At 39.8% G+C, this 72089-nt stretch overlaps 3 protein-coding genes and 2 long non-coding RNA genes across 7 annotated transcripts in view; 3 read left to right on the top strand and 2 right to left on the bottom strand.

Annotated features, from left to right (window-relative positions):
- Positions 1 to 2609, bottom strand: part of LOC103425227 (bifunctional aspartokinase/homoserine dehydrogenase 1, chloroplastic-like) — a 49196-nt gene extending 46587 nt beyond the window's left edge. For 2 of the 3 annotated variants that reach the window (XM_070822941.1, XM_008363308.4), the window contains exons 1-4: positions 1935 to 2609; positions 1056 to 1123; positions 582 to 959; positions 1 to 53 (exon numbers count right to left, since the gene is read on the bottom strand). The exon at positions 1 to 53 is cut by the window's left edge and continues 36 nt beyond it. In XM_070822941.1, the coding sequence (XP_070679042.1) occupies positions 1 to 53; positions 582 to 959; positions 1056 to 1123; positions 1935 to 2080 (645 nt within the window). In that variant the 5' untranslated portion in view covers positions 2081 to 2609. The remainder of the gene's footprint in view (positions 54 to 581; positions 960 to 1055; positions 1124 to 1934) is intronic. The other variant, XM_008363309.4, reaches the window with a different exon arrangement.
- A 10279-nt stretch (positions 2610 to 12888) lies between these two features.
- On the bottom strand, positions 12889 to 14773 carry LOC139195935 (uncharacterized). Its single transcript, XR_011581015.1, has 4 exons — positions 14619 to 14773; positions 14364 to 14485; positions 13903 to 13969; positions 12889 to 13079 (listed from the first exon to the last, which is right to left on the bottom strand). It is a non-coding gene; the product is annotated as an uncharacterized lncRNA (long non-coding RNA).
- Positions 14774 to 31430: 16657 nt separating this feature from the next.
- Positions 31431 to 32286, top strand: LOC139195711 (uncharacterized). Its single transcript, XM_070821022.1, has 2 exons — positions 31431 to 32051; positions 32233 to 32286. Exons 1-2 carry the CDS (start codon positions 31431 to 31433, stop codon positions 32284 to 32286), a joined length of 675 nt encoding a protein of 224 aa, XP_070677123.1.
- Positions 32287 to 50868: 18582 nt separating this feature from the next.
- LOC139195859 (uncharacterized) lies at positions 50869 to 51766 on the top strand. The gene is made up of 2 exons (XR_011580929.1): positions 50869 to 51290; positions 51568 to 51766. It is a non-coding gene; the product is annotated as an uncharacterized lncRNA (long non-coding RNA).
- A 3261-nt stretch (positions 51767 to 55027) lies between these two features.
- On the top strand, positions 55028 to 63272 carry LOC103425220 (histidine--tRNA ligase, cytoplasmic). Its single transcript, XM_008363303.3, has 7 exons — positions 55028 to 56615; positions 58052 to 58231; positions 58735 to 58992; positions 60127 to 60261; positions 61202 to 61483; positions 61699 to 61839; positions 62808 to 63272. The coding sequence occupies exons 1-7, from the start codon at positions 55272 to 55274 to the stop codon at positions 63108 to 63110; spliced, it is 2643 nt and encodes an 880-aa protein (XP_008361525.3). The 5' UTR covers positions 55028 to 55271; the 3' UTR covers positions 63111 to 63272.
- The last annotated feature ends 8817 nt before the right edge of the window (positions 63273 to 72089 follow it).

Genomic DNA, 72089 nt, shown 5'->3' with positions numbered 1-72089 from the left:
TAACTCTCCATGTCCGACAACAAAATCTGTGAACGATTCTGTCGCATGACCAGCTGCCAAAAGTAAGGAAAATAGTCAACCTGATAAGCTCCAAACATTTAAGTTTATCCAAACTTAGAAGAGTGGACATCAGCAAAAATAACAGGTAAATCTAGATTACGTGGCACAACAACTATGACTAGGAAAATAACAAATTCACCATTACAGAAATAGCGGATGATAGGGGCACTAACCCTTTTATGTATTATAATCCATTCTGCTACTTTATTGTAATTAATAGAAAAATGGGAAGAGTTAAAGAAGTCATTAACTCCATTCCACACTACTAAGGATTCAGATAAAAGAATTCGTCTTCTATGAAAGAGAACACTGGCTCGTATTGTTTGTAATATAAACAAATACACAATACAAGTAACAATACTAAACATGACCAGTTTGAATTCTGATGGGAATTGAAATTACACAACAAATTTATTTTTTGTGAAAATCCGTTTGAGAGTTTATACAGATCAGAGAGCCACTAATGTCCTGATGTTTGATGGAAAATTATAAATAAATAGAGAGAGATAAAAATGTAGTACCAATGTATATAGCACGAAGCATCGCTTTCAAGTTACTGATGTCGTGATGCAATTGTGCTAAGAAACTACTAAGATCATCCCCATCAAGTAAATCAAGAGCTGTAGATTTGTGCTTTTCTAAAACGGCATCTAATGCAGATATGTAGGCCTCATCTCGTGATTGAGCCTTGTAGATAAGATCATACATCATGTCCGTTACCTTGGACATTGCCGAGACAACTACCATCTTCCTCTCTGAGTCATCACTAAGAATTATTTTTGCAACATTCTTAATTCTTTCTGAACTCCCCACACAGGTGCCACCAAATTTATGGACGGACCAACAGTCACCTTTAGGAAGCTGAACTTTCTCTGGGTATGCATTTACTGGAGTATCTACTAATAAAGGAAAGGACCTAGAGTTAGATGAAAAGCTAAATATACAAGATCCTGAGGGAAAATTTGTATAGTTTTTGGAGAAGTATGGGAAAGAACCTGTGACTGACGCAAAGATACGGGTTTTGAGTGACCTTTTCCTTTCCAGCCCAGAAACAAAACCCATTCTGCAAAAGGCAACAAACCTCCAAGTCAATTGATAAATAATTTAAGATAACCTAAAGTATCAACAAATATGTTCCACATGGAATAAGGAGTCATATGTGGATCAATTTCATTATTTGTTTCCTAGTCAAATAAACCTACATTACTATTTTTTTATGAACCCTACACATCACAAACTTGGTAATTTCAGAAGTGAAAAAGGAGGATGATTAAAAAAAGGACTGTTTAATTGAACAATAAAAAGTACATTTCTCAAAGGCAAATCCAAAACTAAGATAGAAAATTGAACATCTTTCTTGAAGGTTGAAAGTAGCTACTTTGATCATGTTAGTTATGATCCGTAAGCAAGAATGTTCAAAGAAAAAAACTAGTTGAAAACGACGGTAACATTAAGAAATGAGCAAATTCATACAGATTGAAGCAGCTCAATACTATCTCTTTCGGACGCGCTCACATACAAAATCAAAGAAAAACAGAACTAACGAGGAATTAACAAAAAGTACAACTTGACAAAAGAACAAAAATGTCCCGACAGCCCTCGGAAAAATAATTCCAGTTTCCAACAATGAAAAGGACCCATTTTCCGCTGTGCTTTGGCTTCTCGATACAACATTTTTGTAAACCCTTAACCACAACATGAAACTTTTAGGCAAGTTAAACATTTCAATCGGTCCACGCTAAGTTACACATTTACTACTCGAGTTTTAAGCTCCATTGAAATGGTAAAGTAAAAAACCAAAACTTTATATACACAAAGCTCGTCCATTTTCTCGGGAAACAAACAGAAAATGGAATCCAGGAAAAACTGAGTACCTGCAAATGGGAGAGCGGTGAGGAGGGAGAAAGAATGTAGAGCATTGAGAGTAGCAGATCTTCCTGGGCTTGGCGTCGTGAGCCAATATGTTGGGGGAGAGCGCGTGGCCGGGATTACTGGAGATCACCCAGGCGAGCGACGCCATGGCTGCTGCCTCCACGAGAAGACGAAGAGAGATTTTGGTTGTGTTGGCGGCTTCACGGAAGCGATGAATGATTAGGTGGGGCGATGGATGGGATTCGAATACCCTGTACCCAATACCGTGTACCAGATTTGTACCGCCTCTAAGATTTGAACACGCGTACAACTATTCAAACACTGTTAAGTTGTTAACTTTCAGCGGGCTTTCTCTTCAATGACCAACCGCCACACCCAGATCGGAGAATTTGGTTGCCGGGTAGATTCTGGATGGCAGATCAGAAACAGAGGACGGGAGGTAATGAGAGAGATTGAGAGGTGGCGGTGGCTGAAGGTGGTGAAATGGTTGCGTGGTGGCTTGGGAGGGTTTAAAGTTTGTACGCGCGTATAAATATGAGTGGTGGCAGAAACCTGAGTACAAGAGAGGAATGCCATGCGGCGTCTAAAACTGTGGGGAGGGATTATTACCCACTCAGGTTTTAAAACGTGGCTCTCTAAATCAATTTTGCTTTCCTCTTGTTTTTTGGTCTTGTCTTGGAAATGGAATGCTCACAAGTCATAATTAAGCCGATGAATCATATGTTTTTTTTTAATTTTTATTTATAAATAAAATATATTTCTGAGAAAAAGAGAAAACAATCATCAAAGAAACCTTGAATTAAACAATCAAGCAGCAAAGAGCTGCTGAAAAAACAAACAAGCAGCAAAAAGCTGCAGCCACTAGACAAGAAGACAGCAAAGCCAACAACACTGCATCAAAGCAAGAACTAACTATTCATAGACATATTCTATTTTCATAAAATAGACATATTAGCATCGAAATGAGCAATTTTCAAAGAAGTTAACCGAAGTCTTTGAAAAACATGTTGTCATTGACAATAGGAAAACATAAGCAGTGTCCATCATGCTTTAAAAAAAACGTTTTTTAAAGCATGCAAGTGAATCCTCATTTAATGAAATGTTCAAATGGCAAGTACACCCTTACATATGTCATAAAACTACACCATTTGCCCCTACATTTATGTTAAAAGCATGTAAGTGAATCCTCATTTAATGAAATGTTCAAATGGCAAGTACACCCTCACATATGTAATAAAACTACACCATTTGCCCCTACATTTATTATATCACAATCAACATCTTATCCTTTTTAGTCCTTTAACATAGTCACCAAAAAATTTATAAAAAGTTTACCAAACACTCAAACACTGATTTTTTTGTTATAAATTTAAAAAAAAAAAAGGGTTACCGAAGACTCAACAACTTTATCTTATAGCTACTTATTCTCACGACACAACATAAGCAATTTTTTTAAAAAGCACAACAATACCAAACTAACCCTAAATATGTATTAATTAATGGATTTGATTAGTAACTACCATAAAATAAACATACATGTTTAGTTCATATTTGGCTTAAAAAGAAAACCACGAAGCACCAACAACTTTGTTTCGATCAATGAGACTGAGATTCAAAACGGGGACCACTTTCAACACTAAACACTAGATAAGAAGTATTAGAATATCTAAGATATATAAGAAACTAAATTGGAGATAAAAATTATCTATGTTAGACATGCGTATGTCTAAAGTATTTGGGATCAATATTTGAAAATTTCTTCGTCAAGTTCCCATTTTCATAAAATCTAGTCTTGCAACTACGTTTTGTGATTTGTTGTAACAACCCGTCCCTAATTTTACGATTTTATTAATTTTAAAAGAGTGACTTGACGAAAATGTCCTAAAGGCAAGAATTTTCACTTTTATTGACCATCGTTTAGAGAGACGTATGACTCTTTTTTTTTTAGTGTATTTGTGTAGTACTCGACAATAAAAACGCATGGTCATAAGCGGAATCGAATTTGGAGTTACAATAGAGATTTTACAAACTTACGAATGTGAAGGGCAATTTGGTAATTTCATGTTTAAAGATATCTTGTGGCTTGTTTTGTGAGCCAAGTGGGGCCCACACCCCACTCTTTCCCTCTCTCCCATGTTTCCCAATCCCCATAAATCCCATTTTTTTTCAACTCTCCACTCATTTGCTGCCACCTCATCTCTTTTTCCCTCATTTCACTCTCTCTCATCTTTCAGCTATGTCTCGTCTTTCTTTCTACAAGTGCAAAGAAACCGCACCATACCACCCTAGCCGTTCCGGCGAGCATCACCACCACGAACCTAGGCTAGTCACGAACCATGCCCGACTGCCATGATTTCCTCTCCTTCATCCATCACCTCTTGCTCTCGCATGTTCTCTTCATCTCTGTAATTACACAAACACTACCACTATGGAGCATCGCCGTCTTCCGTCGACACCATTGTAACCAGGCCACTAGCCTCGAAGAGAGATCACCATCGCCATCATCTAGTCAATTCAGTGCACTCTGGTTCGAGGTGTGGCTGCACAGTGGCTTTGGCCACTGTTCATCGTCTCATCCGATGAAAATTCATTTTTTCTGACAAAGGTGAGCCTCGAAAACCCCCAAGTTCTTCATAGATCATGTTTTGTAGTACAATTAGGGTAAATTTGAAGGATTTTGGTGACATTTGGGCTCAAGAAACAACATAGGGGAAGTTCCCCAGTTTTTCGACGAAGATCCAGCGACTTTGAGCCATTTTCCGGCCACGACTTAGTCCCATTTAGTATATTTCGAATCTTTGCCCTCCTAGGTTTAATTTGGCTTTTAAATGGCGAGTTTTGGTTGAGATTCAAAGCTAAACGGAGCTCAAGAAGTTTCCTGGCCAAAATACCAATGTTCTTCTTTGTTTAGTCAGGTAGCTTTAACCCGCAAGCCTAACGGGTCGACCCGACCTTAATTTAAAAAAAAAAGATCCAATAAACCTGGATCCAGATCCGATCTAGCTCAATTCCAAAATGGATCTAGAATATTCTTATAATATTCTTAATATTAGAATATTTCTTGCGTTGACTTTTTCAGAATTTTCTCGGAAACCCTCATAGTCTAATTTTGACACCCCGAGTCTGTTTTCGACATCCATTTAATGAAATTCTAAAGATTTAACGTAGTTGACCAGCTCGGTGTCTCAGTTGACTTTTTAGGGTTGACCATTGACTTTTTGTTAACTTTTTTACGAGAATTGCCTGGGACCCTTTTTAGCGTATTTCAACACTCTGGTTCCAAATCCGCACTCCGTTTCCCCAAACTTAATCGTTTAGTTGAGTTTTACTGACGGATCCCCAATATTATGCTTAGGTGCAATTATTATCAGAAACTCCGGCTTTCCTAGTCCGAATGACTGCGACTTTCACAAGTATCTGTGAGTGGGTCTTTTCTTTTATATATATATATATATATATAGTGTGTGTGTGTGTGTGTGTGTGTGTGTATTTGTTTAGTTTCCAGCTACATATTTAATAAAGAATATTTCTACGTGATTGCCATAATTAGTTTAATGTTTAGAAGAAAGGTTATAATGTGGAGAATTATGAAATTATTTTGAATCCTGCGAGATGCACAGGTATGCGTGCTATTATGGGGTGCCGTAATTATATTGGTGGCCATGAATAGTGTTATGTTGACTAGAATTATCGATTTACCATTGTATGATCATATTTACGTATTTGCTCATCGTGTGTTGCACTGGTGTTAGTACTCACTTGGGCCAGGCCATGGCCAGTCTTTCATGTGTATGTTCACATCGCACCGTATGCTCATTTTGGATCCATTGTAGATGCTAATCTAGTCCTAGATTGCTATAGGCAATTAGGACTCGTATGTAACGCGCATAGCGCCAATCTTCACGTGATTGTAGTATTATAGTGTAAATCATTATTACACCTAGTCATGTTCATGTCAGAATACCTTTGCATGAACTCGTGTGTCAGCATATGTCGATGAGCACCCGATATTATATGTTCGTTTATATGAGATATTATGATTACCAGTTGTTATACGTTTTATATGCGAGATGTCGATGCAAATTTCCGCCATCTTCAGTCTTGACGAAAATGCACTTGCAAAATAATCAACACATTTTATCAAAAACCTAAGCCTCACGCATCCACAAGGTGGGGGTGGTTAGGCTAATGGATCTTTGATGCCTAAGTTAGTTTCTCTGAGAAAAGGAAAGTGTGAAACCCTGTCCCAAAATATGTACATTTTTCATATTAGCAGAATTACGAAAGTACTTTTATGTATTTTGTCATTTTAACGGAATGTGATATGACCATTTTTACCCCTATCATTTACCCAATATGGATCCATCTTTTAGATTTCCTCTAAGTTCTCATTCTCTCTCTGCCTACCACGTGTAGACCCCCACCTATTTTCCTTCCTTATTTCTCTTTTCCCCAAGTCAACTCTCACTCTCTCACTCTCAGCTCACTATCTCTTTCACAACTCACTTTCTCTCGGACCCTTCTCCTTATCCTCTTCCCGGCAACACCCACATACCTATCCACCAACGACAACAATAACAGTACCACCACCATCGTGTGACCTCTTTCTCTCTCTCATTTGTCTCTGTGAAGCACAGAAAGCCCAGGAAACGTCTCCAGCAAGTCCCGCGACTTTCGACCAAAACTCTGACTGACACTGACCACCTCATGGATTGAGACAGGTACAAATCTTTTCCCTTTGTCTCTATCTTCAATTTATTGGGTAGATCGTACATTAAGGTGACATATCGACATCGATCAGAGCTTGGGAGGCTCAAGCCTTTGTTCCTGACGAAAAATAGGTCGACGACCTAAACCAAAAAAGACTCAGGCCCTTGGGGCTGTACCAGCTCGAGCCTTTGGCCCACTAAACCCTAAACATGACCCTTTAAGCCCAAAAATCAAATCCCTACAGACTGGGTTCTCTAACCCAGAGCCTTGGGTCGGGCTTTCAAGCCCGAAGCCCTTTAACCCACAACCTAGAGGTTTCAACCCTTTGAACCAACCCAAATCCAATCCCTTAGGCCAGGTTACAAGCCCAAAACCCCAAGGCCTAAAATCTTTGTACCTAGGCCCTTGGGCCGTGCCAACCAAGGCCTTCGGCCTGTTTAACCTAAGCCCAAACCCTATAAGCCCAAGCCCAGAAACCAAACCCAGGCCCAGACCCAGATTCGACCCAACCCAGTCTGATCCCAGGAACCCAGGCCTGGCGTAGGCTACACGTGAGCCTGTATATGGGTGCACGTGAAGGACTGTCAACGACTTTTTCGGCCAACTTTCTGACAACTTTTCTCGACGCATGCGGCAGTGCGTGAGGGTACCCGAGGTCCCCTTTTATGTTTTTCGACATCCTGAATCTGTTTATGACATTCTTTTTTCGAAATTCAATCGTTTGATTAGAGTTTGATTAATTGGACCCTTTATGTGCTTAGGTGCGATTATTAGTGGTGATTTCGTTCTTCCTTTTTCGTACAGCTCTTCGATGACGGAGTATCTATGAGTGGACCCCTTCTAAAATGCATGTTTTAATAGTAGAAATGTAAATATGAAAGCATGATTTAAAGGTTACGGTTTACGAAACATTTTATGAGTAAATTAGATTTACATTTTATGATTATCATGCTTTACTGAGAATATTTTGGAATACCATACTTTATCGAATTTATGTTCTTTGTAGTATATATGATGGATGACTATATACTATTTATGAACATGTTTTTACACTCTTTGTAATATATATGATGGATGACTATATACTATGAAGATGATATAAGATATATGTACTTATGTTGGAAATATTATATTTAATGCTTTTGTGTGTATCTAGTGGTCAATATTCTACCTACGGGTGATGATATTGAGATATGGCTACGGTAGGGTGTGGGTTGGATACTCTATGGCCAGATGTGGGAGGGATGTTGATTTATGGCTATGGCCATGTTTGGGATGGTTATTGATATATGGCTACGGCCAGCTGTGGGTTGGATACTGGTATATGGCTACGGTCGAGCATGGGTTGGTGGCTTCGGCCTTAAGTTACTGTTATATGATACCACTAGTATGCACACTATATATGATATATGCTTTATGAAAGGTTTTATGGCATGCTAGGGTTTTCAGAAAAACCTATTACATATTATGCTATTGATGTTTTCATAAAACTTTGGGGGTTAGTACGATATTGAATAACTGTTCCAGTATTTTATATATATATTAACTTGGTCCGCTCATGTTTGTTTTGTGCCCCCTTAGGACATAGGAACGAGGCATACGATCCGAGCTACGAGGCATTCCCCTACCAATGACATCATGTCATCCTTTTTGCTTTGACATCATTGTAATAGCACATTCTGCTTGTATTCTGAATTAGATGTATGTTCTGAACATGTCATGCATTATCACACGTTTTCATTGTTGGTAGTTGAATATTATTATATTATTTTAGTAGTTTGTATTTAATTATTACATTGTGTAGTTATGAGTGAAATTTATATGCATGTTTCACATGTTCTCAGCACATGCATTCATTAAATGGTTTTCGTCATCCTCGGGTGTCAGCTAGCACGTGACCATCCCGATGTCCCTCAGATATCGGGATCAGGGCGTGTCATAAAGTGTTTAGGGTTTTTTAGGGTAACAAAAGCTTCCGAAATTTGGTACAATATGGGGTATATATTGGGGAGAGAGCCAATCATAGTGTTAGGGTTTTACCCTACATATGGCGGCATCCTATTGGCCAATGTTTATGGAGAAATATTCTCAAGATATTAAATAGGAAATAATATCTTGAGATAATTGAGTAATTATCCCTAATTGATTTAAATTGGGATTACTTACTTGATTGGAGTCAATCTTCAATTGGGAATGTATTAAAGATAGGATTTGGGTAATTAATCTTTGTCTTTAATGCTTTGATTTTTCCTTGCCAATGGCAGGTGAACTGTGGGCAGTCGTATTTAGCTGCTGAGACTTTCAGGAGTGTGAGTTGCGTGTGGGAGTATATGAGGAGCTTGCCCATTTATTGAGGGCAATCTTGTCTTTCTTGAGCAAAAGTCCACGTGTCGCCTCTAGAATTTTTGGGATTATTTTAGACTCCACACGAGATATCGTGATTCATCGTATTTATGAAATATTGATGTTACGGTGTAACATCCCACATCGTCCTGGGGAGTGATCCTTAAATGTATATTCCTATTCCTACCTAGCACGAGGCCTTTTGGGAGCTCATTGGCTTTGGGTTCCGTAGGAACTTCGAAGTTAAGCGAGAAGGAGACCAGAACACTCCCAGGATGGGTGACCCACTAGGAAGTTGCTCGTGAGTTCCTAAAAACAAAACCGTGAGGGAATGGTAAGCCCAAAGTGGACAATATCGTGTTACGGTGGTGGAATGGGCCCGAGATGTGGAGGACTCGGGCCGGGATGTGACATACGGTAAGTGCCTTCATACTATATGTAGTATATATAATTGGAAACTATACTTATTTTACAGCGAGGGGTTATTATGTTTTCGAAAAGGTTTTTACAAGGTTTTATTTTTAGGCCCACACACCCTTATTTTTTGCCCCTCCAGGTTTTAAGAATACAATTAAAATTTATGTATTCTTCAAGTCTTTATAAAATATTATTGAACAAATAAAAAATAACTATTTTAAATAAATTATTTTTGTATTTAAATGACTAAATGTCACATCCCAGCCTAGGGCGGACCACTTCCCGGGCCTGTTCCACCACTATAGCACGATATTGTCCGCTTTGGGCCCCGACCACGCCCTCACGGTTTTGTTTCTGGGAACTCACGAGCAACTTCCCAGTGGGTCACCCATCATGGGATTGCTCTCGCACGTTACTCGCTTAACTTCGGAGTTCCGATGGAACCCGAAGTCAGTGAGCTCCCAAAAGGCCTCGTGCTAGGTAGGGATGAGAATATACATTTAAGGATCACTCCCCTGGGCGATGTGGGATGTTACACTAAATTTTTCAAAGTATTTTCTTAATAAAGTTGTTGAATAATACACTACTGTTGCAGTCTTAATTAGGTTAGGAATGTGATTGTGTAAATCCTATTAAGATTCCATGATATATTTTAGATAGTGTCCTAATTTAGTTGTAATACGTAAAAGGTAAGGAATTTACCAAAGCGTAAGGAATTTACTTTCCCACTACTACAAATAAAGGCATTGTCCTCAGAATTCACCAAATTCTCTCTACTTCATGCTGCACCTCTCTCTCCCTTACTCCCCATTTCTCTCTACTTCATGTTGCACCTCTCTCTCCCTTGCTGTATAATGTCCAGTTATAAGCACCTCTCTCTCCCTTGCTCTATAATGTCCAGTTAAACAAGCTTATAACACGTACATATTTTCACGTACTATACCCATTACATATTTTGCGAATGTCCAGTTAAACAAGCTTATAACACGTACATATTTTCACGTACTATACCCATTACATATTTTGCGAAGTATGATAAGAGTTGATTTATGTAATACGGAAAGGAGAAAAAAGGGTGGTTAACCGAAAGTGAGAAAAAGAATGGTCAAGTATAATGCAATGAGTATGGAGAATATGACACAATATTAACCTTCATATGCATTTAATAGTCAAGATTAAAATTCAAAGAATTCCTCAAAAATTTATCAAAACCAATGATAGAAGACTCACAAACTCTATTAAAATTCACTTGAAACTCATGAAATTTATAAAAATCAATTAAACTCCTCCAAACTTCAAAGATATATAAATCAATGAAATTCTTTTAAATCTCAATTGAATAACCTTCTTAAAAAACAATACTAATATGCAATTATTTAATGACATAAATCATAAAACTGTCAAAACAATTTTATATAACTTTAAATTTGAAACCAACGGAAAAGATTTTAAAAATCTTTTAAATGTTAACTGAAAAGTTTAAGCGTTACTTAATATTATGGTCTGATGGTATTCCTCTTCACTTGAAAGTGAGAGGTCTTAGGTTCGAATCTCGTAGATGGCGAATTCGATACCAAATTAGACTACCCATTGTATGGCTTTGTCAAACTCCCCCTCCCTTTAGTATAAAAATATCGATATACTCACAAAAAAAAATTGAAAAAGTTTAAGCAGTATTAGGAGAGAAGTCGTAGTTCCCGTGGTTTTACGATACTTTTAATGTTATCCTTAAGATGAAAAAGTTGTTAACTAAATTCTTGTAGTGAGTTTTGTTAGCAATTAAGGTCCAAATCTAACCTTCCATTAGTCTCCCGTTAAATAAAACTATGTGAGTCTCATATACCATATGGAGAGACTAACTTCATCTTTTTCAAACCAAAAACATCTGTTGTCAGATACTAGGGTTGAGAACTAATAGGCACATACAGGCAGGAAATGTTTAAGCTTTGAAAAAGAAAGAAGTAATAGCTCCAGGTCCAACACCAAAACTAAAAGCCAGACAAGGGAATCAAACTTGAAGGTTGCGCATAGTTTAATTGCATGTATATATAACAAGGGGTTGGTGGAGTAAACGACGCAACCATTAATTGGAGTTGGAGGCAGTAGTTGCTTGATTCTGTTGCAGCGAGATCCATTCGCCAGTTGATGGAGGAGAAGAAAGAGGTTCTCATTCATATTTCCGCAGGATCCATAGCCAACCAGCCTCACCCTTCAACGTCGTTCAAGTTTTAAACCTATTTTTCTTCAGGTCAATTCCAATTTCTGTTGAAGCCTAGTATCTAACGACATATGTTTCTGGTTTCTTGATTTGGTTTGAAAAGAAGAATTTAGAGACATATTTATCTAGAAGGGCAAATTTTGTCACTAAAAAGTATTTAAACTAATAGGTGAAAAATATATTAGCCTAATTGTTTTTTTATACAACGATTTATATACATGAAGAGGGAGGAGGAATAAATTGGTTGTGTACTTGTTACTTGCAAGATTCAAACATAAGATTTTTCATTTTCAAGTGAAGAGGAATACCTGTGGAAACTACTATTAAGCAATTATGCTCTCATAAGGTCCTCATTTTTGCGAAATGCATATTAACCACAAGATTATATTAGTTTATATCCAAATACTTAAAATATTTGGCAACTTAATAAAGCAAAACCAACTTAAAATCCACGAACCATTCGAAAACTTAGTTTCTTGTTTTGCTTTATTAAGTTGTCAAATATTTTAAGCTTTTGGATATAAACTAATATAATCTTGTAGTTAATATGCATTTAATCCTCATAGGTTCTCAAATAAGGACTTACGAGAGCATGACTATACCATTAAGTGGCAAATTTCCCTAATTGTTAAGCAAAATATAACTCGTAGGGATGACAATTCAAACTGTTAACCCCGGTAACCGTGGATAACCAATCACATGGAGCGGATTTGGGTATGAAAATTTGGGTATATTATGGATATGGGGAAAAACCATGAACTTTAATCGGTTATGGTTTTTGATATGGTTATAGGTGTTCCCAATCCATATCCGTTCCCAAATTCGAACCGAATAATATATATAATATATAATATAATAGTATTATGTAATATATATATATATATATATATATATTTGAGTGAAGCTATACCATTATTACCATATTCATTATTCACTGCATAATATATTTAGTACATAATATAATAGTATTCATCAAACCCTATACTATATTCCTTATGCATCAAACCCTATATTATGCTCATTATGTACTAAACATAATGCTTATGGGAGATATCAACGGCTCACATGATCAATGTTTTATTCCGTACTCTTATTTTTTTCATTCATTGTTATGTTTTTTTTTTATTAGACATGGTTATTTAATGATGAATGACACACCCCGATCCTAGAATCAAGGCGTGCTGGCCGTCACGTGGGCGTGACGTAACCAAAAGTGCGACGCGGAAGCAATGGATAAGAGAAATACGAACAAACAAAAAACCAAATACTAGCAATAATAACCAAGTAACATGCTAGAGTAAGTTTAAGTGTGAAACACACAAATTCAGAGCATAAGTACTAGGTGCAATCAAGTAGGACCATAACTAAATTACAACACCCGCAGGTGAGTCCTACATTTATGTAGTCTGTCAGTACGCCGTGGGAATCCTCGTAGGCCACCAACGCTGCTAACTAGAACCTGGAGGGGCGCAAAACAAAATTGAGTGGGTCAGTAAAACCAAAGTTTTTCAAAAACATTTCATTTAAAACATTTCTAACCCCTCGCTGTAAAACCTGTATACTTTCCCAGAAAATAACATAATATGCATATACTCCTTCAAATATCTCAAATCACCAATCTTTATCAAAGTCCAGAAAATATGCCATGCCATAAATGTCAATAACAGATTAAGAATGAATCAATATAACATGTGACATAATGAATCAACCGGAGACCCTGCAGTTGGTCCTGTATGGTTAATTCCATAGCTCAATATCCAAACCAACCGGAGTCACCACGGTGACTTGTACGACACTACTCTGCACATAAGTCGAAACTACCTGAAGTAGTCTATACGACCAGAATGGTGTAATAATACGCTCTAGTGCTTCTCTCATCAATCATCTGTGCACATAATCTAAAGTCACCTACCAGTCGGAACCACCTCTAGTGATATGTACGACTAGCATGTCGGAACCCTCTCATGGTCTGTACGACATGCACCTACTTGGATCCAAGGTGAGCGTGCGGTAGGGTGAATACTATAAGCACTAACACCAGGGATGCAAGTTATGAGCTCTCAACACAATTCACATCATCATTAATTCATATAAACCATATAAACTCACCTGATACTCACCTGTGCGTCCACATCACCATTTAACATATATATGCACAATTACTAATTCATATATTTCATAATATGCATGCATGGCATTTTAAAACGTACTTTCATTTAAATTCAATTTCTGGGAAAAATATCGATAGTATATAGGTAAATACAGAAATACTACCCACTCACTGGTAAGTAGAAGGGTCGTAACCCCCGTGACGTCCTTGAATGCGCTCGTCCTCGGGATAGGTATCACCTATATGCGAAACAACTAAAGCAACGTTATTTAAAGCACATAATCGACAATTCGTAATAACTTCTCATACGGTGCTCAATTTGGGTATATGAATATACCACAGTGACCTACTCGACGTCACAGACGTCGACGTATTTTTAGAAAAAAAATTCGAGGCCGCACGTGCCCCCACGCGCCGGGAGGGGCACGGGACCCACGTGCCCCCACGCGCGTCTCCTTCTTCCTCCAGTCGCTGGACTGGTTTTTCCGGTCATCGAAAAACTGGAGATTTTTCAATCTCCTTGTTCTCCATCATTTCTCAACCATTTTTCACGCATTTTATATCAAAATGAAGCCCTAAGCATGTAGAATCACGATGTACTAGTTTAAGGCTCTAAAAATGACGAAATCTCACCGGAGAAATTCCAAGAAAACCGGCCAACTTCGAACTCAGTGATCCCAACGTCCAAAACCTTCAAACTAAGCACTCCGAGCTTCCTTAGGACCTCACTAAGCTCACTGTAAGCTTAGAATTCCCTGAAAATCAACAATTCACGAATGCATGAACAGTACTCAAATCCAACCTCGAGTTTTCAACGTGATATCGAGGGTTCTAAGTTCTAAAACTGTACCATTCGAATCAGGAGGTTGAAAGGATGAAGAACCTCACCTTTTTGGCGTCGATCCGTGATGATTCGAGGGTTTTGTGCTTTGGTCCGTACGGTTTCGAGAGGGAGAAAGTGAACTGAGAAGAGGAAAGAGAGAGAGCACGGGGGAGAGAAAGGGAAGGTGTCCCTTATGTGTGTGTGGTCCACCCCAAAACAAGTCCAACTCCTTTCCCTAACCACACAAATTGCAAATAATTTTTAATCCATTTCAAAATTTCCAAACTTAGGAAAATATGCATTATTCCATAATATGTCGCCCATATACCTAAGCATCCGTCAAGGACAATTTCGTCATTTCACAACCTCGATAACTAAAATCTTGGGACGGGCTGTGACAATGAAATTAGTATCTACTAAATTATTGTGCGCCAATTGGATGAATATAATTTTTTGTTTTTGACGAAGATGGATATAATAGTTAATTGATGAGAAATCCGTTATCCGGTGGGTATGGTTATGAATAATCTCCAATGATTAATTTGCAGTTATGGATATAGTTAATTTTCGTGGTTATGGGGATGAATATAGCATTTCCGTCCTCAAACCAAACCGTTGCCATCCCTACTCGTTTTTCAAAAAAAAAAAATTTTAAAAAATTATATCTTGGTATTACTCATTAAATAAGTTATTTTCTAGTATTAAGACTACAACATATCTACTCAAATGGATGTAGGACTTGAGTCACAATAGACCAACTATAATAATATGGTCATTTTCATTGAAGGTGGAACCTAAAACCTCACTTACAAGTGAAAGAGAGTAATGAATACTATTGGACTATAGACTAAAGGCGTGGTTGTTTGCCCTCATTAAGATTCATTGGACTAGATTGGCTTAGCTAAGCGTACTAATCCGTGTTTGGTGAGAGCACGGACTAACTTAAATGAGATTATGTCGAACTTGCCCCAACTAAGGGCTTTGCTAAGTCGTCTTAGGCAGACCCCACCCCCCCCCCCCCAAAAAAAAGCATGGGATTACTAATCTCATCTCCAACGTTTGCATATGTCATGCCCAGATCTAGAGATACGTTCAAGATCAACATGTGACGACACCACATACATGTCCATCTTTCATGCCTCACCTCCGGGACATGACCAAAACACAGTCAATGGTTTAACAACACATTAACTTTCCTTTTCATATCATGGCTACATCTAACCTCTGTGTTAGACTACCTATGTACCCCAAGACGGGATCAAGCCATTCGTAGTTCACAGCTCATTAGACTCCCACATTTATCATAATATGTTTTAGCAGAAAATCATAGATTTCTAGAATCACTAAATGGAACTCAATTTAACTTCCAGACTACCTAAAGCAATTATTTCACTATCAGGATGTCATTTTGCCATCCTAATACATCACAGTGTTTTCCAACATTATTCCCCTATTACATCAACTTAATGAGTTTAATGACTCAAAGATGAATAATATAACTACGTTAATCAATCAACCACATCAAGTATTAATTCACAAAATTTAATAAAGTCAATCACCTTATTTCATTACTTGAATCCCAAGCAATGTTGTAGTCCCTAATTTACCAACAAAAATGTTTACTGTGAGCAATTTCTATTCACACTAATCTAGGGTTTCACACGATCTCTGTGGATGCAAATTTTCTCCTCTTCGATCTTGGACAATTTTGCACCTACAAAACAACTAGCACCTTAGGTTAAGGCCAAAAGCCTCACGTGCCCACGATGAATGGGGGGGGCTTTGGCCGAAGAACCTCCGATGCCAAAGTTAGAATTTTTAGAGAGAAAAAGTGTTTAGAGTGTTTAGCATTTTTTGCAAGAGGATTGGAATTACCATTTGGTGAAAATAGGTCCCTATTTATAGGGCTAGGTAGGTTTACTTTTTAGAGAGGAAATGTGGCCGGCCATTCAATAGGAATTTTAGGTTTTATTTGGCTAATTAAACCTAAAAGGAAATGTTTTGGTGGTTATGGTATTAATTGGCTAATAAAAAGGAAGAAATGGTGAAAAAGGTAGAAAAAGGTGATGGATTAGGTTTTGAATGGGGATAGCCGGCCCTCTAGTATTTTTAGGTTTGAATGGGTGTTTCAATTTGATAATTAAGGGATTGATTAGGTAATTAATCCCTTAATTAGTCAATTTTTTAGGAAACATGAAAGGAATATATTATTTAGCTAATTGATTAGCTAAATAATGGAATATAAAACATATAAAATAAATTAGGTTTTGGGAATTACCTTGTAGAAAGGATTTGATGAAATAGGCTTTAAATTGTTACCTATTTTGAGCACTTTTGACTTGGTTGAAAGATAATTTCCCGTTGCTTGCGCGTAGGAATCCCAATATACCTGAAGGGTATTTTTGTCATCTTTTGTCCAAAAGTCCACGTGTCGCCTAGTGAATATTTTTAGCTCCACAAATGCCCCCACACCTGTTGGGCTGCTCGTAAGCAAGGAAGAAAATATCGGTAACATCGGAAATATCGGTAGTCCGAAAACACGGAAATATCGATGGAAATATCGGGATAATGTCGATATCGATAAAAATTACATGGAAACCACGGAAATTGTAAGAAAAACTTGGAAATTTTTATTAAAACTTTGCAGGATGTTTATTTAGTCAATTATCTATTAGTTTATCACAAAAAATTGGAAGGAAATGCATTGCATGATGAATTTAATTGATTTAAGTTGATAATATAGCGAGCTGACAAACATTGTGAATGTAGAAAATATGTAGTAATTAATGAACAAAATGTAAACACACCAAAATCATTTACATATAATGAAATTAACAAATGTGGAACAAACAATTTGAAAAGTAAGAGAAAAACTGACAATAATATATACATGTGCAATATAGAAACTTTCACACGACATTTCTAGCGGTGCTGCAGAGATTATTGTCATGTGAGATCTGACAACACAAGCACACACCACAATTTCCTTTAGCACATGACAATAATATATACATGTTTTTTCTTCCTTTAGCACAATTTCCTCTCTCGATCCTTCTCCCACAGTCTCCTTGTTTCTTCTTCTGCCCCTCATCTCTTCTCTGCAACACACGCACACACCACACACCACACACCACACACGCAGTCTCTCCTTCTCTCCCTCAGTCTCTCCGTCGTCCGTCCATCCTTCTCCCTCAGCCTCGATCTCGATCCTTCTCTCCCTCAGTCTCTCTGTCCATCCTTCTCCCTTAGTTTCTCCATCATTCTTCTTCTCCCTCAGTCTCTCGATCTTTCTCCGGTTCTCCCCCCCATCTCTTCTCTTCTCTTCATCTCGTCTTCTATTTCATTTTCATACCTAGATTGGAGTCTAGGGTCCTGTTTTACAATCGGCCGGAGCTGTAGAAGCTCCAGCGTTCTTCTCCGAGTAGCCCAGTTAAAAAAATATCGCGATAATTTCGGAAATATCGCGATATTATCGATAATATCGATAATATCGCGATATTATCACGAAAACCCTTTGGATACCTATTAAAATATCGGTCCCCTGAAAAACCGATAATATCGGCGATATTATCGATTTTTTCTTCCATGCTCGTAAGAAAGGGCAGCAGGTGTAGAGATCTTCTTGCTTCAGGAAACGTAGGATTGCTTCCTATTTTGATGTTGATTCTCTCTTTAATTGGAAATTAGGTCCTTCTAGGAAAGGGAAATAAACTTCTCTCAAAGCCTATTTAAATCCACGTTAAGTGGGTTATTAAACCAACTTTGGAGAGCAATTTATTCTACCCCACAAGAGAGAGAAAGTTAGAGGATATTTGTTCCCCCTCCTCTAGCAATCTTCTACATCTTGCCCGTGCAAAGGACCGTCTTTCGTTGATTTCTTCGTCTTCTCCGTGCCGCACCGATGTAAGAAAAATTTAATTTTTCTTGCCTTCTTCTTGGATAGTGCTATTGCAGGGCAGCCGTCGGGGTGGTGCGGCACGTCGGCTGACAGGGGCCAGGAGTTGGCTCGGCATGGGCCGAGGAGATGTCGTGGCAGGGACCACTGTTTGGGCAGCTTGGCTTGGCTTGAGCCAAGGGCAGCTTGTGCGGTTGGGGTCGCGGATTGTGGCGTTGGGGTGCAGTGCTAGGCGAGCCGCATGGCTCATGTCTTTTGGGCTCTTGGACCTGGCTCGGACCAGGCTGGTGATTGAGAGAAATGAGGAGATTGTGGGTCTCATGGGCTGCTGGAATGTTGGGTTGAACTCCTCTGCTGGGTACCACGAATGGCGTTGGCTACTTTAACTCTCTTCGTCAGGAGAAACGTGGGCTGCTCCCAAAATAAGAGGTGAATAGGATCAAGGCGGATGTATTGGTTCGTCCAATCATCGTTGCAGATCCTGCTGTAAGTGAAGGTGGGAAAAGGGATCTTCCTTGCCTGCTCAAGAGATGCCGGCTGAGAAAAAACCAAAGACTTCTTTCTCTGCTTATGCAAAGGATGAAAAGTTAATTGCTGCTTATAATCAAGTGATCCACTTCAAGAGAATCGTCGATAGGCTAAAACCCCAAGTGTTGGAACTTCAAGGTGTACTGAAGAGCAACAAAAGTTTGAAGAAAGAAGTGGATGAGCTGCAGCGCATCCATGTTGGTATTGGTGAAGTAGTTGGAGAAGTTGGTGCCCAGGCTAGAGCAGTCGGGGGTGATGCCGCTGTTAAGAGCTTCGCGGCTGCTGAAGGTGTGGCGACTAAATAGTCGTGGGATGTCCAGGCTGCTAAAGTGTAGTCATCTAGGTAGCCTTTAAGATTTTCTTTGTTTTTCCTTGTAGCTCTTGTTTTGCTTGAACTCCTTCGACCTTTGCTAGTTGTTTATAAACATGTTTTCCTTAGCTTTTCTTCATTTTCCCTTCTTTTGTTCATGCCCTAACCTTTAGACTTGATAGACCAGTGGCAAGCATGATACTTTTTTATAAGCAGACAAGCTTGCGTAGCCTATGCAGCCGTATGTGTTGGTGTAGAACTTTGCAAAGTTGTTAGCCATTGGGTTGGCAGCCGGATGCCTTACTTACAGAAGCAGACAAGTCCGCGTAACCACTAGGCTGTTAACCTTGACTTTCTCCAATTCCGTAGGTTACGTAGTAAGTATCACAACACTTTAGGACTTGGTGTAGGTTGTTCCGCGCTTGGCAGAGGTGAAGCTTATCGACTACGTAGCATGTCGGCAGTGGATAAAACTTCGTATATGCGTGCTAGCTTGTTTAACCTTTCACAAGAATGTGCGGTTGTATAAGTCTAGTGCGGCTTTACTGCTCGAAGGGCAAGCCGTAGACAGTCTTCCGAAATCCGTAGGCTACCTTAGTGCACTCGGTAGCAGCTTTAGGATTCCAGGGCAGCCGTCCATCTGATGTACTGCGTAATGTGCCCTTTCTGTCTCTAGGGCCCGGTTCCCCATGGATTAGGCCAAGAGACCCAAAATCCTTTAGTTAGCTAAGCCTTGAAAAAGACCATTGTGGCTACTTCTAGGAATCCCAGTGCAAGCCATCGTGCATCTAGTTATACTAGGGCAGCCCGGCTCATCCACGTCTGGATATTCGGAGTGTAGAGTTTATCCTCTCGTTCTTGGAGAGCTGACCCATGTGGGTGTCGGGGAATTGGTTTATCCTCTCGCGTTGGAGAGCAATTAGTTTACCCTATCGCACTGGAGAGCATGGTTGGTCCCTCGGGGGGCGCAATTCCTGCGGTAAGTCCCTAAGAAAGGCGCGGTCTTCTTTTGAAGTGCAGGAGTGATCAGTTGTTGTAAGCATGCAGCTAAGCCAAGTCGTGATTACTTCTTAATTCCTCATTAAAAAATGAGTTAAACGAACGAGAACTTAGATGTAAGGTAAGAACTGCAGAACAACTGGATAATCCTCGGCTGGTGAGGTAGTGCCCGTCGAGCTGGTTGAGTCTTCGGGCTTTGATGTAGCGAGAGGTCACACATGGTACTTCCTCAGATTGTAGGCGTTCCATTGTTTTTCAATCTTTTTGTCGTTTTATGGTGGCGAGGGTGTAATTGTTCTTGCCACCTACTTTGCTGATCTTGTACGGACTTTCCCATATGGGATCCATATTTTTTTAAGCCTTTTCTGCTGGCAGTGATGAAGGTTTTTCTTATGACCAGATCTCCGGGCTAGAACTGCCAGATCTTGGCCCTTTTGTTATAGCTAGAAAGGAGCTGATGCTGGTAGGCTGCAATGCGAATGATAGTCTGTTCGCGCCTCTCTTCTGCCAGATCTAAGCTTGTGGCCATCTCTTTTTGGTTGCTCGTCTTTTGGTTGTGCGATATGCCCATAGACATCCTTGGAGTTCGTCTGGCCATTTTCTTTTCTTATTGGTGGGGGATTTCTTGTGGCAGTCGAGGATCATCTTAGTGGATGCTTTGGCCCGCCTATTGCCTTGAGGATATCTTGGCGTAGACATGTGCTGCTTGATGCCATATTTTTGGAAGAACTTCACCAAATCTTTGCCCACGAATTGCAGGCCGTTGTATGTGACGATGGATTAAGAGATGCCAAATCGGCAAATGATACTCCTTCATATGAAGCGCTCTATGTCCGTCTGAACCATGATCGTCATGGGCTCTGCTTCTACTTATTTGGTGAAGTAGTCGGTTGCCACGATCATCATGCTTTTGCCCCTGGTAGTCTGGTTGGTGATTAGCTAGGACTTAAAATGAATGGAAAGCTTTTTCACCACCAAGTCTTTGTCATTCGAAGGCCTTCTAGTGGGGCTTCGTACTCTGCTTCGTTGTTAGATGTTTTGAAGCTTAGAGTGATCACCTGCTTGAGCATTGAAACGTCTGGGGTGGCAAGAACCACGGCTGCTCACGTGCCTTCGTAGTTGGATGCGCCGTCGACATGCAAACGCCAGAAATCTCCATTGAGGGAACAGGTGTGGCTAAAGTGTGCTCGGCTGCCTTCGGGGCATCGTTGGGCCGAGTTGTTGCGTTCGTCAGAAAATTTTGCATCTGCCAGGGTCTACACCTTTATCGTCGCCGGTTTGGATTCGGCAGAATAGTGCGTCATGATGATGACTGCTTGTGTTTAAAGGTAAAACTTAAGCTTTTGGGTTACAACAATTATCGCCAAAGTTAGCTTTTGAAATTTTAATAGCATCGAGGAGAGCTTTTGAACTGTAGAATACAGGTAACTGTAGAATATAGGTAGTCGGGCCCCCATCTCTTCTCGCATGATGGTAGAGCTTATTGCTACTTTAGATACCGTCAAACATGCAAATAAGTCCTCCACTGCTTCTAAGGAAGTGATGTTGGGTACTTTTTCAAGTCCTTGAATGTGCATTGGCGAGCCTCATCCCAAAGTGCATGCTTCTCTGCCAAAGCAAAAGAGTTTGCCAGAGTTAGATCTTCTTTCATGATCAATTTTCTGAATAACGGGTGGTCTGCTGGAAGTCCTTTTTGGAAGGCTGCTCTAGCTATCGAGTCGTTGCATCCGACTATTTTTGCCTTCTCTACTTTGAACCTCCTCATATAGTCGCGAAGCGACTCCTTTGGGTTCTTCTTAACGTCGAACAAATGGTCAGACTACTTTTTGATCGAGCGATAAGATGAATATTCTTTAGTGAAAACCAAAGAAAGTTCGTAGAAATTCCGGATGGATTGTGGCGGCAGGGTGTAGAACCAATCTTGCGCCTCGCCTTGTAGAGTGGTGGTGAATATCTTGCACATGAGATCATCGTTGTTTCAATAAAGGATCATTGTGCTTCGGTAGCGTTTTAAGTGCCTCTCCGGGTTTTCATCCCCTTTGAAAGATGTGAAATGTGGCATGCTGAACTCGTGTGGAGGCTCTGCCTGCTCGATCTCATCCGTGAAGGGTGACCTGCTTATGTTGGTCATGTTCTGTCGTAGTGCCTCGTCGGTGACCTCGTTGTGTTGGAAATCATGCAATCGCTTGGTCAATAGTCTCTCTACTTCTTCCTGAATTTGCCTTTGTTGGGGTAGCGGAGCTCTCGGCCGCCCTCAGCCATGACTTGCTGGTCTAGGTTGCTCTTCCATGTGTTTGGCTCGTCTATGCCGTGGATGGAGTGCATATGGTGCATTCCTAGCAGGCGAGCGAGTTCTTCGCAGGCTATTGGTTGAACTTGAGCGGGATTGAGTGACTGCTTGTCTCCGTCCGTCGTGCTGCCTACTATGATATGAGGTGGAGGATGCTCCTTGTGGGCTTAGCCGCGAATGGACACTTTTTCCGGAAGGTTGCTCATGTTGACTATCGGAGTATGACCACAACCGTGAATATATGCTCATCCGTAGGCCTAGTCGAGAATGCATACTCATCCGCGCGCTAAGACAGGAATGTACACTGCCCAAACGTTCAGCTCGTGACTGGTCGAGTGGCTGCTTGCCGGGACGCTGCTGAAAAGGTCTGTCTGCCCTTGTCCTACTTCGGGATACCTCGTCTGGGGCACGTTGGATCCCGATGCGTTGCAAAAGTTGATTCACCAAGGTTGTCTGTTGTGCAAGGGCGCTTATCAACTCTATGACTTGTCGAGACAAGTGTTGTTCGCCATTTGGATTAGAAGAGCTTGGAAGGAATGCACCTCCTTAGGCAGTGGAAGGGTGGTAGACTCCGGGTGCGAGATTTGAGTTGGGAAATGTCAAATCCGTGAAAAAATATGGTGAGAATGCCCCCGGCTCGATGGTAGGTCCGGATGGTTGAGATAGTCTTGGGCCGACTTAGGCTGTTTGGAAAGCCACGAGAGCATGCTGGACCGTGAGAGTGGGCTGCTCGACTGGAGCTGGCTGGGCCACGGGAGTGGGCTGCTCGTTGGGAGCAGGCTGGGTCTCGAGAGCAGGCTGCTCGGCAGGAGCAGGTTGGGCTGTTAGAGTGGGCTGCTCGACAGGAGCAAGCTGGGCCACTGGAGTGGGCTGCTCGACGGGAGTAGGCTGGGCCACTGGAGTAGGCTGCTCGACGGAAGCAGGCTGGGCCACGGGAGTGGGCTGCTCGTCGAGAGCAGGCTGGGTCATGAAAGCAGGCTGCTTGGCAGGAGCAGGCTGGGCCACGGGAGTAGGCTGCTCGACGGAAGCAGGCTGGACCACAGGAGTGGGCTGCTCGACGGAAGCAGGCTGGACCACAGGAGTGGGCTGCTCGTCGGGAGCAGGCTGGGTCACGAGAGCAAGCTACTTGGCAGGAGCAGGTTGGACCATGGGAGTAAGCTGCTCGTCGGGAGCAGGCTGGGTCACGAGAGCAGGCTGCTTGGCAGGAGCAGGCTATGCCGCGAGAGCAGGTTGCTTGGTGGGAACAGGATGGGCCGCGATAACAGGTTGCTTGGCGGGAGTAGGCTGCTTAGTATGTGATGCAAGCGAATGCGAGGCTTGGGCCCGAGCCCGTGCAAACTTGGATGGCACGACTTAGGCCATGGCCTTGGTGCCGTGAGCCTTAGATGGCACGGCTCGAGCCGTGATGAAGGCACCATGGACCTCGCCACCATGGTGGTTCCCATGGTGGAAACTCGTGGTGGTGGTGCTGCTCCACTTATTGTCGCATTTAGCCTCACGGATCTTCGCAATCCCATTTCTTGAACATTAGAATTTTCACTTGTGGAATTTTCTAAATTTCTAGCCATTATATTTTGCTTATACGTTTTATCAAAGAACCTTTGCAAGTAAAAAATTCTAATAATAAGAACGTATGAAAAATATTCAAATGGACTAGAAAATAAAGAAAAAACCTTTTTGTGCGAGAGTCTTCTACGAGTATGGATTTCAACTCTCAATGAAAGCACCAATTTGTGGATGCAAATTTTCTCCTCTTCGATCTTGGACAATTTTGCACCTACAAAACAACTAGCACCTTAGGTTAAGGCCAAAAGCCTCACGTGCCCACGATGAATGGGGGGGGGGCTTTGGCCGAAGAACCTCCGATGCCAAAGTTAGAATTTTTAGAGAGAAAAAGTGTTTAGAGTGTTTAGCATTTTTTGCAAGAGGATTGGAATTACCATTTGGTGAAAATAGGTCCCTATTTATAGGGCTAGGTAGGTTTACTTTTTAGAGAGGAAATGTGGCCGGCCATTCAATAGGAATTTTAGGTTTTATTTGGCTAATTAAACCTAAAAGGAAATGTTTTGGTGGTTATGGTATTAATTGGCTAATAAAAAGGAAGAAATGGTGAAAAAGGTAGAAAAAGGTGATGGATTAGGTTTTGAATGGGGATAGCCGGCCCTCTAGTATTTTTAGGTTTGAATGGGTGTTTCAATTTGATAATTAAGGGATTGATTAGGTAATTAATCCCTTAATTAGTCAATTTTTTAGGAAACATGAAAGGAATATATTATTTAGCTAATTGATTAGCTAAATAATGGAATATAAAACATATAAAATAAATTAGGTTTTGGGAATTACCTTATAGAAAGGATTTGATGAAATAGGCTTTAAATTGTTACCTATTTTGAGCACTTTTGACTTGGTTGAAAGATAATTTCCCGCTGCTTGCGCGTAGGAATCCCGGTATGCCTGAAGGGTATTTTTGTCCTCTTTTGTCCAAAAGTCCACGTGTCGCCTAGTGAATATTTTTGGCTTCACAATCTCAACATAATCGACCAAGAGCTAGGATTCTAGACCACTCAATAGAATCCAACTTGAGACGGTAGCCCATCGGGGGATTTATCAATCACTCCATACACACTTAAGTAGTCAGTGATCACCTATCATGGATATACCAAGCACGATCACCCATAAATACATATAGTCCTTTATCGTGGATATATCAAGTAGGATCGCAGCCTATAACACTAGGTAGTGATCACCCATCGTGTAACAAGCATGATCACTCCTAGTATACTTATGGTCCTCTATCGCAAATATACCAACCAGAAGCATAGACATAGTCTAATAGTGTAGGCAGTGATCATATGTCGCATACATACCAAGCAGGACAAAAACCTATAGCACTAGGTAGTGATCACTCATCATAGATATACCAAGTATGATCACTCATAGTATGCGTATGGTCACACATCGCGGATATACTAACCAGAACCATATGCATAGTCTAATAGCTTAGGCAGTGATCACCCATCGTAGATATACCAAGCATAATCAGTCTTAGCATGCGCATGGTCCACCATCGTTGATATACCAAGCAGAACCATATGCACAGTTTAATAGCGTAAACAGTGATCACCCATCGAGGATATACTAAGCATGATCAGCCCTGAAATACGTATGATCCCATCGCGAATATACCAAGTAGGACTATCCATGTACCACCACTACATGATGTAGTCACATTATCACACATCATGTATCAATTCAACATGAAATTATACACACGATCAATTCCACAAGATAGACGAATATCTAAACACATATACATATAGAATATGGTTCTAGGCTTTCTTACTAGCAATCACATCGATCAATCATATCACCTAGGAGTTTAATAATCACATACTTCTAGGTTTCATACGCCTCTTAGGACACAAAATCCACTGTCGGTCAAAGGTCAACGGTATGGTAAACAACCCTACGTAATTTGAATCGAAAAATTCGACTACCAGATTTATGATCTATAACTTCTTAAGACCTTTATTATGGTTCTAGAACAACATATTAAAATTTTGTGATGGTCGAATCTTCGCCAATTGCAAATTTAAGTGGCGGACTATCATGAAAATGTATTTAAATAAACAAGTTTGAAGAAATGGTGCAACGACTCGTCCCTAAAATTATGATTTTTATAATTTTAAAATATGAAGTTACAAAAATGCCCTTCGAGGTAAAGACGTTGACTTTTATTGACCGCCTTGTCATGTCACGTAAGAATCATGTTCTTGATGTATCTGGATAGTACTCGTCGTTACGAATGCGTGGAAGCGAACGAAACGTAAATTGGAGTTATAACGAATGAGTTATTAACGAACGAAGTTAAGGACAAAATTGTCAATTGATTATTTTCTGGAATGCTCCAAATTTTTGGAGCAAAATCTGGAAAGCCACGTGTGTGGCCGAGATTAAAAGGGAAGAAAAGATGGGTGGTGAAGATGAAAGATAAAGGGGATGAAGGAGGATGGGCGTTGCCCAATCAGGAAAGAAGAGAAGAGAGACTGACCAATTAGAAGGAAGAGAAGGGAGAGAAAGGAGGGAAGGAAATTATGAAGTTCGAAGCCGTTGGCTTCGACGGCAACTCGTGATTCTTTAGGCGGCGATCTGCCATTTCTGAATGCAATCTCATTGATCCCCACCATCAAACAACTCCCCTTAAGCTTAGGAATAATGCCCAATCATTGTTTGAGGTGTCAGAGCAAGTATGGAGGACGAATCAAAGCACACCCTTTATAGGGGTTCCGGCGGGTTTTAGTGAAATTTGGGCTTTTCCCGACCAAATCGACCTTAGTCACAGGTATAAAAGTTGCTCCACTCATTGAGATATTCATTCCTGTAAAATTTGAGAATTTTTGGAGTTGTTCAATTTTCCAGCGAGTAAGGACGGCCGACCGCCATGTGCGGTAGCGCGTGGGGGAAAAACCCAAGGTCCCTCCTTAGGTTCCTCGACGTACCGAATCTGAATCCGCCATCCATCTTCCAAAATTACAACATTTTAGTAAAGTATTGCAAAAACGTCCTTAATTATGTTTAGGCGCGTTGACGGGAATCGAGGTTATCTTCGCTAGTTCGAGCGGCTTCTGGGGCAATGGAAAACTTGTGAGTGGACCCCTTCATAACTTATATATTTTTTATAAAATATTAGCCTAGCATGCATTACATATTCATGATTATGTTTTATATATTATTTTAAGAGCTTCTATATTTATGGTTTGCAAAATAATTATGATTATTGAAACTATATATTTCTAAAGATACGAAATATTGGGTCTTTGCTTATGAAATGCCATAGATTTATGGTTGTAAATTAAGTGGATTTATGGATATGATTTATATAACGGTTCTCGAATATAAGTTATGAATTATGGGATTTTCATATATGGAATTCCATGGATTTACAAATGTGAATTATTATGATTTTATGATGCTTTGATGCTTTGAGCATTTGAACTCCAAGATTTAATATGAGTTTTTGAGACATGTTTTTAGTACTTACCTAGTGGGTTATCATACGGCGCATCCGCACACCACGGGTATTATGTCTATGGCCATATGTTACAACCACCCCCATATTTCCATTTTATTTCTATTTTCCCTTAGAACATTTTTAAATCTATCAATTTAATCCTTTATCTCTTTTAATCCTAACCCTTGATCTAGATTCCATATTGTTCCTAAACTGCCACATTGTAGGTTCTTAACTCTCTTCTCTTTCCCCTATGCCCAAGTCCTCCCTCTCAGATCTCTCTCTCATGAGACTTTTCTCTCTCCCTTCACTCCCTACACCGTGACTTGCCAAGCATCTTGCATGCAGCTCTAGTGTAGACCATCTTCATCATCATCTCCTTTGCACCATATCTCTCTCTCTCTCTCTCCGCCGTAGTGAGGTCGAGGAACTCAAAGAAAGGACCTCTGACAAATCTTTCCATTCTTTCCAGCTTGGTAAGTTTGTTTACCTTTTTAAATTACCATTGTTCTTGTGGGATGTTGTGGGTTGAAAGTTATGTTGTTTTTCCAAGGTTTGAGGACGGGAACGACACGGGGGAAATTCACTCGCATTTTTTTTTACGGAACCATGACTTTCGAGGATTCTTTCCGAGCTTCCACGGTCGTTCACGGCGAAGCTAGGGTATGAAAAATACTCCACTCTCTTCCCTCTTCATTTTAGTAATTGGTTTTGGTAGTAGTTTGCACGTTCGCCGTCGACCGAAACTACTACAGCTCCGGTGTTCTTTTCCAACTGCACCCAAACCACCCAGGCCATCAGGCATTCTCAAACACCATGGGCCTTAGCCCATTCTTGGACCAGCCCTATTCCTTTTTGGTTAGTTAGCCTACGGGCCGTACCTTGTTTTGGGCTTAGTGTTTGTGTGTGGGTGTGTTGGGCTGTACGAGTGTGTGGTGTGTGTGTGTCTGTGTGAGTGTGTGGGTGTGTGTTGTGCGTGTGAGTGAGTGTGTGTGTAGTGCCGTGTGTGTGAGTGTGTTGTGTGTGTACGTGTATAAATGTGTATGTGTGTGCAGGTGTGTGTTTGTGTACTATGCGTGTAGGTGTGTGTGTGTGTGTGTGTGCGCTGGCATATGTGTGGGTATGGTGTGGGTTTGGGCTCAAGCCCAAACCATTCTTTTTATTCCTAGGCCTATCGAAAACCAAACCCAATTGATCCTAACCTTATTTAAACCTAAACCCTAATCTGGATCCAAACCCAAGACCCATTTCCAATTCTTGAAATTATATAGTTGGGTAGTTTAATAAATTGTACATTTTTGTGCTTAGGTGAAGTTGCTAGTGGGGATTTCCTTAATCCTTTTCCACACAATTTTGCTACTACGGAGTATTTGTGAGTGGACCCTTTCTAAAATTTGCACAATTTCCTAATTTAATTGCATAAATGAAATGCATGCCTTACGAGTTTATGAACTGATTTTTAAGTTAAGCATGTTTATGAAATATGTTGTTTATCGGCTCTTTTTTTGTGAGGAATTAATTGTTAGCCTATATTGAGCTATAGTTTGATATATCTTATTTTTATAAAAACCATGAATTGGTAGACTATCTGATGGATGATGATAGGATGCTAGAACATGTTTTAGAAACCCCTCTTTATAGTATAGATGATGGATGACTTTATACTATGAAGTGGTTATTTTTTAGAGGCGTAACTATTTGTGCATACATAGTGGACACTATGCCGCTTGGGGCGAGGATCTGGTGTTGGCAGATAGGCCAGGAGAAATAATCCCTAGCTACGGGCTGAGGGACACTGAGCAGACATTGGGCCGGGAGTTGGTAATCTCTGGCTATGGGCGCAGAGACCACGGTGCTGGCATAGGGCCGGGGGATATATATTTATTTAGTGATCTTACTAGTAGAACATTACGCTACGAGACGATTTATGAGACGTTTGATATTTTGTGGTCCACGATATGTCTCTTGAGATACTTTTGGAATGCTAGGTTTTTCATTAAACTTATCACTTATTATGCTAGTAGTTTTCTTTATATAAAATATGGGGGGTTAGTATCTTGATAACTGTTTTATTATTATTATATATATGAACTTGGTCCACTCACCTTTGTATTGCACCCCCATTCAGGTCTTAGAAACGAGGACTACGATACGACGTACGAGGCATTCCCCTACCAGTAGCAATTTATCACTCACTTGTGTGATATCCTATAATGATCTTTCCTTTTGTGATCTTGTTTTAGATTGTGTTATGTGCACTCTAGACACTTCCTTAAACTTTGTTTATTACTCTTAAATTCTAATGATTATTCATGCTTATGTTCCTCTTAATCATTACTATTGTAATCAATAAATGGCTTTTGTCACCCTCAGGTGTCAGCCAGCACGTGCCTATCCAGGTACTCAGAGAATATCGGGGTTGGGACGTGTTAGATTGGTATCAGAGCATGGTTAGGGTTTTTTCCACCAATTTTGTAAATTTCAGTCTTTCTAAAGCTTGTTGTCTTTGTCAGAATCATGGTTAATCCTAGTGGGAATGTGCCTTAACGACCTTATTCTTTTATAAAAGGGCGAATCCAGCAGTTTATCACTGCACTAATGAATGCTCTTCCAGGTCATAGGCCGAATCGAACGTATTTAGAAATTGCTAGAAGTAATGGAGTTACTGAGTTGAAATCTGTGGGGAATTGTGAGGAGGTTGAGCAGTGGTTAGAGAAAATGGAGGATACTTTAGAGGCTATGAAGTGTCCGTTAAATAAATGGACAAACACTGCAGGTTTCTTTATTTAGAGTGATGCTAGGAGTTGGTGGAAATCAACGAAGGAATCTTGTCCACCTGGTTCTTGGATGACATGGGCTGCCTTCAGGAAACATTTTATTACTTACTTTCTAAGCCCCAGTTACAGATTGAGGAAGAGGCATGAGTATTTAGAGTTCCGACAGGGTGACCTCAGCATCACAAAATTTGACAGTACCTTCAGGCGTTTGGCTAGGCATCATGATGAGACTTATGATAATCCACAAGCACAGATGGACCAGGGGATAATTGCACTAAACCAAGAGTACTGTACACTGGTAGCTGCTCAGAGACCTAGAACTTATGAAGAAGTAATCGAGATAAGTCTGAGTATAGAACAGTTTAAGTGGGATACGGAGATACATAATCAACCTTAGACTTGGATCCAGCCCCCGAGACAAATAGACATCGAAATCAGAATCAGAGGAGTCAGAATTTCCAGTCGCGGAGTACCAGAGAATCAGTGGGCCCCTTCAGCTCTGTAAAACCCAGACATTCTTTTTCCTTTAAACGACCAGGTCAGGGTTCAGGGTCGTCCAGTGAAAGCTCAAGCAACGAGTTGGCGAGATGATCTTTCGGTCATTTCACTCTGAGTTATCCGGTCTGTAATCAATGTGGGTTACGTCATCGAGATAGTTGTGGGATAACTATTGTAGTTTGTCACATGTGCGGTGGCACCGAGCATTTTGTTCGTGATTGTCCTTCAACACCACCTGGTGATTTTACCTCTGGTCAAGCTACAGTGGATATCAGCCAGTTCAGAATTTTGGCACCCGACAAAGCTATGATGGCGGTGGGAGTAGTAGTTGGAGTTATGGTAGCAATACTAATCAGAACTACGGGGGTAATAGAGGTCTGCAGTTTGGTGGCAGAGGTAGCCAGAGTTTTAGAGGAAATGACAGCCGGAGTGCTCAGTTTTCGACCCAGCAGCAGGCTGGAACATCTTCTGGTAACAGTAATTAAGGGAACAGAGTAGGACGTGGTTCTAAAGGTCGTGGAGGTCGGAACAATAATGCAGGGTATTAGGTTCATGGACATATGAACGCCATGACTCAGCAGAAGGCTGATCAGGATCTTCGAGTTATCACAGGTACGTTACCTTTCTGGAATACTTGGGCTAAAGTTTTAATTGATCCGGGTGTTACACAGTCTTTTGTTTCTTCATCTTTTGCTTGGGTTATACCTTCTCAACCTCAGCCACTAGGTTTTGATATGCTGATTCAAATGCCAAGTGGTGAATTGTTTTGTGCTCAATGGCAATATCAAAATTGTCTAGTTATTGTTGAAGGGGAAAACTTAGAGATTAATTTAATTCCTTTCAAACTGGCGGAGTTTGATGTTATTCTGGGAATGGATTGGCTATCTAAGCACCGAGCAAATGTCGCATGTTGGGAGAAAGTCATAACGTTCAATCGGCCAGGACTTCCAGTAGTTACATTTATGGGTGAGCGACGTGTCCTCCCCAATAGTATTATTTCTGCCATTCAAGCAACTAGGTTGTTGAATAAGGATTGTGTGGGGTTTTTAGCCCACGTAGTTGTGAAGGATGAATCTTCTTTACGTCCAGAAGAGGTGCCAGTTGTAAGGAACTTCATCAATGTGTTTCCTGATGATTTACCGGGGTTGCCACTTGCGAGGGAAATTGAGTTTCTATCGATTTACTCCCAGGTCCAAATCCTATTTCCTTGGCACCTTATTGAATGGCACCAGTGGAGTTGAGATAATTAAATATCCAACTCCAGGAATTGGTAGACAAAGGTTACGTCCAGCCGAGTAAATCCCTGTGGGGAGCTCCTGTTCTTTTTGTTAGAAAGAATGATGGATCAATGAGACTCTATATTGATTATAGGCAACTGAATCAGGTGATGGTAAAGAATCGTTACCCTCTGCCTCGGATCAATGATTTGTTTCATCAATTGAAAGGTGCTCAAGTATTTTCCAAAATTGATCTTTAATCGGGTTACCATCAATTGAGTATTCGCGAGGATGATGTCCCGAAAACTGCTTTCCGTACGAGGTATGGGCATTATGAATTTCATGTCATGCCTTTCGAATTGACAAATGCACCTGCAACATCCATGGATTTGATGAACATAGTCTTTAGACTGTATCTAGATCGGTTTGTAATTGTGTTCATTGATGACATTTTAATTTATTCTAGAAGTGTTAATGAGCATAAGAAACATTTGAGACTAGTGCTAGAACGACTGAGGGACAACCATCTTTATGCCAAGTTCAGTAAGTGCTAGTTTTGGTTAATTCATGTTGGTTTTCTTGGGCACATATTTCTGCTGAAGAAATTAGTGTGGATCCCCAAAAGGTGTCAACAATGTCTAACTAGGAACAACCGAAAAGTGTCACCGAAGTGAGAAGTTTCTTGGGTTTGGCAGGGTGTTATCAAAGATTTATTCAGAATTTTTCTGCAATTGCTCTGCCTCTTACTAAATTGACTCGTAAAGGTGTCCAGTTTGTGTGAGATGAAAATTGTGAACAAAGTTTTCAAGAGCTTAAGCGACGCCTCACTCAAGCCCATGTTCTCGCTCTTCCAAATGACAGTGGTGAATTTGAGGTGTATACTGATGCTTCTCTATCAAGTTTTGGGTGTGTATTGATACAGCATGGAAAAGTTATCGCCTACGCTTCCAGACAACTCAAAACCCATGAAAGAAATTATCCAACTCATGATTTGGAGTTAGGAGTAGTGATTTTCACTTAGAAGATTTGGAGGCACTACTTATATGGAAAGTGTTGATGCACAAAATCAGTGAGGACTTTGGTACAATATAAAATGCCAAGTTTGTGAGCTTCGCTAGATTGGTCTGGTCACCAGTGTGGATAAGTATGTAAATGGATAGATACAGGGTAGTAAACACAAGATGTACGTGGTTCACCTAAATTGGCTACGTCCACGGAGTATAGGAGTTCTCATTAATTGTGAAGGGTTTACAGGTTCAAGCTCTCTTTTAGTGAGTACTAGTGATTTAGTACAAATGACATTCAGAAATATTATGAGAGAATGATCACCTTTTATAGAAGATAGTTTCTAGCTTTGTTCTGACATTGACACATGTCGCGTTATGATTGGCTTCTGATGTTGACACATGTCGCGCTATGATTGGCTTCTGATGTCGACACATGTTGCACTGTGATTGGCCTCCTGGTTGGAGGGAAACTCTTCTAGGTCCTTGACGGTATAACGTTGACCGGTGTTTAGTAGTTTTGGGATTGGTCAAGTATGGTACAAATAGTGCTCCCTTAAGTTCCCAAGTGAGGGAAACTCCTCGGTGGGGGACTTGCAAGATCCAAGCCGCTGAGTAATCACAAAACTTCTAAGTACCGAAGTGTGGTTCGTTTTCACTTGCCTTATCTGTCTCATAAGTAGATGTGACATCTTCTCTGGAAGTACTTTTCCTCCATCCAGGGGTGGTATCTTTAACCGGTGATGATGCACAAGGTAATGTATCAATTTCACTTGAAGCTTACTTGTAGTTTTAGGCTTGGTCAAGCGCGATACAAACCATGTAGTAAGAGTCTCCCAAGTCCCCGAGCTAGGAGATATGCCGAAAGAGGTGAGAAGTTTGATTTCGAGTTCTGGCTGATTGTTCTTATTCTCCATATCTTGCAGGCAGCAGGATTGATAAAGAAAAGAAAAAGGAAAAGTGATGATATGAGATACTTTTGCTTTTGAAGAAGTAACTTTCCACAGACTTATTCTTAAACTGGGCTGGAAGGTTTTCTGGTTTCCTCCAGAGTATAAGGCCGACTTAAGAATGTGAAGGTCAAAACAAGTCCATCAAATTAAGAGTGCGTTCGACCTTGATGATATGGGATACTTTTGTTGTTGACAAAGTAATAGATGAACTAGCACGTGTTATGTTGCGCTTGTCTCCACATGCTTCCTTGTATCCTTCTCACTTGCCCTATCTATTCCTTAGGCAGATGTGGTATCTTTTCTGGAAGCATAAGATGTTGAAGATGAGTACTCGGGAGCAATGCCAGGTAAGTAATCAGGTAAGGAGTTCCAGGCAGTCAGTTCCTGACTGGAAGCTTGATTCCAGGCGCTGACTGATTGCTCTCTTTCTCCTTGTCTTACAGGTAAGAACAAGGGCAAAGGAAAAGACAGGGAAAAAGCATGATATGGGATACTCTTGCTTTTAATCCTGATGATATGAGATACTCTTGCTCTGGTGCAGCTGGTTTGCAGAGGTATTATCGGGGGGGGGGGGGAAGAAGCTGAGTATTTCGAAAAACTCTGCTAAAAGTGCCCTCTCGGATGTAAAGAAAAGTTGAGCATTTTTTTTATTTGCAGGTTTGCCTGGCTGTGAAGGATAAAGGTCGACATATATAGGAATTGTCCTAACAGTGAATAGTAATGATGTTCCTTTACCCTTCTCGGTCATAGCAATGTAGTGGGAGCTGCAAGATTCACATGTTTTAACTTTGTCAGAGCACTTTGAAAAAATGGTCTGTGGTATCTAGAAAGCTGATGTTGTGTGTGAAAATTGCAGACAAGCTTTATCCAAGGAAATCTAGCTCTCAAAGTTCGGAAAGCAGTGCCTCTTCAGTTTTCAAACAAGCAATCATGTCGAGGATCTGGCTCTCGAGATTCAGAGAACGGTGCTTCTTCAATTTGTGAGAAAACAATCCTATTGGGAGTCTGGCTTTCGAGATTTGGAGAGCGGTGCCTCTTCGATTTTTGAGAAAGCAATCCTAGTGGGAGTCTGGCTCTCGAGATTCGGAGAGTGGTGCCTCTTCGATTTTTGAGAAAGTAATCTTGTTGGGAGTCTAGCTCTCAAGATTCGAATAACGGTGCCTCTTCGATTTTTTAGCAAGCAATCTTGTTGGGAGTGTTTTCTCGAATATGAGTAAAGGGTGGACATTTTTGCCAGTCTGCCTTGCCACGGAGCATGGATGTTAACACACATAAGGATTTTCCAGTTATCAAGCAGTGGTGCTGTTCTTTTACCTTTGTGGGTAATAATATGGTATCTGGACCTTCAAAATTTATGTGTCTAAACTTTGTCAGAGATCTTTGGCAAAGTTATCTGTGGTACTTAAGGAGTTGATGTTGCGTGTGGAGATTGTCAACAGATTTTACTCAGGAAAATCCGTTTCTCAAAGTCCGGAGAGTGGTGCCTCTTCAATTTTTGAACCAACGACCATGTTGCCCTTTCTTTTATAGGGGCAGCTATTATGTGCAAGAAGTACGTTCAAAGAGTTATTTCTTGTAGGAATTTTCCCTTTATTTTTATACTTTAGAGATTTATTGGACCTCATTTCTCCTTCATCATTTCTGAAAATGTCTGGCCCATCCGACCGTCGTTTTGACTTGAACTTTGGTGAAGAGGCAGCCATGCCTCTTCAAGACAACATATGGCCCTCATCCTTCTTATCCACTACTAGTCATCTTGCCGTTGGGGACTCTGTGCTGAAGAATGATATAATTGTTGCGGTGGTGGCTAGGAACCTTCTCATTCCTAAAGATAACAGACTACTTTCCAAACGGTCTGATGAGTTGGCTGTTAAAGATTTTTTGGCTCTTAGTGTCCAATGTACAAGTTCTGTGTCTAATATGGCCCAACGCCTATTTGCTCGAACCCGCCAAGTTGAGTCATTGGCGGCTGAAGTGATAAATCTCAAACAGAAGATCAGAAGGCTTAGGCATGAGAATAAACAATTGCACAGGCTAGCATATAACTATGCTACAAACATGAAGATGAAGCTTGACCAGCTGCAGGAATCTGATGGTCAGATTTTACTTGATCATCAGAGGTTTGTGAGTTTGTTCCAAAGGCATTTATTGCCTTCGTCTTCTAGGGTTGTACCGGGTAATAAAGCTCCAAATGATCAACCTTCGGTGCCTCCTCCTTCTGGGGTTATGCCCAGTACTGAGGCTCCGAATGATCACCCTTCGATGCCTCCTCTTTCTGGGGCTCTGCCGACTGCTGAGACTTCTTCTGAGCAACCTTTGTGAATACTCCATCTTGTTTGTTTATTTTGCTTCATTTCAACGTTTTGTGTTAAATACACCAAGGCCTCATTCACTAAGTTCTTAAAAAAAATTCTTTTGTTGAACCTTGTATGTTGAAGCTTTGTGAGTGAAGCATGTAGGTTGAGGTGATGCTCCCTTAATTTCCCGAGTAAGGAAAACTTCTCGGTTGGAGACTTAAAAAATCCAAGTCACTGAGTAGTCGTGAAACTTCCAAGTACCAAGGTGTAGTAGCATATGGTAGGAGTCCCCCAAGTCTCCGGTCGAGGGAGTTGACGAATGAGGTGTCTTGCTAGAAGCCAAGTTTCCAAAGTAACAAAACTTCACAATTTTCCTTTCTAAGTGGTAGCTCAAAACTCCTCTTTCATGTACATTTGTTATGAAAGTTGTTAGGCCCAAATAAGGGGAGGCCTAGGCTTTCATTTTTTTTTTTTAAACTTTTCGATTTTTTTTTTAATTTTTGAATTTTCGAATATATATATTAGCTTTGTAGGTGAAGCTTTGGTGTTGAAGCTTTGAGGTTGAAGCTTTGTTGGGTACCATGAATTGATTTTGCTTCACACTATCTTGATCAAGAGTGTGTGAAGCTTTTGTAGGTGAAGTTTTTGTGTTGAAGCTTTGTAGGTGAAGCTTTTATAGGTGAAGCTTTTGTGTTGAAGCTTGTGTAGGTGAAGCTTTTGGGTTGAAGCTTTGTAGGTGAAGCTTTTGTGTTGAAGCTTTTGTAGGTGAAGCTTTTAGGTTGAAGCCTTGTAGGTGAAGCTTTTGTGTTGAAGCTTTGGTGTTGAAGCTTTGTAGGTGAAGCTTTTGTAGATGAAGATTTTGTGTTGAATCTTTGTAGGTGAAGCTTTGGAGTTGAAGCTTTGTAGGTGAAGCTTTTGTAGGTGAAGCTTTGGTGTTGAAGCTTTTGTAGGTAAAGCTTTGGAGTTGAAGCTTTGTAGGTGAAGCTTTTGTGTTGAAGCTTTGTAGGTGAAGCTTTTGAGTTAAAGCTTTTGTTGGGTACCATGAATTGATTTTGCTTCACACTATCTTGATCAAGAGTGTGTGAAGCTTTTAAGAATTGTAGTTGCTTTTCATTTGTTAAAGCTTTTGTGGTGAAGCTTTTGTAGGTGAAGTTTTGTTGGGTACCATGAATTGATTTTGCTTCACACTATCTTGATCAAGAGTGTGTGAAGCTTTTAAGAATTGTAGTTGCACTCCATTTGTTGAAGCTTTTGTGGTGAAGCTTTGAAGTTGAAGCTTTGTAGGTGAAGCTTTGGAGTTGAAGCATTGTAGGTGAAGCTTTAGTGTTGAAGCTTTTGTTGGCACCATAAATTGGTTTTGCTTCACACTGTCTTGATCAAGAGTGTGTGAAGCTTTTGAGAATTGTGGTTGAACTCCTTTGATGAAGCTTTTATTGGCACCATAAATTGGTTTTGCTTCATACTGTCTTGATCAAGAATGTGTGAAGCTTTTAAGAATTGTGGTTGCCCTCCATTGATGAAGCTCTTGTTGACACCATAAATTGGTTTTGCTTCACACTATCTTGATCAAGAGTGTGTGAAGCTTTTAAGAATTGTGGTTGCCCTCCATTGATGAAGCTCTTGTTGACACCATAAATTGGTTTTGCTTCACACTATCTTGATCAAGAGTGTGTGAAGCTTTTAAGAATTGTGGTTGAACTCCTTTGATGAAGCTCTTGTTGGCACCATAAATTGGTTTTGCTTCACACTGTCTTGATTAAGAATGTGTGAAGCTTTTGAGATTTGTGGTTACCCTCCATTGATGAAGCTCTTGTTGGCACCATAAATTGGTTTTGCTTCACACTGTCTTGATCAAGAGTGTGTGAAGCTTTTGAGATTTTGTAGTTGTCCTCTATTGATGAAGCTTTGTTGAATTTCCCAATTTCCTTTTTTTTTTATGGGAAAACTAGAAATTTGAAAATGTGGGAGAGACAACATATACAAATGTTGCTTCTTCACTGTTGAGCAAGAGATTGTGATGCAAGCCACACCTTGTAGTAGTCGAAGGTTTAGATGAACCATATAAATTGAATTTGCTTTGAACAATCTTGATCAAGAATGTGTGAAGCTTTCTACGAGTTGTAGTGTTTGCATTGTTACAGAGGAGAAATGTCTGAAGCAGATGCAAGAGGGCTGAAGAGCTTGATCTTCGTATACCATGCACTGAAGTCGTTGTTGGTGACTATAACTCTTGTTAGGCATAAGTGCTCCCCTAGTTAAGTTGTAAAGCTTGAGGTTTTTTGATTATTTGTGAATGCTAGAAGTTCACATGTACAAGTTGTACCATTCGTCTTCTGGTTGATGGAACGAATGGTAAGTTGCTTTCATCACTTGGTTGGTGGTATTAATGTGAGTTCCTTCATCACCTTTCATCACATTTCATCACCTAGTTGGTGGCACGAAGATGAGTTCCTTCTTCACATTTCATCATCTGGTTGGTGGTACGAAGGAAAGTACGGGTTGTACATTTCATCACTTGGTTGGTAGCATGAAGATGAGTTCATTCTTCACCTGATTGGTGTTAAGAATGACAAGTTGCTAAATAAAATTAGAGTACGAGTTGTACATTTCATCACCTGGTTGGTGGCATGGAGGAAAGTACAGGTTGTACATTTCATCACCTGGTTGGTGGCATGAAGATGAGTTCCTTCTTCACATTTCATCACCTGGTTGGTGGCATGAAAGAGAGTGTACATTTCATCACCTGGTTGGTGGCATGAAGATAAGTTCCTTCATCACCTAGTTGGTGAGAATAAGGGCAAGGTGTCGAGGCATATTGTAGCAAGTGTCGAATGACACAAAGTATGTTGAACCTTTTCGAAGCACAGTTGGTTTATGTATGGATGTGTTGGAATGTATGATGTTTATGTATGAATGTGTTGGAATGTATGATGTTTATGTATGAATATGTTGGAATGTATGATGTTTATGTTGATTGACATGAGTGATGCTTATGAATGTTTTGGGATCCATGTTTTCGATATGTGAACAATGTTGGTTGTAACACTTAATATCACATACTTTGTGTCAAAGTACGTATGTTGAAACTCTGAGTTGGAGTATAGAAGTAGGTCAGCGTAGACCAAGTGTTCCAGTGCTAGGAATGCAAATGACTCAGAAGAAGTTGTCTGAATTCCCTTTTCTTTAAATATTTACCGAATGGCTTATGTGACAAAAGATCTCAAACGGTTGAACGTCAAAACATTTGTAATGTGTATGCCTTCTTATAAAAGCATTTCCTTCAGTACCTAGTCCTCCACTTTGAAAAAGTGAGGCTTGTCCCACCCATAGTCATAATAGTCGACGGTACGTTGACCCCTGGTTATCTTAATACGAACTTTTATCCCTCTTGTTGTAATGGGCTTGCTGAGAGTAAAAATCCTTCATCTTACCAAGAGACAAATGTGTTTGGTGACTTGGCGAGTAGCTAAATGAGGCAAGAGATGATGCAATGGGTGTTTGAATGGCCAGATTTCCTCACTTGGTAGAACTTGACATCTACTCCCCACTTGTTGATAGGGGTTAACCATATGGGGGTTCTCTTGGTATATCCTTGCTTCGGCGGAGGCGTGGTTGTAAGCATGTGCCATCACCTCAGAGTAAGTCTTTCAAGTGTTGGCATTGATCATGTACTTGAAGAAACAATCATGTAGGCCTGCCGTGAAGGCTTTGAGGGCGGTCTTGTCATCTGCCTCAATGCAGCGAGAATACTCATGGCTGAAGCGACCGGCATACTCTCGTAGTGACTTGACCGGCTTCTGGCGAATAGTGTACAAGTCATTTGAAGAATGTAAGCAATCAGTTTGGAAGATGTGTTAAGAGACAAACAGTTTCCTTAGTTCCTCAAATGAGTCTATTGTCTCGAGTGGAAGACGACAATACCAGTTTAGAGCTCTGCCATAGTGGACTCAAAAAGGTTAAGGTGTTCAATTGGGTCCTCCCTTCTAGTATAGAGTTATAAACCAAGCTTTTGTTTTGTCTTCTCTTAAAGGGGGTGTCGAGGATCCTGCTTGTGAGAGGGCCAGGCCTGGGTTGGTTCCAGTTAGGTATCTCGGCTTGACGTTTGGCCTTCAACTTGTTTACTTCCTTAAGGAGCTGTAGGACAATGGGGTCTTGAGTGGAGTCATGTACCATTGGAATTTTCTTCCGTAAGTCTCCATCACCTCTTGGAAGTAGGAAAGTTTGAGCAAGAGCGTATGGTTTTTCCTTGGACTTGTCATACTGACTTCTAGGGCGAGTCTGTCGGAATACCTCCGAGTCCCTTGTACCTTCATGTTCCTCTAGGACCTATCGTTCCTTCCCTAGATTGGCAGCTGGCTTCGGTTGTGGGAGGGGACCGAGTCTTTTAAAAACCCTTGGGTTATTGATCTTCGAGCTTATGTGGAGGGGATTCTCTCGACGTTGCTTTAGGAAGTCTCGGCAGTCACGATAAACGGCTTTCAATCTTTCTAACCCTTCTGCAAGGAGGTGTCTTCCTCCACTTCTCCTGCTTCGGGTCGAAGCAGCTAAGTTGAGAGAAGTCTCATGTTGATCAATGTTTTGATGATTAGCTCGTTCCTTATCAGGGATACCCATGTCGAAGGAAGGTGACTCTCCGTGTTGGGGGGCACCCAGATGATGGTTGATGTCCACAAAGGCAACAAGCTTGCGTGTTTGAGTACGCTTAGTTTTGTGGAGCGTCTCGAAAAGCTTCTCATATTGTTCCTGAAGGATCTCATTCTTTATTGCTATCTTGTTGTTCTGAGCCTCCAGCTCCTCGACTTTAGCTTAAATAACGAGCTTTTTTCATTCATTCTTTCGTTGCTTCGCACTAGGTGCGAAGGTGTGTCGTTCTGCGTGATGTGGCTTCCTTCACTCCCCATGTTGGAGAGAGATACTTGGTCAAAAGAGAGTGTACGAATGGTGGAAACCAGCTTGACAAAGCTGAAGAGAGTAAGAATATGTGCGTTTCCCACAGACGGCGCCAAATGTTGATGCACAAAATCAGTGAGGCTTTTGGTACAACATAAAATGTCAAGCTTGTGACCTTTGCTAGATTGCTCCGGTCACTAGTGTGGATAAGTATGTAAATGGATAGAAACAGGGTAGCAAACACAAGATGTATGTGGTTCACCCAGATTGGTTACGTCCACAGAGTAAAGGATTTCTCATTAATTGTGAAAGGTTTACACAAGTACATAGGTTCAAGCTCTCCTTTAGTGAGTATTAGTGAATGATTTAGTACAAATGACATTCGAAAATATTGTGGAAGAATGATCTCCTTTTATAGAAGATAATTTCTAGCTTTGTTTTGACATTGACACGTGTCGTGTTATGATTAGCTTCTGATGTTGACACGTGTCGCGCTATGATTGGCTATGATGTCGACATGTGTTGCACTGTGATTGGCCTCCTGGTTGGAGGAAAACTCTTCTGTGTCCTTGACGGTATAACGTTGACCGATGCTCAGTAGTTTTAGGATTGGTTAAATATGGTACAAACAGAGAGAAATGTCGTATTTTTCACGGATCATAAGAGTTTTAAGTATGTGTTCACCAAGAATGAGCTGAATTTGAGATAGAGAAGGTGGATGGAGCTTATCAGTGATTATGATTATTCGATCGAGTACCATCCTGGGCATGCTAATGCCGTGGCTGATACTCTTAGTCGGAAACATCACGAGCAGCTTGCATCACTTCAAGTTGTACATGTTTCATTACTATTTTCTCTTCGGAGAATTTGTGTTAATTTGGAACTAAGTGAGCAGGGAGCTTGGCTAGCACATTTTCAGGTTAGACCTATCTTTGTAGACATGGTCATAGAAGCTCAGGAACTTGATCCGGAATGCGCTGAATTAAAGGAACAAGTGTTGAAGGGGGATAATGAGAAATTCATCATTCGTAAGGATGGAGCGTTATTGAAAGGGAACCGTTTGTTTGTGCCTAAAGATAATGAAGCGGTTAAAAAGGAAATTCTTGATGAGGCTCATACTTCAGTTTATGCTATGCATCCAGGAAGTACTAAATTGTATCGCACCATTTATCATTTCTATTTCTGGGAAGGGATGAAACGGGATGTAGCAGAGTATATAAGTAGATGTTTAATCTGCCAACAGGTTAAAGCAGACAGACAAAGACTTGGGGGACTAATGCAGAATCTTCCGATACCAATTTGGAAGTGGGAGGATATCACTATGGACTTTGTGTACGGACTGTCTAGAACACCGTCAATGTACGATGGTATTTGGGTAATTGTCGATCGGCTTACCAAGACCGCTCATTTCTTACCAGTTCAACAGACCTACTCGTTGGAGAAATTGGCGAAATTATTCGTCGATAATATTGTTCGTCTTCATGGTGTACCCGTCACCATTGTGTCAGACAGAGATCCCATATTTACTTCCAGGTTTTGGAAAGCCTTTAATGCTACTATGGGTACTCAGTTACTCTTCAGCACTACTTATCATCCACAAACTGATGGTCAGTCCGAGCAGACGATTCAGACTTTAGAGGACATGTTGAGAGTGTCGGTGTTACAGTGGAAAGGCAGCTGGGATAACTATTTGTCGTTGATGGAGTTTGCTTACAATAATAGTTATCACTCGAGTATTGGTATGGCGCATTTTGAAGCACTTTACGAGAAGGCGTGTAAGACGCCATTATGTTGGACAGAGGCAGGAGAAAGGTCATTGGTAGGACCAGAGATTATGGATACCACCAATGCTAATATCCAACTAATTAAGGCAAATTTGAAAGCAGCACAAGACCGATAGAAAAACATTGTAGACAAGCACTTCAAGGATCGTGAGTTTACAATGGGCGACTTTGTGTTCTTGAAGTTGTCTCCCTGGAAGGGTGTTGTTCATTTTGGTAAGCGAGGAAAGCTGAGTCCTCAATAAGTCGGTCCCTATCAGATTATTGAGAGAATTGGTGCAGTTGCTTATAAGTTGGTGCAGTTGCTTACTGGAGTTGTCACTGATCCATAACGTTTTCCATGTTTCCATGCTTCAGAAATATGTACCAGATCCTTCTCATATCATCCAGATAGAGCCATTGGAAGTAAATCTGGATTCTAGCTATGTAGAAGAACCAGTGGCTATCCTTGACAGACAGGATAAAGTGTTGCGGAGCAAAGTTATTCCTTTGGTAAAGGTACTGTGGAGAAACCATGCAGTCGAAGAAGCTACTTGGGAAACAGAGGAATCAATGTGGAATCAATATCCCTTTCTTTTCGTGTAACTTCGCAATTTCGGGGACGAAATTTCTGTAAAGGAGGTAGATTGTTACAACCACCCCTATATTTCCATTTTATTTCTATTTTTCCTCTAGAACATTTTTAAATCTATCAATTTAATCCTTTATCTCTTTTAATCCTAACCCTTGATCTAGATTCCCTATTGTTCCTAACCTACCACGTGGCAGGTTCTTAACTCTCTTCTCTTTCTCCTCTACCCGAGTCATCCCTCTCAGATCTCTCTGTCACGGGAACTCTTCTCTCTCCCTTTACTCCTTGCACCGTGACCTGCCAAGCATCCTGCATGCAGCTCTAGTGTAGACCATCTTCATCATCATCTCCCTTGCACCATATCTCCCTCGCTCTCTCTCTCTCTCTCTCTCTCTCTCTCTCTCTCTCCGTCGCAGCGAGGCCGAGGAACTCAAAGAAAGGACCTCCGACGAATCTCTCCATTCTTTCCGGCTACGTAAGTTTGTTTACCTTTTTAAATTACCATTGTTGTTGTGGGACGTTGTGGGTTGAAAGTTATGTTGTTTTTCCAAGGTTTGAGGACGGGAACGGCACGAGGGAAATTCACCCACATTTTTTCCGACGGAACCGTGACTTTCAATGATTCTTTCCGTGCTCTCACGGCCGTTCACAGCAAAGCTACGGTATGAAAAATACTCCACTCTCTTACCTCTTAATTTTAGTAATTGGTTTTGGTAGTAGTTTGCAAGTTCGCCGTCGACCGGAGTTACTACAGCTCCGGTGTTCTTCCCCGACTGCACCCAAACACCCAGGCCATCAGGCCTTCTCAAACACCACGAGCCTTAGCCCATTCTTGGACCAGCCTTATTCCTTTTTGGTTAGTTGGCCTGCAGGCCGTACCTTGTTTTGGGCTTAGTGTTTGTGTGTGGGTGTGTTGAGCTATGTGAGTGTGTGTCCGTGTGAGTGTGTGGGTGTGTGTTGTGCGTGTATGTCCATGTGTGTGCAGTGCCGGGTGTGTGAGTGTATTGCGTGTGTGCGTGTGTGCGTGTGTGCGTGTGTAAGTGTGTATGTGTGTGCAGGTGTGTGTTTATGTACTATGCGTGTAGGTGTGTGTGTGTGCTAGCATATGTGTGGGTGTGGTGTGGGTTTGGGCTCAATCCCAAACCATCCTTTTTATTCCTAGGCCTATCCAAAACCAAACCTAATAGATCCTAACCTTATTTAAACCTAAACCCTAATCTGGATCCAAACCCAAGACCCATTTCCAATTCTTGAAATTCTATAGTTGGGTAGTTTAATAAATTGTACATTTTTGTGCTTAGGTGAAGTTGCTAGTGGGGATTTCCTTAATCCTTTTCAGCACAATTCTGCTACTACGGAGTATCTGTGAGTGGACCCTTTCTAAAATTTGCATAATTTTCTAATTTAATTGCATAAATGAAATGCATGCCTTACGAGTTTATGAACTGATTTTTATGTTAAGCATGTTTATGAAATATGTTGTTTATCGGCTCTTTTTTGGTGAGGAATTAATTGTTAGCCTATATTGAGCTATAGTTTGATATATCGTATTTTTATAAAAACCATGAACTGGTAGACTATTTGATGGATGATGATAGGATGCTAGAACATGTTTTAGAAACCCCTCTTTATAGTATAGATGATGGATGACTTTATACTATGAAGTGATTATTTTTAGAGGCGTTATTATTTATACGTACCTAGTGGACACTATGCCGCCTGGGGCGAGGATCTGGTGTTGGCAGATAAGCCAGGAGAAATAATCCTTAGCTAGGGGCTGAGGGACACGGAGCAGGCATTGGGCCGGGAGTTGGTAATCTCTGGCTATAAGCGCAGAGACCACGATGCTGGCATATGGCCGGGAGATATATATTTATTCAGTGATCTTACTAGTAGAACATTACGCTACGAGACGATTTATGAGACGTTTGATATTTTGTGTTCCACGATATGTCTCTTGAGATACTTTTGGCATGCTAGGTTTTTCATTAAACTTATCACTTATTATGCTAGTAGTTTTCTTTATATAAAATGTGGAGGTTAGTATCTTGATAACTATTTTATTATTATTGTATATATGAACTTGGTCCACTCACCTTTGTTTTGCGCCCCCTTTCAGGTCTCGGGTCTTAGAAATGAGGACTACGACACGACGTACGAGGCATTCCTCTACCAGTAGCAATCTATCACTCACTTGTGTGATATCCTGTAATGATCTTTCCTTTTGTGATCTTGTTTTAGATTGTGTTATGTGCACTCTAGACACTTCCTTAAACTTTGTTTATTACTCTTAGATTCTAATGATTATTCATGTTAATGTTCCTCCTAATCATTACTCTTGTAATCAATAAATGGCTTTCGTCACCCTCAGGTGTCGGCCAACACATGCCTATCCGGGTATTCAGAAAATATCGGGGTCGGGACATGTCACCATAGGACACAAGTGATGGATGAGTGAGATATGATATAATACATACCCCCAGCTTCATCGCTGAAAGTGGTGTCAGACAGCTTCACTAGCCACAACTAGTGTCGGTGTGGATGTTATGCTATTTGATTCAGCTTCACCTACGGGTGATGGACAAGTTATTCAGCATCACCTACGAGTGATGGACAGGTTATGCTGCTTCACCTTCAGGTGATGGACAGGTACTGCCTTCGGGCGACTATGATACCCCTAGTTAAGTACTTCACTGATGAAATTTACTGATTTGCCTTCAGGCGACGTTTTCAGCATTATTGAGCATGATTTTAAACGTACATGTTTTACGAAGATTTTGCGTGGCATGCTAGGGTTTTTATAAAACCTATATGTAGTATTATATATGTTTTCAAAACAGAGGGTTAGTATGTTCACAAAGAAAATGGTTTTCCTATTACTAGTATTATTATTATAAACTTTGGTCCACTGACCTTTTCTATTTTTACGCCCCCTTAGGAGTTAGGATTGATGCACATGATCCTAGCGTCAGGGCTTTACAGCATAGGTATCCTCGAGCCTTCTCAACATATGTATCATTCCTTTATTTGTATCTTTTCCTAGCAATTCCTTCATATGATTCTTAGCTAGTTGTATGCTCTGAATACGTTTTGTTTTAGTATAATCGTTCTAATTGCATATGTTTTAGTTATATGCGTGTTTTAAATGGCTTCATCACCCTCGGGCGTCAGCCAGCACGTGCCTACCCTGGTATATAAGGATATCGGGGTTGGGGCATGTCAAACGGAGCGTCGATTTGGAATCAAATAGTTGATATACGTTGAGAGATGTCCTGGGTCAAAATCCAAAAAAGTCAAATGTCATCGGTGAACGCTAACCTGGCCAAGCCAAGCCAAACTAGAACTGACCTAACCCGTCGAAAACCCAATGGAATATGGGTAAGCTCGCCGAATTTTTGAATTTTTTTCTAAAGCTCATAACTTTTCATTTTTTAGCCAATTTGATGGTCTATATATGGAAATTCGTCTACTCAATGAGAGGAATTGATTTATACCTGTTTGAAGTCCAAAAGATGGATGGAAACGATCTGAAATTTACGGTAAACTCTTGATCTATTTTGAAGCTCTAGAAACTTCGTTTCGTCGTCCTTTTTTCACAATCCAAAGCTCGTCCTTGAGCTGGTAAAGAGAATGCGCTTGTTTTGGTGATGATTTAGTGATTAACTTGTTAAGATTTAGAGGTGGCGTGGTGTTCTTCTTGGTGAGTAAACAAAAGAGAGACAAGAGGAAAAACAAAAAAGAGAGGATAGTGAGGTCGAGAGAAAAGAAAGAGAGAGGTTCCATAATATTTGAGCAGTGGGCCCTACGGGCACACACAAGAAGGCCATTAAAGACAAACAACATGTGACGAAATAATGGTAAAATTACTAAAATGCCCTCAACTTTCAAGTTTGCAAAATCTTTGTTATAGCTCCAAATTTCATTCCACTTGTGGCCACGCGTTCTTATCGATACGTACTATCCAAATATGCAAAGAAATGTGGCAAAACATATAGAGATCAAGTATGAACTCATAGAATTCCGTTTAGCCCATTAGGGGCATTTTGTCCTTTTACTTATCAAAAAAATTATACACCGCAAATATAAACGCGTTGGAATTATGAAATACAAAATACTAAAAGTCATCGCACATGGTGAAAACCGAGGACGAGATTTCATAGCACACCTTATTGTCTGCAACTTGTACTCCCTTGCCCAATCCAGATCTGAAACCCACCCCCACCCTCACCCACCGCTTAAATCTCAAAATCCAACTCGTAAAATAAAAAATAAAAAATAAAGCAAAACCCCCAGAAGCACTTGCATACAAATCCCTTCACAAATTCAAAACAAAAAAGCCAAATTTCCAAAAAAAAATCAGAGGATGCGTTGCGTGGAGAGCACCAACGAATATTCTACACAAGGAAAAGAGGGAGAGGTGAGGGAGAGAGTGGAGGAAAAGAGGATTCCGTAGAAAAGGTGAAACAAAGAAAAAGATAGGAAGAGGATTCTATAAAAAAAAAGGTGAAATAGAGAAAAGGAGGTGAAAGGAATAGGGAGAAGGTGGACGGAAGAAAAAAGGTATAGGTATAGAGAGAGATGATTCTAGAAAAAAATAAAAAGATAAACTAATAATAAAATATTAATAAATATGAATTAAATGATATAATATTTGAGTTTGTTCATTTTCCTGTTTTTTAGCCATGCACCAAACACTTTACTAAATTAGTCTAACTTACTCCCTGAAACTAATTTAGTCTGAGATAGTCTGTTGCAACAAATGCTCCCTAAGTGTGACATCCCGTCCCAAATTTTACATTTTTGTTAATTTTTAAAATGTTTATAAATTTTTTTTTATCATTTAGTTATTTTTTTTAAGAGGAAGAAGAAAAGAAGTGAGGGGGGGAACGGGATAAGGAAGACAAAAAAAAGGAAAGGGCTACTACCCAATAAGAGAGATGAGGGAGAGATGGTAGCCGAATGGGGAGAGGAGAGAGGAGGAGGTGACCAACCAGAGAAGGGGGAAAGGAGGGAAATGAGGGAGAAGAAAATGAAAAGGGAAACCGGGTTTCCCCCTTGACTCGCTAGACCCGACGAGCACCACGGCCAAATTCGGTCATTTTTCCGGCGATTCAAACCTTCCCACTACCTGCAACCTACTCCATAACCTTCCCTCTTCATTTTCCATCCAAAATTAGAAGGAATTTGGTGGTAATTTTAGGAAAAATCGCACCGGTGGGTGCAACGATTCTTGGCTGAGATTCACCAAATTCTTAAATGATTTCATCAAATCATCACCACCAAAATACTCCTCTGAAGCTTAGGAACAAAGCTCAAACAAGTTTGGGGGCATCGAAGTTGCTATGGAGCCGAATTGAGGACACGCAAAACTAGGGTTTCCTACGGGGTTTAGCAAAATTGGGGCTCTTCTAGGTCAAATTGGACTTAGCTATAGGTATAAAGTTTACTTTACTCATTGAGATGTTCATTCCTGTAAATTTTGATAATTTTTTGAAATAGTTGGATTTTCCAGCGAGTCGGGGCGGCGCATAGCCAAGGGACTACATGTGTTAACCTTAGGCTAAATTAGATGTCTTGAGTTCAGTTTTGGCAATTGTATATCGTAGGTCGATCGTTTGGACCTAAACTCATTAGGATACGTTACTTGGTAAAGATATGAATCGACGATCCGACCGTTGAATCATCACCAAACTTTAGTATGTTATAGTATGTAATATTTAAGGACCATAGGAAATTACGGATCGGGAATCCTACGTACGGATCTTCCCAAATTAGATTTGTAAGTTCATAAAATAAAATGTTGACCACCACTTGATTTTGGGCAATTGGCAAAGATCCGACCGTTAAATCATAATGAAACCTTAGGATGTTGTTCTAGAAGTATAATGTGAATCTTTGGAAGCAACGGATTGGAAATCCATGATGCAAATCTTCCGAATTGAATTATGTAGGGATGCGTTTTATGTAAATTATGTATTTTATCGGTCAAAACTCTGAGATGTGATTTGATAATTGGTCATAGGCAACAATGGTTCGTGATGTCTCAACATGCGTGCTAAGGAGTCATGGCACGGACCTCAGGTGAGTGGGTCTTTTCCATTCTATCGTGTATTATATATATATATATATATATATATGATTGACAATTCCATAAATGTTTACAAATCGATTATTGCTTATGATTAATTTGAATGCTTTGAAGTACTATTGTAAACTATGAATGGCTTGATCCTTGTTTAAAGTACGTAGACAGTCTAACGAGACGTTAGATGCAACCATACAATATTTGAAACAAAAACCTTGTTTGGGAATTGAGCAATGTGAAGGAAATTGGTGAAAATATGAGATTTAACCTTATGTTTATAGTGATTGGATGTTGGTCATAAATCAATGTGGAAGGAATCAAGAAACTGAAATGAGTAAATGTAAGTAATGATAGTTAATTAAACTAGCGTTTAGTTGGACTTATCCCCGATAATTATTTCCGAAAATAAATAATTCAAGAGTAGGGCGTTATAGATTGTGCATTTTACGCCACATTATATATATGCGTATATATTGGAAAAATACTATGATATGGTTAAGTTTTAGATTTGCATCATGGCATATCCATGTGTATACTACTTGCACAAAATTATTATGAATGCTTTGAAGTGCGAAGATGAACGCTGAATACACAAGTAAGTTCAGGTGAGTTATGATATTAGTTGAAATGATTGAGTTATGGCATGATCACATTATGTTTTAGGCAACTCCGACATTGTCGTACAAGTTGCCTATGAGTTGTATATGTTACATGAGATGCATTTAGAGCTCATAAACCTGCATCCCGGTGTTAATGCTTCCGCCCGTGGCCAGGGCACAGTCCTTCACGTGATGTTCACCTCCCGCACCTTACGCTCACCTTGGATCCAAGGTAGGTGCACATAGGGGTGGGTTGGAAAAACCGAAAACCGAAAAAAACCGACAACCGAACCGAACCGAGACCGAAAAAAAACCGAACCGAATCTGATGAACCGAACCGAACCGAAATTGGTTGGTTCGGTTTCGGTTTTTGAGGTATGAAAACCGGACCGGACTGAACCGAACCGAAATATGAAAATAAAAGATAAATACTCAAAACCTGCTGGAAGGAAGGTTCGAACCCCTTCCGTCCAGGTTGGGGACAGCTCATTCAAGCCAACTTGACTGTAGGGTTTGTATTGCTATGATTGTACCAACATAATATTTATAGGTATTCTAATCTTTAATGTTTTATAAAATTTATAAAGCTTACAAACCCTAGCAGCCGTCACCCATTTACCTTTTCATTCTCAAACATTCACTCTCTCTCTCCCTCTCTCCCATCCGCTGCTCTTCCTCTCTGCTTCCTCAGTCGATCTTTCATTCCTTCTTCTCTTCCTCCCTTCAACTCTCTTTCCTCTCTTCCTCTCTCCAACCTGCCAAGTCCATGGTTGTAACATGGATCTTACCTTTTCAAAGGATTACCACAAGAGGCGTAGGGTTTGTGATGAATTTATTTGACAATCCCCATTTTTTCCCTCTCCAAATCCTATGCCTCTTGTCTCTCTGCTCCTCGTCTAATATTCCTTGCTTTCTCCATAAACTTTCGATCTCTGCTTTTCAAATACAAGCCAAATAGTTTTTTAATCTGGGATTCATATGGAGGTTGCACGGTCCAAACATTCATCTTTGTTCCTCCGGATTTCTTTAACAGTAAGTATTCAATTTCTCTTTTTTTTTTTTTCTGTTTCTTGTTTAATTCTTTGAGTGCTGAAAATGGTAGTTTTTTTTTGTGTATTGATTAATAGTTTTTATTTCTTTGGTTTGTTGACTATGCTATGTGAATTTATTTGTTGACTATGCTTTGTGAATTTTTGAAGAAAAATTGGCTGATGTTGTTCTTGAATTTATGTGGTAGAGATCTTTGGTCTTTGGATCTATACTCTTTATTAAACCCTTGGATCTCGTTTGTTTGGCTGTGTTCGAACAGGTGCTCGTGGCCGGATGTTACAATCGGCGAGGCGTCGGTTGGTTGGTGGCGAGGGTTTGTGGATGCTTGGCGGCGGGTGATGCAGTAGAACCCTAGGTTTTCTTTTGTTGTATTTTATGGCTTGGGCCTGTATTGTTTGTTGGATCTGTATTTTATGGCTTGGGCCTGTATTGTTTGTTGGATCTTTTGGGCTAGTTTACCAATATCCATATCTTAAAATAATAATAATAATAATAATAATAATAATAATAATAATAATAATGAAAAAAACCGAACCGGACCGAAACCAAACCGAAAAAACCGAAACCGAAAAAAACCGAACCGAAAATAAACCGAAAAAATTTTGAACCGAACCGATTCAAACCGAACCCAGCCCTAGGTGCACATGCCTGTCTTACAAACCACTATAGGTGGTTCCGACTTGTAGGTGACCCGCGATTATTCGCACAGTCTTCACGTGATTGTAGCACTTGAGCGTATTTATTTACACTTAATCTTGTCGTACAGACCATCATAGGTGGTTCCGACTCGTGTGCATGTATACTTATTGAGCTATGGATAAGTCATACAGGTCACTAGAAGTGACTCCCAACTTATGAGTTAGCATATATGATGAGATATGGATAAGTCGTACAGGTCGCTATAGGTGACTCCCGACTTATGAGCTAGCATATGTGATGAGATATGGATAAGTCGTACAAGTAACTATAGATATTCCCGACATATGAGTTAGCATATGTGATGAGATATGGATAAGTTGTACAAGTCGCTAGAGGTGGCTCCCGATTTATGAGCTAGCATATGTGATGAGATATGGATAAGTCGTACAGGTCACTATAGGTGACTCCAACTTATGAGTTAGCATTGATTGATGAGATATGGGTGCAGTCGTACAAGTCACCATATGTAACGCCAACTTGCATGCTAGTATGGGTTATTAATCACATGATTATTGATATTGTTGATGAGATGCTGTGTTGTGGTATATTTATGGTTTACTGTTGATATACTTTTGATTTCACATTGACACATGGTATGATTTTTTGGAAACTATACAAGTGTTACAGCGAGGGGTTATAATGCTTTAGATGGTTTCTATTAAAATTTCATTTCTAGGGCCACTCACCCTTATTTTGTCTTCACCCTCCATGTTTTATTAGCTGAGCTTTCTTATCGTCGAAGATTCATGGCGATTCTTAGTATTGGAGATTCTATCGAGGGTACGATTCTTAATCCACTCTACTGTATTTATGCTCTAACGTCACGTGTGAAGTGAGTTCCTTCCCGCTCACCAGCGCACTCTGGTAATTAGGCACTCTTAGATTTAAATTTATTCACATTTTTCTACATCATCACACTTTATGGCTTCGTCACCTTTCAGGTATCGGCCAACGCAGCTCGATTCGGAGTCTTAGTGGACATTCCCGGTCGGGGTGTGTCACTAAGTGTCTTGATTACTTAAAATCTAAAATATATGAAAAGCGAATAATAAAAAAAATACTTGGGTAAACTGCCAAATACTCTCGAACTATTACAAGGATGTCAATTAACTCCAAACTACATTTTTTGTTGTACTCTCTTAACTAGTACAAGACAACTAAATATTTTGCAGTTAAATGCGTCTCATGCCCCCCCAAATGACAATATTTAATTGAATTTGGACAATTCTCTTAAATATAACGGTGGTGAGATATTTAAATATTTTGTACTAATTAAGGGGATAAATCAACTGAAAAAATAGTTCAGAGAGTAATTAGCAGATTTATAAATTTGTAATAGTTTTTTAAATGTTAGATTCGACTATTTATTTAAAAAAATTAGAGAGAATTAATATAAAAAAATATCATATCGAAAAACATTTGGGTAAATAATGTTGGAATTTATTAGGTTTATTTAGGAAATTAATTAGAGATTTGATTTGATTTTGTAGTAGGGTATTTTTGGCATATACACATTAGGGTTTCTTTGGTTTATTGTTCTATAAATAGAGCTTGTAATTTAGTTAGAGAATAAGTCAGTCACAATGTAGTCTCTAGGGTTTTTGTAGCCGTCTCGGCATTTTCAATTTGTTCAATAAAATTCCTATTATTTTGTTAGTCTCATTCGTTGCGCACTCTGATATTCAACTTGGTATCAGAGCGGGTTCGATCCTTATAGTTCAATCCGTTCTTGTTGGTATCAATTTGTTTTGTCGCTTTTTGTTTTTTGGTTTAGTTTGGGTCTCGTTTAGGCTTTCGCTTCCGCTTTGGTCTGTGTCCTTTGTTCTTGGTCACTCTGTTTTTGTTCGTTTTGTCTTTGGATTTCTGTTTATGTTCTTTGTCTTTGGATTTCGGTATTGACCGTCAAATTGTGTTAGTCTTGTCCGTAGATTTTTTACGTTTTCTGGTTTGGTTTTCAGTTTGTCCTTGGTAGTCTTCAAGAAAGGGAAAAAAAAATTCTGTTTTTTGAAAAAAGGAATTTGGTGAATCCATCGCACTAGGATTTCTGCATTCCCTAGCCCCACCCTGCATCTGGATCCGTCCACAACCGTACCCTCGTGGAAAAAAAAAAAAAAAAAAAAGGAGGCTGGTGATGTTGGTTCACACAGAAGAAAAAAAGGAAGGAGGTTGGTGATGTTGGGTCGCACGTTGGTTCACACAGAAGGTAAAAAAAAAAAAAAAGGAAGGAATCGCACAGAAGGAAAAAAAGGAAGAAAGAAGGAAGAAAAAAAAATATTTGGTTGGATTTTTTGTTTGTTTGTTAGGCATCGGCATTGACATTTGCACTGGTACTGGCATTGGAATCTTGCACTGGCATGGAAATCTTGCACTGGCATTGGAATCTTGCACTTGCACCGATGGAATTTCGTATTGAAATTGGCATCGGAAATCGGCATCGGCATCGGCATCGGAATTTGGAGGCTTGCATCCACATCTGCTTGTTGGCAAACTCATGTCGTGTACCGCCATGAGTTTGACGGGGGGGGGGGGTGTTGGAATTTATTAGGTTTATTTAGGAAATTAATTAGAGATTTGATTTGATTTTGTAGTAGGGTATTTTTGGCATATACGCATTAGGGTTTCTTTGGTTTATTGTTCTATAAATAGAGCTTGTAATTTAGTTAGAGAATAAGTCAGTCACAATGTAGTCTCTAGGGTTTTTGTAGCCGTCTCGTCATTCTCAATTTGTTCAATAAAATTCCTATTATTTTGTAATCTTGTTTGTTCCGCACTCTGATATTCATTTCTATTAAAATAATAAACAAAAAATGTTTTTAGTTCATGAAAATTTCGAATTGGCCTTTAAAATAACAATAAAAGAAGTGCTTTTAATAATAAAAAAAAGTTTTTGCTGTCTTTTAGTTAGATTAAGAATATCATTGTATAAATCTTTATGAGATTTGATTATATATTTTAGATAATTTTCTGATTGTATTGTAATATTTTTATAAACAAAGAAGCAATCGTTGTGAGAAATCACATCTCAAAATTCTCTCTATTCTCTTTATTCTCTATATTCTTTGCCGCACATCTCTTTATAACTCTCTTGTTAAATAGGCCTACAATTTTCCACCATAAGCAGTCCTCGAATCCAATTTTCATTTTCTAACAATTTTAAGTAGTCCTCGAATGCAATAAAGAAAAAAGCATCCGCATTTCACGTGAAAAACCCTAGCTCAGAAACCGGATAGAACCTCTCACAGTCTATCTCTCTGAGCTCCGACAATGGCGGAGCTGCCAGTGATAACAGTAGGAGGCAAGGGCTCGTCTCTGTCCTCCTCCTCCGTCTGCTCCCTCGCCAAGGGCCTTGCTCATCTCCGCACCGACTTGTCGGCGCTCAATCGGCTCGACTCCTCCTCCTCCTCCTCCTCCTCATCGCCCCTCGCCCACAATCTCGTCTCTCTCCTCCCCTCCCTCCCAACTGTCGAAGAATCCAGAGCCTCCCTCGTCGTCCTCCTCTGCAAGCTTTTATCTCTCTCCGGTTCCCCCAACGTCCGTACGGTTCTCGCGGTACGTCTCGCCGAAGCCATCAATTCCCGAGACTTGGAGCTCGGGTCGCTCGTTTTGACCGAAGAGGAGGCTCTTGCGTTGGAGGAATTCAAGTTATCCTCAGCTTTGTGCGGGATATGTGCGCTTCTGAACCACCAGTCCGCCGCGTTGTCTACTGTTTCCGATGCGGTGGCAGCGATGTCTTGCGAGGCGTTGAAGGCCGATGTAAGGGCGTTTAATTCGATGGATTTGGGGGATGGGTACGCAGCGAAGGAGGTGATTGCTGTGGCCAATGATTTGAAGGTGCTGCTCAATGGGTCTAAATTAGTGGGTAAGCTTGAAATTGAAGCGGTATCGGAAATCCCCCAAATTCACGCGAGTTTGAGAGAGCAGGTGAAATCTTTGCACTCCAAGACTCGAACGGAGCTGAATTCTGGCGGGAAAGTAGTTACTCCTAGGACAGTGGTGACCACATTGTTGTCAGTGGCGTCTGCGCTTCATCACTTGGGTGACCTTAGTTTGTCCCGTGCGAAGATGATTGTGGATGCGGTGGGGAGTGAAGATTTGAGGTCGAGTTTGGTGGCATTGTTTGAGAAGAAATGCCCAAGTGGTGAAAGCTTGATTAGTGGGTTCAAGTTGGTTTCCCATTTGGGATCTGACGTGGAAGTGAATTATGATAATTTTGCTCACGAAGTGAATGTGTTAATGGGAATTGTGTGGAAGATTGTGACTTGGGAGGCAATAACGGCATTTGTGGTGCTCGAGGGAGCTGAGTTGAATGTGAAGAAGAGTGAAGGTAGTGAAGTGAATGGAGGAGGGAATGTGAGAGTAGAGAAGAAGAGTGAGAAGAAGAAGAAGGTGGTTTTGGGTAAGGGGACTAGTGTTGTAGTACAGTTGATTAAAGATAGGTTGCGGGGCAAGGGAGGAAATGCTGTTGATAGTTTGGGGTTGTTGGTAATTTGGGCGGACGAGCTTTCATCGTTTTTGGACCCCAAGGACCCGGAATTTGATAGTTTGTTGAACAAGGTGAAGGAGATAGTGGAAAGCAATGAGAGTAGAAGACTCCCAAAGCTTCCAAAGGTAAGATTCCAGTACTCATGTCATTTAATGTAAAGTATAGTTGATCAGATATGATTCAAGATGATAATTAAGAAGGATTATACAGTTGTTAATTGGTTGAATTTTGTTTGTTACTTGATTGGTGGCTTTAGATAACCTTTTATTCGACATGTTTCTTAATGTACGGTAGATGTGGATAATGGAAACAGATTGTTACTTGCACCCCCTAATTGTGAAGTTGTTTTAGCAGTCATTTTAAAAACACTCTTAGAGTGAGTTTTTTGACATCAACATAAACTTTTAAAAGTTAAAAATCATTTTTACCCTTTACACATGTTCTGATACCTTGAAGTTAATATAGTGGATAGTTATTGGTTTTGAAATTTAGTATAGAATCATTGATATTAGAAACCTGTCAAGAATTATTTCTTTCTTTTATTTCCAAATGGTCCAGACTAGAATATATCTCTTAAAAGAATTTAGTTTAACACACTTAAGTTTCGAGTGGAAACATGTGCTTTGTTCGGCACGAAAGCAGAGTAAGCTGGAGCGGAATTATGTTGATACTTACATAAGTTACAATTAATGCTTTTCGAATTGTCAGTCAGTAACTCAGTGCGAAATATTTTTCACACCAGTGTACACTCATCTATTTGATATTTACATTGACGCACCTAACCTATACTTTTGTCCTGCTCCTTAGCTCTCTTACTTGATACATCTCGCATTTTGTGTAGAGAAAGCTAGAATCAGTGATCCTATCCAACTTGTCCATCATTTTTTGACAATTGAAAACTCAAGAGGGATATCTAACAAGTCCCTATATATCTGTGTAATTGATGTAAACATATATCTGATGCTGCTATGGGATATGTCAATATTTGATAACAGTGGATCATTAATGACATCCTATCTGTCTCGGAGTATTTTCACTAATCCATATTATTTCATTGATTTGTAGGAGAAGAAAATTAATATCATTCTTTCTTATCTATATTTTTACCTTTTTCTTTGGGAAACTGTTCGTGTTTTCAGGATAACCACGTGTGGTTATTAACTTATTACTATCTACCTCTTACTTTGTTATTGTCCTTGAAAGGAAGGGATTTTTTTTACAACATAATGTACATACTTTAACTTTGTAGTTCGATACAACAACAACAACAACAACAACAAAGCCTTTTCCCATTAAGTGGGGTTGGCTATATGAATCCTAGAACGCCATTGCGTTCGGTTCTATGTCCCCATTTGGAATAGTGACCATTTGGAAAGAATTGGAAACTTATTACAATTGTGTGAATGTATATTTTCAAGAAACCATACTTAGGTTGCTGTCAGTTGCCTTTGCAGATTATGGTCTTTTGTTTCAACTGATTTTATGATTTTTTTTCTTTTTGGGTTTGTGCTGAGTGGACTTACTAGCATTCTGACCTTGTATATATTATTGGAAATCCTAGGGTACTCGTGACTTCGCGAAAGAACAAATGGTAGTAAGAAAGACAGCATTTTCGATTATTGAAGAGGTCTTTGAGAGGCACGGTGCGATGGCCCTTGACACTCCAGTTTTTGAATTGAGAGAAACCCTCATGGGAAAATATGGGGAAGATTCAAAATTGATTTATGATCTTGCTGACCAGGTATTTCTCAGTTTCAACTGTCGTCAATTTAAGTGGGGTTTTGTTTTGATTTTTCATAGTTAATTTCTTTTTTGCAAGTTTCATGAAGTGTTTCTTAATTTGGCCATGAAATAGTACCTCAAAAGGCCTTCTAGGTTTTCTGTGCATGAGCCAGGGAGCTACTTCTAAAATTTTCTTGTGTGGTTTTCTCAAGAATTTGACTATAAGGATGACCTTTTGTTGGTTGCATCTTGCAAATAATTTTGTTTATGCTTTTTAAACCTTTTGGCGGGTATTGTTGTATTTTTAAACATGAAATAATCTCCTATATGTTGCGACCACTATATATTTTCATGTATCATATGGGAAATTGCCTATAATTGCTGAGAAAGACCTTGTAATTTCTTCTTCATAAATACTTTTCTTAGGTTTCTAGCAGCTAAGGTGCAATGTTGTTATAGTTTGACAATTAAACTAAAATAATCACTCATATCTAATGGGGGTTGTGTTTGTCGTGTCGGCAGGGAGGAGAGCTTTTATCACTGCGATATGATCTAACTGTTCCATTTGCTAGATATGTAGCTATGAATGGTATCACATCTTTCAAAAGGTACCAAATAGCAAAGGTCTATAGAAGAGACAATCCATCCAAAGGACGATATCGTGAATTTTACCAATGCGACTTTGATATTGCTGGCCAATTTGAAAAAATGGGTCCAGATTTTGAGGTTATTAAGATTTTGACAGAACTTCTTGATGAGCTGAATATTGGAGATTATGAGGTAAATTTTCATTTTTACCCTCTGTTTGTGTCATTGCGTACAAAGTTTTGTTAAATTGAAGAAAGACATGGATTATAACACCACAGATCCTCACATGTATCAATTTTGAGATGGAGTTATGCATGAGACTTCTTTTTGAATATTGTTATGACTTATGAGATCTGGCTCCCAATTTCAATCATTTAAAATTACTGGAAATGCTTTCGAGGGTGAAGGATATTGGTTCATGGTAAAGAAAAAACTTCATAAATGCAATCAATGTGGTAACAAATTAACAATAGAAAAAGTCGAAGCAAAGTGTCCGTCTTACTGTAATGATTCCATGTTGGTATGCATACAGAAATAGGACTCATTCTATTCTTTCATAAACCCTTCAATCTTGTTGTAAAGCAATTATGGAAAGATAGATTTCGACCTCTATGAAGAAGCCTATGTAACATGGATTTCGACCTCTATGAAGAAGCCTATGTAACATGTTTCCTAAATGTCATTTAACTCTCTATGAAGTGCTTCCTAGACTGCTAATATTTAGAACTTCCAATGGGTTCTTTTGGAATTTATGTTGGTCAGCAGAAAAAAAATTTATTGCAAGATCTCATTCGCTGCATATTTTCATAATAAAGTGTTGTTTTTCTTCTGGCGGGTAAGAATATGATTTAGATTAATTGATTAAACGTTATATTATTTATCTTAAAGTCTCTCAATTTTGACTGCGTGTTTGCTTGCATTTTACATCCTAATTATAGATCACTCTTATGTGTGTATAATTGAGTTGTGTAATTTGTATTTGTATGTAAAATCATAAATTTTAATTGTAATGGAGTTATAGTTATTTGCTTTCATGAGTTATGAAAATCAAGGATATTAGTCCTTTGCAATAAAATTTGTGTTTATACTGATCTTATCTGCCTTACTTAAACTAGTTGGCAGGAACTCAACTACAATATTTTCTAGTTCCTTTTTTCTTTAATAAATAAAATTGTGGAATATGTATGTTGATTTCCTGACAAAAGTCACAAAATGGACGTTTATTTGTTTAGTAGCATCTGCATCATAATGTGAGCAATTATTTGGTATGCCTCATTTTTCTGGCTTAACTTTAATTACATGTGTTTGTCACTGTTTATCATACAGATTAAATTGAATCACCGAAAGTTGTTGGATGGAATGTTGGAAATCTGTGGAGTGCCTCCTGAAAAATTCAGAACTATTTGTTCAAGTATTGACAAATTAGACAAGCAGCCTTTTGAGCAGATAAAAGGGGAAATGGTAAAGACAAAAAAATTGCAACTGATTTCCCATGTGTATGCTTGAGTTACATTGTTATGTCTTGGGTTTGCTTATTTCTATGTTCTTCATGTGCTTGTTGAGTTACATTTCGTGTCTGATGTCCTTGCTGAGTTACATTTGTCCCAGTCTCTTTTCTTTTTGTTAGTTGGTGATTCACTACTTAACAGAACATTAGTTACTGCATAATATTGTCTTATGAAGTACTTTGCAAGCTGACCCCTAGTAGTTGGGAGGAATCCTATATATAAATGGAGGATGTTTCTCATACATAACCTAACAGACCAATGATTACTACATAAGATTGATTTTACGAGCTGGACCCAAGTAATAGGAAAACTTTGTTTTGCATTAAACACGATAATAGTTGTCATGTGTCTGCTTCTTGACAAGGAATGCTGTCTAGTTGGGCAATTTTCCTGGTTAAGTATCTGTATTTGTATCATTGCCTGATGGAGGGCTGAAGTCTCACATCATGAGGTAAAGCTTTTGGTCCTGTACGTACCAACCCAAAAGTTTTATTGATAACTTATAGTTGACTTTCAAACACTGGATGGTATTGATTTAAAAAGTATGTTTTAAGTTCCAAATAACTGAATGGTAAAAGCATTCGTATATCCAAATAATGAATAAACCGTATTTCTTCAAGTAATCTGTGATCATAACAATTTCTAAGAAAGACATATCTACTGGTTTGAAATTTCGTACCATGGGAACCAATGCATTTCAGTTCTTGTTTATTTCTCATCTATAAGCATGTACTTGGTTTATCAATTTGTCGTGCTTTTCTCCATAATCGGTGGGCATGCATTTTCATTTCTATCCTTTATTGTTTGTCTTGGTTGATGCCATTTTTCCTATGGTTGACTTATTTTCTCTTATCCGAACTAATTTTATATCTGCCATACATGAATTTTTCTAGGTGGAGGAGAAGGGCTTAAGTGTTGAGACAGCAGACAAAATTGGTGCTTTTGTAAAAGAGCGTGGACATCCTTTGGAATTGTTAAGTAAGCTTAAACAGGAGGGCAGCAAGTTCTTGGAAAGCAGTTCATCTATAGATGCGTTGAATGACCTGGAGATCTTATTTAATGCTTTGCAAAAATCAAAGTGCATAGGAAAAGTGGCTTTTGACTTAAGTCTTGCAAGGGGTCTCGATTATTATACTGGAGTAATATTTGAAGCTGCTTTTAGGGGGGGTGCCCAGGTAAAATTATGTAAATGCTGTTGTAAATTTCTTTTGCATTCATTTGTGTCCTATTGTTGTTTGTATAACATGTCTCATGTGCCTTGTATAAGCTTTCTGTGACATTATTTTAAAATTTCAATTCAGATGAACAGTGAAAGTAATAATAAATGGCGTATTCCCTTTACGTCCTCATCTTAACTTATGTGTTTCAACCTATATTAACTTGTTATCAGGTTGGTTCAATTGCTGCTGGTGGACGCTATGACAACCTTATAGGGATGTTTGGTACAAAGCAGGTTCCAGCTGTTGGTGTAAGCCTTGGAATTGAACGAGTATTTAATATAATGGAACAGCTTAACAAAGACCAGAATCAGGTGACGTTTCATATGCTTCTGGGTATATGTCGATTAATAGTCTTATATTTTGGGTGAATATTATTGTTGGGTTATAATCTGATTGATAGTGACAGCACTTCAAATCCTGTTCCCCGAACATTATTGAACTATAAATTCATTAGGTTATACGTTTCTTAGGTTAAGTTACACTGCCTTCTGACCGCTGATTCATATCTTAGTTTAGTCCCTAAACTGTATATTTGTCATTTTGGTTCCTGAATTTTGGTTAGTTGATCCAAATATAAACTTCTGTCAATGAATTCAACCGAAGTAATTGTGTACATGCACACATGGCTACATAATCGAGAATAATTTCTTCATTCCGATTCTAACCCACCCTTATTCTTTTTTTACTTTTCAATAAAGAAACTGAAGCTGAAATAAAATCAAGAGGTTAGAGGAAACTCAAATCAATATCCTTATATTGATGCTCCAAGGAAATTAAAACTTGTTATCTTGGTGTTACCTTTTAGTCATTCTAGAGCCATCTTTCCGTTTGTTCAGCGTCCCTACTGTTTTTCTTTGAAAATTGTTTGGGTTTAGAGCAAGGGACTGCTATTTGGTAGATGGATTGGGTGTTAAAATGAGAGCAGCAAATAGGTATGACATCTGTCATTTACCAGGTATCTATGCTGTGTTTCGGTGACTTGCGATTTTGATTGTGTCCTACACTCTGGATTGGTTGGTCCAATGTCACAATAGATATAATAGCGCATTGAAGACTTATTTTGTGTTCTTTTTTGGCTTCTTGTTATATATATATTAGTTCGTGTAAGTAGATGACTTTTTGGCTAGCGACATGGTGGATTTAAGGCGGATACTGTGGATAAATGTTTTGGTTAATAATTTGGAAAGCCACATGGCATTATAGGTTGCCTTGTAGTTTAGTTTTGCAGCCTTGTACGAGGCATTGATCTGTTTCGTGTTTTATTGGTATTGTTACACAGAGAACACGAGCAACGAAGACTGAAGTCCTAGTGAGTATATTGGGGGATGATTTAGGACGAGCAGCAGAGCTATCAACGGAGTTGTGGGACGTAAAAGTGAAAGCAGAATACTCGGTGAATAAAAGAGTGACGAAACACTTTGATCGAGCAAAGGAATCTAGGATCCCTTGGATGATAATTGAGGGTGAACGGGAGCGGAATGATAATGTTGTGAGATTGAAAAACATGGAGGCTGGCGAGGAAATCACAATTTCTAGAGATACAATTGTGGAAGAAGTTCAAAAACGGTTGAGTTTGTCATAATTTAATCAGTTAAGGCATCAAAGATATGAAACCAGATTACCCGAACTTTTGAAACTTAATATGTTTTTGGGTATGCTTTACAAAGTGCATCTGTTAAGATGCTTGGATTGTAATGTAAGTTGGTGATTTGAACTTAATAAATAAAATGTGGGGTTGAGTTAAGACTTTGTGTTATATTAGAAAACAAGTAGGGAAATTAATGTTGAAATTGCTTTATTCTCCCTCGATCACTTGAGATTTTGTTGTGGAGAGTGATGCATCGCAGTCGCAGTCGCAGTCGCAGATGGTGGCCTTTGTTGGTCCAGAGTCCCCTACATATCACTTTACGATTGGCACTGGCAGGCAGTGTATGGGTGGGACTGAGGAGATGTCATGACGCTTCAACTTACACCCCAAAGGAAATGGGCGAAAAGAAGCTACCGTCAAAAGAAAAACAACAAGATTGCCATTTCCTTTTGATTTATATGCTTATTAATCCTATTTATCGACAAGAAAAGATTATCACCAATTTTCTTGTCTTTGTTTCGACTCTATCTTTATTTGCTGTAAAAAAAAAATAAAAAATACTGCTACACTTATTTGCCACGTCAATTATGACATCTCTTTTGGGAAAAAAAAATGTAATCTTTTACTCCAAGTTGACATATTTGACATTTCATTTGGAAATGCTTTTAATGATTTATATGGCCTTGTGATGCACCGTTGGGTTGGTCATTTGGTCATTTTAACTAACAATATAGTTTAACTTACTAGTACCCAAATAAAAATTCAAACGAAAAGCTCTCAAGTAAATATGAAAAAACAAGGGGGCTAGAGCCATAGTAGAAACTAGCCTCTCTGCACGCACTAATGTGCGTGCGAGAGACATTTTTGCATCACGGGCGCTACGCTCCCCTAAATATGTATTGTGTTAGTTTTTTTTCCGTTGTAATTGTCAATGTATATGTTTCAGAAAGTATGATACCAAGTATGGAGTTGATGGATGAAATCTGAAAGATGGCTGCACATAACTGGAAGTAATAAATTTGAAGTTGTTGACGTGGATACTCTCACACACACAGTAGTGCCTATGACGGTATTCTCTAACATTACCTTTGCAAGCATGAAGCATGTAGAATATAACTTATTTTCCTTTTCCCTGTATTTTAAAATCAATTAACTTGGGAATTTATTACTTGGGAAAGCTCATAATGTTTTCATTGCAAAGGATCACGATGATGTGAAGACCTCAATGTATTGTTGTAGAGGACAAAGCACATACTCATGAGTTATTGTCTTTGTTTGCTGAAGGACTACGTTAATAAGGGAAAATATATTTTACCAAAATGTAGAACAAAGGTGAAATAAAATGTGGGAAAGCAGTAAAATATTATGTTTGTGGTGCTTTTTGTACTTGGGGTCGGGGATGAATTTTATTTTGTGTTTTGTTTTAAATTTTTTTAATGCAAATTCGGATTTAGTGGTAACTGATGTTGTAGTTGATTTTTCAGTGGAGTTGTGTTGTGGATTGTGGGAAACAAACTAAACTTCCATGTTATGTGCAAAGACCATGATCATAGTTTGGTTTGATGGGATCCAAGTGGCAGGAAACATATATGAAGCCTTTGGCGTCTATCCGAATTTTCAATATATAGATTTAAACAACATAAATTATATGGTGAAGTCTCACACAACTGGGGAGAAAATGAACCCGATTACAAACGTAAAAATGAAATCAACCTTGTTATAATTGAGATTTACAATATGAACATTCACACAAAATTATAATAATCATGTAAGAATAGATATTGAATAGAGGACAAAAACGATTACCTAAGACATAAGTGCCTTGGGCAAAATGGGGATTGTGAAATTAATTGAAGATTAATAATGTTTTTGGCTGTGATGTTTGTATGTTTACTCAATACATAGAGTAAGGAGAAAAATTATGTCTTTGTACGGCATCTTACCACTCACGTCTGCATTGGTTGTGTTGTCGAAGAAGATGGAAACTTTTCTCTTGGCCGAAACATTCTTCTCAAAAGTAGTTGGGTGGATAACTGATCGAATCTTAACCATTGCGGCATGCGGCTGCAAAATTATTTATATGTACCCACCAATTCAAATATTTTCTGAAATGGAAGTCCAACTCTGCCTGCTTTGTTTTATTTTTCTGGCCATGTGTAACTAAAACGACCCAAGCAACTCTCTAATGCGTGGAATCTTTATCGGATTAATCTTTCTCTGGAGTAGCATCGGTTTTTCCCCCCTAAAGTGCATGTCGTCTTCTTCCTCCTCTTGATTTCTAGAGTCGCACGAACGGTTTTACATTCTGAAAATGATGAGAAGAGAGCAACATGGGTTTGTAGGAAGAAAGAGTGAAGCGTCCTGGGAGAAAAGTGAACTGACTCTTCTTATCCTTATCCTTCTCCACGTTTCAATCTTTATCTGTGCCTTTGCTTCCATTCAAATCTTTATCCTTCTGCACATTCAAAGAAACAAAGAAAACGAAAAATTGACATATTTACCAGATTGCACCGTTTATATATGAAAGGACAGCCCTGGTCATGTTATGACTTGTGAAGATCCCATGTTTTCATATGATCAAATGATTAAGCATGAAGTTAATCCACCAAGAACAGTTAATCAAGTAAAAATAATTAATCCAAAATCATAGGAGGAGGTACTGCTTTCGGGCCAAAATCATAGTATCGACATTGCTTCGTGCCAATCTGCATACACAGTATTTCAATGTAAACATACACAGTATTTCAAAAGTAAACCCAATTATCAATAAGAAATTAGAAATAAGCAGAAACCTGCTTATAAACACACCTAAAATTGATTAATCATGTAGCTTTACAGCTCAAAAAACACAAACTAATAGGAGGGAGCCAAACATATACCACCATAACCAAAATTAAGACAGTAGGCATAAAAAGGTGATGCCTTTGACAACATTCAAAGTAAATATTAAACATGTTGTGCGATTGTCTACCATCTAACAAAATTAAGAATGACAAATATAAATACCTTAGTAATGAAACGAGGGAAATACCTTAGTAATGTAGTAATTATGTTTGTATTTCTATTTGAATGCTCCACTAATTCACTGCACCAAAGGTTATTTAACGAAAAAGAAATGAGGAGAATGTAGACAGGGAATTGACATTAGTAATGCAAGGACTTATGTGATACATACAATGAAGATTACATGAAGGCCAGCCAACTACCTACATGGACAATGACATGATCTGCTTGTAGCAGTCATCAGCTGTCCCTGCTGTTCTAGGAAGACAAAGTAGAGGTGGTACTACTTTCGGGCCAAAATCATAGTATCGCCACTGCTTCGTGTCAATCTGCATACACAGTATTTCAATGTAAACATACACAGTATTTCAAAAGTAAACCCAATTATCAATAAGAAACAGAAATAAACAGAAACCTGCTTATCAACACACCTAAAATTGATTAATCATGTAGCTTTACAGCTCAAAAAGGGTACATACATAAGAAGCTCCACACGCGTGTTCTTCTCGCAAGGTAGTGGGAAGAAAATTGTTTCTACTATTTTGTTAATTTAATTTTTGTTTTGTTTTGTTTATATGACAAAAACTCCGCCTATGTAAGTTTATCTTACATTGCCGGTCCCAAGCCCGGATAAAGGAGGAGGGGGAGGGCGTCAGGTAGTCGACAGCCGGCACTCCATGATCACGTCGAATCCTTATGAAAATGAATCCAGAACGAAATCGCGCTAAAGCTAGGGCGTCACCCATAAGTGGCGCGCTGTGTGGCCCGAGCACAGTGATAAGTGAGTAAGGGTCGTTGTATCTCCATCGGCACCCGGATGCAGTGTTAAATGAGCAAGGGGGCCATAGAAACTTCTTTTCGAACGACTCCACTCAAAGTTGTTCGGGAGCATATGCTCCTATCAACTTTACACGGGACACACAAAAGAAGTACTTTGATCCTATTAGACGGGGGAGGGTGAAGAAGCTAGGACAGAAGGGTAGAGTTCAAGAGAGCAAAATGCGTTTAGGAACGTGGAATATAGGAACCTTGACGGGAAAATCTATGGAAGTAGTGGAAGTTATGGTGAGGAGAAGGATAAATATTATGTGCCTACAAGAAACTAAGTGGGTTGGTCGTAAGGCAAAGGATCTAGAAAACTCAGGGTTTAAACTATGGTATTCGGGCACAAATAGAACGAGAAACGGTGTTGGCATCATCGTGGACAAGACCTTGACACAAGATGTTGTAGATGTCAAGAGGGTAGGAGATAGAATCATGGCAATCAAGATTGTAATAGGACAAGAACTTATCAATGTGATTAGTGCGTACGCACCTCAAGTAGGGTTGGATACGAGTTCGAAGGAGAAATTTTGGGAAGACCTTGGAGACTTGGTGCAAGGAATTGCTCAGACGGAGAAGTTATTTATAGGAGGAGATTTAAATGGACACGTGGGCAGGGAGACAGGCAACTATGGAGGTTTTCATGGTGGCTATGGTTTTGGGGAGAGAAACGAGGATGGGGAAGCTATCTTGGATTTTGCAATGGCATATGATCTCTTCTTAGCCAACACCTTCTTTAAGAAGAGAGAAGAACATGTGATCACCTACAAGAGTGGGTCGTCAAAAACACAAATAGATTTTCTTCTAATGAGAAAAGGGGATCGTATAACTTGTAAGGATTGCAAAGTTATACCAGGAGAGAGCGTGGCTAATCAACATCGCTTGTTAGTGATGGATGTACATATCAAAAGAGTGAGAAAAAAGAATAAGACCTGGAAGTGCCCAAGGACTAGATGGTGGAATCTAAAAGAAGAAAAACAAGCCATTTTCAAAGAGAAAGTAATCACCTAGTGTGTGTGGGATAGAGAGGGGGAAGCTAACCAAATGTGGGATTCCATGGCTAGTTGTATCCGAAAAGTAGCAAAAGAGGTATTAGGAGAGTCCAAGGGCTTTGCCCCACACCAAAAGGAATCTTGGTGGTGGAATGAGGAGGTACAAACAAAGGTGAAGGCTAAGAAGGAATGTTGTAAAGCCTTATACAAGGATAGGACCGATGAAAATGGTGAAAGGTATAGAAAAGCGAAGCAAGAGGCGAAGAAAGCTGTGAGATAAGCTAAGTTAGCGGCTTATGACGATATGTATAAGCGACTAGATACCAAATAAGGAGAGTTGGATATCTATAAACTAGCTAGAGCAAGGGAAAAGAAGACAAGGGACCTAAACCAAGTGAGGTGCATCAAGGATGAGGATGGAAAGGTTCTTGCTACAGAGAACGCGATTAAAGACAGATGGAAAGGTTATTTTCATAATCTTTTCAATGAAGGACATGAAATGAGTGCTTCTTTAGGGGAGTTAAGTAACTCAGAAGAGTGTAGAAACTACTCTTTTTATCGTAGAATCCGGAAGGAAGAAGTAGTTGTAGCTTTGAAGAAGATGAAACATAGAAAAGCAGTAGGCCCAGACGATATACCAATCGAAGTGTGGAAAGTTTTGGGAGAGACAGGTATAACATGGCTCACTGACCTTTTCAATAGGATTTTGAAAACGAAGAAGATGCCAAATGAGTGGCGAACGAGCACTTTGGTGCCTATCTACAAGAATAAGGGCGACGTACAAAATTGCATGAACTATAGGGGTATTAAGCTAATGAGTCATACAATGAAGCTCTGGGAGAGAGTCATTGAGCATAGATTGAGGCAAGAGACACGGGTTTCAGACAACCAATTCGGGTTCATGCCAGGGCGCTCAACCATGGAGGCAATCTATCTCTTACGAAGATTGATGGAAAGATATAGAGATGGGAAAAAGGATTTACCCATGGTCTTTATAGATTTGGAAAAAGCGTATGATAGGGTCCCAAGAGACATTCTTTGGAGGATTTTAGAGAAGAAAGGAGTACGAGTAGCATATATCCAAGCTATAAAGGATATGTATGAAGGAGCAAAGACTGCCGTAAGAACTCATGAAGGACAAACCGAAAGCTTTCCCATAACTGTAGGATTACATCAAGGCTCATCCTTAAGTCCTTACCTTTTTGCGTTGGTAATGGATGAGTTAACATGACATATTTAAGATGATATTCCTTGGTGTATGCTTTTCGCAGACGATATAGTGTTGATAGATGAAATTCAGGAAGGGGTAAATGCAAAGCTTAACCTTTGGAGAGAAGTGTTGGAATCTAAAGGTCTTCGCCTAAGCCGATCAAAGACAGAATATATGGAGTGCAAGTTCAGTGCAAATGGAGGCCAAAACGAGTTAGGGGTGAGGATCGGAGATCAAGAAATACCAAAGAGTGACCATTTTCGTTACCTAGGATCTATCTTGCAAAAGAACGGAGAATTAGATGGAGATCTCAACCATAGAATACAAGCTGGATGGATGAAGTGGAAGAGTGCATCCGGCGTGTTGTGTGACCGCCGTATGCCATTGAAGCTCAAGGGAAAATTTTATAGGACGGCAATAAGGCCGGTGATGCTGTATGGCCCAGAATGTTGGGCGGTGAAGCATCAACACGTACACAAAATGGGTGTAGCGGAGATGAGGATGCTTCGTTGGATGTGTGGGCACACGAGAAAGGATAAGATTAGGAATGAGGATATCCGAGGTAAAGTAGGAGTAGCCGAAATTGAAGGAAAGATGAGAGAAAATCGGTTACGATGGTTTGGACATGTGCAAAGAAGGCCTACTGACGCTCCGATTAGAAGACGCGACTATGGGACAGAGGTTCAGGGACGAAGGGGTAGAGGAAGACTTAGGAAAACTTTGGAAGAGACCCTAAGAAAAGACTTAGAGTACTTGGATCTAACGGATGACATGACACAGGACAGAACACAATGGCGTTCTAAGATTCATATAGCCGATCCCACTTAGTGACTTGGATTTTCCAAGTCTCCAACCGAGAAGTTTTCTTCACTCGGGAAATTAAGGGAACACTACCTCAACCTACATGCTTCACTCACAAAGCTTCAACATACAAGCTTCAACAAAAGAAAATTCAAAGAACTTAGCGAAGAAGGCTTTGGTGTATTTAACACAATACGTTGAAATGAAGGAAAACTTATTTATTGATATCCCCGATAAGTTACAAATATGTACATATACATGAGTCAAAATAAACAAACAAGAGGGAGCCTTCACAAAGATTGTTTAGGAGAAGTCTCAGCAGTCGGTAGAGCCCCAAAAAGAGAAGGCACCGGAGGGGGATCATTCGGAGCCTCAATACTGGACAGAACCCTAGAAGGAGGAGGCATCAGAGGTTGATCATTTGGAGCTTCATTACGCGGTACAGCCCCAGAAGACGAAGGCAATAAATGCCTTTGGAACAAACCCACAAATCTCTGATGATCAAGTAAAACCTGACCATCAGATTCCTTCATCTGGTCAAGCTTCCTCTTCATGTTTGTAGCATAGTCATGTGCGAGCCGGTGCAACTGTTTATTCTCATGCTTGAGCCCTCTAATCTCCTGTTTGAGACTCATCACTTCAGCCGCCAATGATTCAACTTGGCGGGTTCGAGCAAATAGGCGTTGGGCCATATTAGACACAGAACCTGCACACTGAACACTGAGAGCCAGAGAATCCTTAACAGCCAACTCATCAGACCGTTTGGAAAGTAGTCTGTTATCTTTAGGAGTGAGAAGGTTCCTGGCCACTACCGCAGCGGTCATATCATTCTTCATCACGGAATCCCCAACGGTAAGAGGACCAGTAGGGGAGACGAAGGATGGGCGCCATATGTTGTCTGGAGAAGGCGGGGCTGCCTCTTCAACAAGGTTCAAGTCAAAACGACGGTCGGAGGAGCCAGACATTTTCAAAGGTATTGAAGAGAGAAGAGGTCGGACAAATCAAGATCTTAGAAGTGTAAGAATGGAGCTTCTACTGGTGGAGATTCAAGTGTGCTTTGGAACTTAATGCCAGCCCCTATAAAAATCTGCACTCGACGAAGCTTCAAAAATCGAAGAGACGCCTGCTCAGAAATCGAAGAGGCGTTTGCTTTCTCAAAAGATGGGTTGCTCAGAGACCACGAGGGTCGATCTCATAAATCGAAGAAGCGTTTGCTTTCTCAAAAGCTGGGCTGCTCAAAGACCACGAAGGCCGATCTCAGAAATCGAAGAGGCTTGCTTTCTCAAAAGCTGGGCTGCTCAGAGACCACGAGGGCCGATCTCAGAAATCGAAGAGGCACATACTTTTCCAGCCTTGTCAGCACCTGTCACACGCACACTCAGCTTTGCGGAAATTATGGGCATTCTGTCGATGATTTCTGGTGAAGTAGAAAGCACATGAATCGTACTGTTCAATCACCCACTTCCCACACGCAACAGTAGCTCATGGGTACCACAGATAACTTTGCCAAAGTTATCTGACAAAGTTGAGACACGTGAAGCTTGCAGTTCCCACTACATCGCTATGACCAAGAAGGGTAAAAGAATAGCAAAGAAACAACACTAACAAAGTTTAGACACATAAATTTTGAAGGTCTAGCTACCATATCATTACCCACAAGGGTAAAGGAACAGTACCACTGCTGGATAATTGGAAGGTCCCGGTGTGTCAACCTCTGTACTTCGTGGCAAGGTAGACTAGCAAACATGCCCAACCTTTACTCACATTCGAGAAAACACTTCCAACAAGATTGCTTGCTCCAAAATCGAAGAGGCACCGCCTTCCGAATTTCGAGAGCCAGACTCCCAACATGATTACTTTCTCAAAAATCGAAGAGAGGGTAAACAGTACCACTGCTGGATAATTGGAAAGTCCCTGTGTGTCAACCTCTGTGCTTCGTGGCTAGGTAGACTAGCAAACATGCCCAACCTTTACTCACATTTGAGAAAACACTCCCAATTCTCAAAAATCAAAGAGAGGGTAAATGAACAGTACCACTGCTGGATAATTGGAAAGTCCCTGTGTGTCAACCTCTGTGCTTCGTAGCAATGTAGACTAGCAAACATGCCCAACCTTTACTCACATTCGAGAAAACATTCCCAACAA

The sequence above is a fragment of the Malus domestica genome, chromosome 05 (genome assembly GCF_042453785.1).
Source record: "Malus domestica chromosome 05, GDT2T_hap1".
NCBI classification, from domain to species: domain Eukaryota; kingdom Viridiplantae; phylum Streptophyta; class Magnoliopsida; order Rosales; family Rosaceae; genus Malus; species Malus domestica.
This window is presented reverse-complemented; position numbering and strand designations above follow the sequence as displayed.

Coding starts and splice junctions, on each gene's coding strand:
- LOC139195711 (XM_070821022.1), top strand. CDS start 31,431: ATGACTCAGCAGAAGGCTGATCAGGATCTTCGAGTTATCACAGGTACG. Junction 32,052..32,232: donor TTCTATCGATTTACTCCCAG/GTCCAAATCCTA, acceptor TATTGATTATAG/GCAACTGAATCAGGTGATGG.
- LOC103425220 (XM_008363303.3), top strand. CDS start 55,272: ATGGCGGAGCTGCCAGTGATAACAGTAGGAGGCAAGGGCTCGTCTCTG. Junction 58,232..58,734: donor TTTATGATCTTGCTGACCAG/GTATTTCTCAGT, acceptor TCGTGTCGGCAG/GGAGGAGAGCTTTTATCACT. Junction 58,993..60,126: donor TGAATATTGGAGATTATGAG/GTAAATTTTCAT, acceptor TTTATCATACAG/ATTAAATTGAATCACCGAAA.